The following is a 69,421-nucleotide window of genomic DNA, read 5'->3' as shown; positions in this document are numbered from 1 at the left end:
CAGGGTTTGCTATCGTGAGAATCAAACGGCAGGCTGAGACTGCTCCTTGGTACTCATCTCCAACAGACTGCTGAGTGTATGTTAAACCTGTGTTAAACTGCTCAGCAGTTGGTTGAACTGAGTACCAAACCAAAGTATCTTGTGCCTGCACAGCAATTAGCCAAAATGAAGTTCCAGAAGAAGCCAAGTGAAAAACAGGCTGGGTCCTTGGCCCTTCTGTCTCTCCCTGGGCCGTTTGCTCCCCTGCTCCCCTCTCACCCTCCCGTGGATCAGTTGCTCCCCACCACCCCCAGCTTTCCCTTGAGCCGTCCGCCCCTCCTCTGCCCTCCTTCGAGTCCTCTGCCTCCACTCCAGCCCCAGCTGAGCCATCTGGCCTGCCCCTCCCTCCTGAACTGGTTGAACAAAAGCAATTTTTAACATTGCGTCCTTCTTTCTCTAGTGATAGCTCTGACAATGAACTGCCGGTTATAAGTACACCCAAAAAGACGCAGGAATCTGTTTCTGTTAGCCCTCGGAGCAGATCCAGGCCTGCTGTTTCTTGGACTCTGCCTCCCTGCCAGGTGGCTGTGACTCCTTGACACCCTTTGCAATTCTGGGATCATGTGAGAATGAAAGCAGCTGAAGTGGGAGATTGGAATTTGTTAGAGAAAATAGGTGCACCTAAAAGGATGGAGATGGCTTCTGCTGCTTCTGGTGGGCCTGTGGCTTTTCCTGTTTTCAAAGCTGTTCCTAATTCGGGACAAGAAGATAGCCATCAGGTTTTTGCATGGAGGGATCTCCAGTCAAAAGTAGATCAGTATGGTGTTAACTCTTCACAGGTGATGCAAGTGATTCGTGTTCTAAATGCTGATGTACTTGCACCTTATGATATTGTTCACCTTGCTACGATTCTGTTTCAGCCAGTGCAGTATGGTGTGTTTCAAGCTACCTGGGAACAAATGGTTGAAAGAGCAGCATTGGACAATGTGCAGTTACCTCAGCAGGATCCAGGTCACGCTGTGGGAGCTGATGCCTTGCTGGGCAATGGACCATTCTCTAACCCGGATTTGCAGGCAAGATGGGACCCCCTGGTTCTGGCACAGGGCCAGCAGCTGGGTATGAGTGTCACCATGATATTTTATGAAAAATCCTCTTTGCCCAGGATTTTCTCCTGGGAAGCTGAGAAGCCTCAGAGAGGAATGAAAACAATAAGTATCTGATTGATGCTCCTGTGTTTGCTGCTTTGGAATGTGGCTTGAACATTGTTTACCAACAGGCGAATGTTTGATTGGTTCCATGTGAATTGTTTTAATTTAATGACCAATCATGGTCCAGCTGTGTCGAGGCTCTGAGGAGTCATGGGGTTTTATCATCATTCTTTTCCAGCCTTCTGATGTATCCTTTCTCTATAGTTTAGTATCGTTTTAGTATATAATTTCTTTTCATAAAACATAATGTCATAAAATAATAGATCAGCCCTCTGAGAACATGGAGTCAAATTCTCATCTCTCACCTCGTCCTGGGGACCTCACAAACACCACACATGAGTGCTTTACTCAAAACAATGGAAATGGCAGCTCCTAAACCAAGGTTTATTACCATCCAGCAAGGGGTGAAGGAACCTTTTCTGCAGTTTGTGGAGAGGGTTGCTGCAGCCCTTGAGAAGCAAGTAGAAGATGATAAGTTGAGGCAAATGTTATGCAGACATCCTGGGACAACGCAAAAAAAGACTGCAGGTGAATTATTGATTCTTTAGCGGGAGATCCCCCACTGTCTGATCTTGTAGTTGCTTGCTCAAAGGTTGGTTCGGTTGAGCATAAAATGGCTGCTTTGGCTAAAGTCATGAAGTCTTCACCCAGATGTTCTGCTTGTGAAGAATCGGGGCATGTGAAAACACAATGCCCTCCAACTGCTGGACGATGTGTACACTCCAGTTGGTTTGGTTATCGCCCCGGAGAAAGTTCAAAGGCAGATGCCTTGGAAATATTTGGGGTTGATAATCACCAATACACAAATTGTGCCTCAACCTGTAAAATTGGACATTGAAATTAAAATCACTGCTGACATACAGAAATTAGTTGGTGCAATAGGTTGGCTTAGGCCATACTTGGGGATAACCAATCATCAACTGCAACCTTTGTATGACTTACTATCCGGGATAACTTCCTCTACCGATGAGAGACATTTGACTGCTGCAGCAAAAAAAGGCTGTAGAAGTTGTTGAATTGCCCTTGACATCTAAATTTGTTACAAGGATAGAGTTTCTCTTGGTGTGCAATTATTTATTTTGAGAGATGATGAAATACCATGCAGATTGTTGTGTCAATGGAATGATAAATGGGAAGACAAATTGCATATTTTGGAGTGGATATTTCTATCTTTCAGGTCCCGAAAACAGCTCCAGGCCTGTATGAGCTTTTTGCAGACATCATTATCAAAGGTCGCAGACGCTGCCATGAGATCTTAGGCCGTGCTCCTGTAACTATTGTCATACCGGTACAACAATGGTATTTTGAGAGGTGTTTTCAAAACAATCATGAGTTGCAATCTGCATTATCTTCCTTTACAGGTCAAATAGCATATCATTTACCTTCTCATCCTCTTTTGGATTTCACTAAGAAGATTCCCTTTCAGGGGAAACAATTTTGCTCTTCTGTGCCAATGGAAGGTGCCACAGTTTTTACAGATAGATCAGGGAAAACTGGAAAAACTGCTGTAGCCTGGAAGAAGAATGATTGCTGGGAATATGAAGCAATGGTTCAACAAGGGTCTTTTAATTAGTTGAACTTTGTGCCGTACTTTTGGCCTTTACCTTATTTCCTAATTCCATCAATACAGTTGCTGACTCTGTTTATGTTGCTAATTGAGTGAAACAGTTGGATCAAGCTGTGTTGTATAATGTAAAGGAGAAACCATTATTTGTTATGTTGTTAAAATTGTGGATTGTTATTCGTAATCGAAAGCATTCTTATTTTATTATGCATATCCATAGCCATACATTGCTACCTGGATTCTTTGTTGAAGGTAGTGCCTATGTGGATTCCCTTGTGGCTGCCTCAGCAGTAAAAACGGTGCCTAATGTGTTACAGCAAGCTGTTCTATCTCACCAATGTTTTCATCAGGGTGCTCAGGCACTACGGCAGCAATTTAAGTTATCACACAGCGAAGCAAAGTCAATTATTTCTTCTTGCCTTTATTGTCATATGTCTCATGTTTCACAATATTACGGCACTAATCCTAGAGGCTTATTCCCTTTGCAAGAATGGCAAAGAGATGTTACAAAAATGCCTGAATTTGGCAGTCTAAAGTATGTTCATGTTAAAATTGACGCTTTTTCTCATGCCATGGTTGCTTCAGCATTGGCAGGTGAATCAGCTTGGGGTGTTATTCATCATTTTTGCCACGCCTTTTCCATCTTAGGCGTTCCATCACATGTAAAGACAGACAATGGCCCGGCGTGTGTTTCAAAGAAATTGCAAGTGTTTTTTCATGCCTGGGGTGTTGGTCATTCCACTGGTATTCGACAGGCCAAGCAATTATTGAACGTGCTCATGGTGTGTTGAAACAACAGGTACAAAAAAGAAAGGGGGAATGCAGAGGGAGTCACCTCAAGTGAGATTAGATAAAACCATTTATGTCTTAAAACTTCTATGTCCTTTACCTGACTTAGAATTGTCTCCTATATTCTATCATTTTTTTGTCTTTGAATTCAAAACAGCCAAACTTTCAGAAAGGTATTAATGGATGGGTAGAAGATTTAATCACGGGAAAGTGGACTGGCCCAGTGGAATTAGTAACATGGAGAAGAGGATATGCATGTGTTTTAACAGGAAATGGCTCTCGTTGGGTCTCTGCCCGTTGTGTTAAACCTTATTTGGAGCACACAGAAAAGGACAGGATGGGTGGTTCTACAGCGGAAGCAAAATGAGTAGGCAATTGCATTGGTTATTAGGTGCATGGAAGCATGGACCCTCAAGGAATGTGTGGTAAAGATGGTAATTTGAGACAGAGTGAAGGGAGTTATAGGCTTACCCTGAAAATACAAAATTTAAGTTACTGGGTGTTACTTTTGCTTCTTTTCCTTGAATTGTCTTACAGAGAGGTTGGTAGTACTGAGAAATGTGTCTTATACCATTTCCTTTTGCAGGGCACCGACAATGCCAAAAATAGGGGAATTTGATGCACCTAAGGGAGAAGTGTTGCCTTTGCAGAGGGGTTGAATTAGTAGCTGAACTCCAAACTTTGAGCAACTAGGTTGGTTGCCCATTATGACAGCAGCAACCAGTTGTAAAGTTAAGTGTATGCTACTTGGTCCTAAGTGGTGACTAGGCAGATGACTTGGTCTCTGACTCTGTGTGGGTGAAAGTTATTTGACTAGAGGTGAAGGTGTCATTCTGCTACAAATGTGTCATCTGGAAATTGCGAGGTCTGTAATGGTATTTGAAGATCTATTTTTTATGTGCCTTGTTTGTATATGAATGTTAAGATTGTGAGGGTGTGTGTTGTGGACTGGGTAGAAGGTGGTTAGTTGTAAGTGAATGAAGAATGGATCCTCTGTCTGCTTGGATTTTTGCAAGGGCCCTGCAGAAGTCCTTAGCAGTTGTGTTTGTGGGTCAAATACAAAAAGGGGGACTTGTAGGAAAGACATTTTTGTGCTGTTGCTGTAAGCCAGCGAAGGCTTCCTGAAGATAAGGAAAGCCCCACATCTCTCTGGAGGAAGGTACCAAGGCTATCAGCAGGGCAATGTGAAGAAAGAGAGAAAGTTACAAGATATGGACTTTAGCTGGCTCACAAAGTGATGTGGCTCCTTTTCACCTACTGAGAACTTTGTTTCTTTTTCATGACCAATGGGCAGTGTATGTGTTTGTTAAGTAAATATAATACTCTTGTAAAGCTATAAAGGCAACCTGTTGCTTTAATAAATCTCTCTTATACAGCCTTCTGATCTGAGTCCTGGTGCTTGTGCCATGTCGTGCTCTATAGCGACACCTCATCTCCTCTTTAGGGCCTTGATCACAGCAGAGACAGGAGCCTGCATGGGGCCATTGATCACACTCTCACAATTTCTAAGCTTGTTGGTGACAGAGCCCACTGTCTCTCGGTTGTTATCGGCATTAATCATTGCAGTGAAGGTGGTGTATTGAGATGGCCCCAGATTTGCCAGACTCCACAGCATTTGCCCTGTGCACTGACCTTGTCAGGGTCATTATCATGCTGTCCATCCCTCCCAAAGAGTACCTGCAACACTGCCACTTCTCTCAGCTGTTGGATCCCTTCCTTGAGGATCTTCCAGCACATTCTGTGGTGCTGCTCCTGCATTCTCTCCCTGGGGACAAACCTCTCTCTGACACTCAATAAAAGCTGCTCCCAGAGACAAAGGGACCCTAGCTCCCTTACAAAAATCTGATTCACTCCTGAGTCCTGGGTCAAGGGTCCCAAATTCCTTGTCTCACCACCATCCAGTTGCAGGCCTGTACCCATAAGGTCCCAGACCCGGAGTAACCAGGTTGTATAAGCCTCACGTCCCCATCTTACAATGTCTTTGTGCAGATTACAGAGACTTTTGTACATCAGGGACTCAGTGATGATCTCAACCGTTGGCTCCCCTGTGGGTTGTGAGGGCCCTCCATTCTTATCCTTATCTGGGTGCTCTGATTTCATCTTATATCTCCTTGTTTCTACATGGTGGACTGCTCCTTGCTATGACTCCTCTTATGTTAATGTGGACCCTTATTACACTTACGACTGTCATAAAAATACCTTTCCCGGGATTTTTTCGTCTTGCAAGTATGTCAAAGAAAACCGAAAACAATAATTATCTAATTCACTTCTCCTGTGTTTTGCTGCCTTGGAATGTGTTTGGAGATTGTTTATCCAAAAGGTGGTTGTTTGATTGGTTTCATGCGAATTATTTTTACTTAATGACCAATCACCGTCCAGCTGTGTTGAGACTCTAGAAGGAGTCATGAGTTTTTCATAATTACCTTTTAGCCTTCTGTCTGTATCCTTTCTCTATTCTTTAGTATAGTTTTAGTATAGCATTCTTTAATATCATATCATATCATATCATATCATATCATATCATATCATAAAATAATAAATTAGCCTTCTAAGAACATGAAGTCAGATTCATCATTTCCTCCCTTCATTGGGGGACCCCAAAAATACCACAGAACCTGGATGGTTGTAACATCTGTGGGTTCACTGCTGCACCATCAGACTCTCGCTCTTTGAGGCAGGGGGAGGGTTTCTCACCAGCTGGGGAAATGTGCTCCTTCAGCATCTGGCCCATCTCCTTCACCACAGCCCCCACCCAGTCTGGGTGGTTCATTTCTGAGGTGGGCTGTGGGGCAGCGTCAGGCTCTGGGGCAGCAGCATCCCTTGTCTCTGGGGTAGGTGTCAGCATGGTTATCCAGGTGAATCTTCCCTTATCTCTGAATGCTAAATAGAACAGGCCTATCAGCAACACCAACCACTGTATGATATCATTAGCATTTAGAGTGGATCTGAACCCTTTGAAAACTGGTGGGGCAGACCCAAAGAGCTGGGTGAAGGGTTGGGAGAAAATTTCCTCTGGTGTAATCTCCCTACAGTGGGTACCATTATTAAAGTAACCCCAAAACCATACAGTTAGTGTGTGATAGCTCTGAATCCATGTGCCTGCCTTCCAGCGGAAGTTAAAGATCCATGAATTCCTCACCTTATTATGATATATGTTATGGAATAATTCGTGCCTGTGTAAAATATACATGAAATAAGTTGTGCTTGTACAAAAAATTCTTAAAGATTTAAAACCACAAGCCGCAGCCGGGGGTGGGGAGAAAAGATTGCTTCACAAACTGAGAAATCAGAGACAGGCAGTGGAGACAAAAAACTAATTAGCAAACAAAAAGACCTGGCTCTGTGCAGAGATGGGCCCTTTCCCAGGACAGTCCAGAGACACCCAAGTGATGAATACTCAGAAAGTATCTATGATCAAGACAGTCAGAGTCTTCAAGGGTGTGCATCCCAATGCCAGGTTCCCATAACTCGAGGATCAGCATTCATCACTTCCCAGAAACAGTTTTGTCCAGCCCAGCACAGAGAAAAGGAAACTAGGTAAATATGTGAAGCGACAAGAAGAATAGGAGCAACTCTGCCCCAGGTGGAAAAATCTGTATAAAACCAACCCGAAGGAGGCAACATTTGTGAGCAGAGGGGATCCGAAGCGATAGAGTTTAGATCACCCAGTGCCGATCCCAGGCTCGAAGCTGCCCCTTTGATTGTGGCTATCGGAGACCAAATCTTGGTTGCAAAATAAAAAAAACCTTTTTTATTGATTATTGATTGGCTTTATCATTTATTACTTATAATATTATTAAGCCATAAAACAAACTGGATTGCTGGGGAAGATGAAACAGGAAAGCCTTATAAATATGATTGCCTGGCAAAAGATTTTGAGAATATAGAAAGTATAAGTGAGATTGAAATGAAAGCAAGCTTTGAGATACCTCAGTTACTGAACAACTTGAAAACAATGGTATGGCCAGCTGAAGGTAATCCCTTTTTGATCAAACAATTCCCTCTGCTTGCAGACAGCTCCAAGGGTCAGAGCAGACCCCACTAGCTTGGCAGAAGGGGCCCAAAGAGGAGTTTTTAGGGTTTAAAATGTAACACAGTGTGGTAAGGTAATGATTCTTATAGGCTGTATGTAAATGCTATAGGATTTGTATCTTGTACTAGATTGGTTAGTGAGAATTAGCATATTCAGCACAGAAGATGATTTATCGTATTGTAACGAGAACCTCGCCCTCTCATCCTCTCTCTCTCTCTCTCTCTCTCTCTCTCTCTCTCTCTCTCTCTCTCATCTCTTACCACGCTCTTGCCTTCTCTCTCTTTACCACTCTCTTTACTTCTCTTGGGCCTGCTCCAGCTTTGTCTGGCAGCTCCCAGCAGGGCCCTGCACCCAGGCCCTTTGCAATAAACTGCACGTTCCACAGCCTGGCTTCAGAGATCTCTCCAGATCCCTTGGAAGGTGAGAGCACCTGGAGACCAGAGGAGACCAGCTGGAGCTCCAGACACAGCTGATGATTGGCGCAGCCGAGCCTGGGGAAGCTCCCATAGCTCCTGCCTTCTCCCTCCCTGTTGACAGCTCCCTCTCTCCAGCCCTCAGACCCTGCCTGTGGTAGTTGGTGTTTTACAGTTGTTTTAATACAAAAGATAGATTTCCATGTTAGTCAGTTATAATGGTTTCTCCCATGTACCCCATTTTGTTCCCCCTAACGGTTCAGTCCTAAGTTGTTCACCACAAAGTTTTCTGCCACTTGTCTGCCCATCAGTGTGTCAGTCTCCCTGCTCCTCCCCTCATTCCCTTAGAAGCCCTTGTCAATCTCAGTTGTGCTACCCCTTACTCTTGTCAGTCTCTGTAGTCACTCCCCTTGTATTCTCAAATGTTCTGTGTCAGCAATGTCTCGATGGTTGATTGCTTTGTGAGGCTTCTTCCCTCCCCTGAATGATCCTTATTGGAGTTGCTGAGTGATCTGTTCCTCCCCTAAGATCCCCTCATTGGGTGAGAGTTGCATCCACCCCTTGCATGATCCCCTCTTTAAAAATGCTAGTCGGACCCATTTGCTTTGTGACTTGCATCTGACCCCTTTTGGGAATAAACCTTACTTGGAAACTCAGACCAGTGATCCTTCCTTGTTTCCTTTGCCTCAGATTTCTCGTGCCGTGCTCCTGCTGTGTCACCCACGCCGTAGCGATTACCGCCACCCTGGACGGTCTCGGCAGAGATCAGGGGGCGGCCACTCTCGAGTGTGCCCTCGGCCACCAAGGGTGTGCCAGCCAGAGAACCTCCATCCCGTGGCTGCAGAGCCCTTCCACACCTGCCCATCCCCTTTCTTCCCTTCCAGCTCATCCCTGTGCTTCGCCTTCCATTAATAAACAGTTTGGCTTCTTCACTTTACCTGCATCTCTGTGGAGCTGGAGCGATGCAGATCCAGGGCCCTGGGACACTCAGGCCCCTCCTGCCGTTCTCCTCCACGCTGTGTTTTGTGCACAGACACAGAGGAACGAGGGCAGATGAGGCTGGAAAGGTCCCTGTGCTGAAGGTCCAGTTCCACAACACTGTGGAGGTAGAGATGTTGCTGAGCACCCTGGAGCCCGTGGACATTGGAAGAGCCAACCCGAGGATGCTCTGAACCCAGCTGTGAGGGATTCCATGGCAAGCATCCATGGAGGGCAAAGGAGCTTGGAATGCTGGAAGGTTTCAGGAACAGCTTCCTGAAACCACGGCAGTGCTCCATCCCTGCCCCGGATCAGGAAGAGGGCAGAAGCAGAGACCATCTGGGCTTAACAGAGAGCTTTGGGTGTGCCTAAGAGCAAATGAAACAGCAGCACGGTGCCCGAGACTCGGACACGCGACCGCGCCAGTGCCTGGAGCGCTGTCAGGCAGTGCCGGGATCCCGGGTGTGGTTCTGGTCCCCACAACCAAGGAATGGCAGCCCCAGGCTCAGACCCAGTCAGAAAGCCAACCAAGTGAGACCAGAGGGAGGGCACCCTTCCAGTTTCTCTTGGGCATGGCCACAAAACAGCCCCTGCTGCTTCTTCCTCCGCCTGTGTTTGGGGTGTGCTGGTGGCAGAGCCAGCCAGGTTTTGCTCTGCGTTCCAAAGCCTGTTGAGAGCAGGCATGAAAAGCGCTGTGTGCACAGCAGAGAGTCCTGGAAGGTGCTGGCAAGAGCGTCCTGCAGGGACAGGGCTCTGGGCTCTGGCTGGGAACAGCCTGGTTTTGCTGCTGTGAGCGCAGGCAGGAGCTGAGGCAGGTGAAGAGGCAGCGGGCAGCTTGTGTTTGTAGAGGGCCTGGGGCTGCACCTCTGAACCTCCCCCTGGACACACACTTGGGGGAATACAAGCTAGAGCTGGAGTGCCTGTCCTGAAAGGACCTGGAGTCATTCAGCATTGCCAGCTTTTCTTAAGAGAGTGTTGGTGTTCCCCAGGAAAGCTACACATTTGGGGAAATGCCTTTGGAGGAAAGGGGCTTGCTTCTCAAGGAAAGTGCTTCCCTGGGAGCTCCCAGTGAGGTAGGTGCAAGTGTCCCCCTTTGGCTCTCTGTGCTCCTTTCAGTCCTTGAGCCCCCTTGCACTTGGCAGAGGGGCAGGGCAAGGGAGAAGGCTGTGAAGAGCAGGTTTGGCATCTGCCTGGACCTGCAGAGACCAACCCAAGCACCTGCAGCAGGGTGTGTTCCCTCCCTTTGGACAGAGGTGTGAGCAGGAGCATCTCTGTCCAGCCGTGAGCCCCAAAGCTCTCTTTGAGAGCTGTGAATTTAAAGGCCTTTACGCACACACTTTTCACATCTTCCCTGTCTGCTGTGTTTCAACTCTTGGCAATGTGCATTTGCCTCCTGCTTGGTGGAAGCTGCTGTGGCCCAGGGCTGGCACAGAGCTGGGCTGTGTGGGCCAGGCAGCATGGAGAGCCTTGGCTGATCTTGTGTGTCCCTGGCCTCACAAAAGGCTTGGAAGGTTTGCCTCCCAAGGCATCCTGCTCATTGGCTCTCCCTGTGCATCTTGGAGAGAGCAAGGTGGGCATTTCTGGCAGCTGGGCATCAGCAGGCCTCAAAATGGGGGCGTGTTGTGGAGTGAGCCCAGCTGAGATACCTGAGAGGAGCCCAGTGCTCCTTGCTCCCCTCTGCTGACACGTGAGCGTTTGTCTGGATTTGGGATGGCCCTGGCTGTGTCAGGGGTGCTACGTGGACAGGAGACAGCCGGTCCTGTCCTGCTGGGTCCCAGCAGTGCCTCGCAGCAGCCCCGCATCCACGTCAGGATGCTGGCTAAGAGAGGTCCTGGAAGCTGAGGCAGCTGATTTTAAGCTTGTGCAGGTGCCTACAGGTCAAGGCCAAGGGTGTTCCCTCAGGATATAGCAGTCCTGAGGGCTCTTCCTCAATCAAAGAAATCGGCAGACAAATGCATTGTCTGCCAAAAGCCCTTTTATTGACTTGACAGGAGGGCAGGAGTCTGCATCCTACTAAAATGTTTCTCCACCACATATAAATTTCAGTGGGTTGATGTAGGAATTGTATCAAAAATACCATCCATTTTTACACTGCTGAGGTGATTTGATAGGCAGGTGGTTAGAAAGACATTGGGTCAGATTCCTGTACTTGAAGCTGATGTCCAGGCACTGGCCAGGAGCGCTCTTGATGCCCTAAAGCAGCACAAAGTCTTCCTCATGGCTTCCCTGCACCGGGCTGATTCCCCACTTGCCCTTAGTTCTTCTGGCAGACTATGTCTAAAACTTTTGTCAAGTCACTCTCTTGTCAAGTTAGGCCTGCCATGTTTTTCTTATGCTAGCTGGTGCTAAGGACTTATTTCTGTCTGTGCTAAGCACTTGTTTACTAATGTGAATTGCTTGTGCTTACTTATGTCAAACCAAGGTCTTGTTCCATTGCCAAAGGTGCCTGAGGCCCCCTGCTCCTTGTGGCACCAGTTGCTTTGCAGTGGGATGTTCTGCCTCCCCGGAGAGTAAAGAGGGAGCTGGAGAAAGAGCTGGCCAGGCTGCTCTGGGTCCTTTCCCAGCAGCCCTGGCTGAGTGGAGCAGTGCGAGCTGAGCGCAGAGGTGCCCATGGAACAGCCGTGCCCAGGAAGGCTCGGTGGGAAGGGTGATCCAGGAACCACAGGCCTGGCAGCCTGAGCTGCCACCGGGGAAGGCCTTGGAGCAGATCCTCCTGAGTGCCAGCCCACGGCACGTGCAGGGAGCCAGGGCGTCTGCTGGAGGCTGGGAAAGCTCTGCAGAGGGACAGGGACAGCTGGGGGTCCTGGTGGGGTGTTGAGGGCTTCTGTGTGGGAGTTTGGGGGGTTGGTGTTGGTGGGTGTTTGGGAAGGCGTTGTCTGGAAGGTGAGAGGTCTAGGCTGGAATTTGAGTCATTTTGAAGGCAGCATCTGTGCTTTGGCACAGCTTTGGTTACAGAGGGCAGAAAGAATATCTGTGACTTTCACTCTTCATGGTCCTGATTCTCCTGCAGGGAACAAGAGGGGAGAGCTGTACTTTACTGGCCACTTAGATATCTGTACCAGGGGGAGGATTAGCCCTTTTGCCATGTACTCATTTGCTTGGGCTACTTTTGTAACACTGAGTGGACTTGAATTTCTTGAGAGCTTTTATTCCTTAAGAGACTTAGGATATTATCATCCCTTCATAGGAAACTGTTTGCAAACCAAAGAATGGCCTTTTGTTTGCCTCTGTGTAGTGTTATGTTCTGTAAAGTGACTCTCAGTGGATGATGTTAAGGCAAATGAGTTGCTGCTTTGAGAAGGGAAGCAAAATTCCAACTCTTCACCTTCTCAGGCCATCCCAATGAATTTCGGAAGTTTGCAACTTTTTAGAACTACTTGAGTTGGGCAATGGGAAGTAAAGATTTCCTGAACTGAGGATTCTTAAATGCCAGGTTCTTCTGTGCCTTTGTCACTAAGGTGTTTCTGTGCTGAAGGAAATGACTTCAATGAGAAAATAATTTCAGCATGGAGTGAGAGACCAAGTGCTGCCAGCAGCTGCTCCAGGTGCTGCTGCCAACAGTCCCTGCAGGAAGGAGCACAGCCCCCAATGCACGTGGGCTTTGGCTCCCTGTGGCACAGAAGCCTCCCGGGGGCACAGGTCTCTGGGGCAGGAGATGGGCACCAGCACTGCCAGGGCTCGGGGGGTGGCAGCTCTGCTTGGGCAGGGACTCTGCCACAGCTGCTGATGTCAGCGCTGCCCGGGCCCCAGGGCTCAGAGCAGCATTCGTGCCCTGGCCCACACGTTCCTTGTCCATGTCACACCCGTGGGTTTAGGATGGCCACCAGCTGGGACGTGTCCCAAGGAGGCCGTGCCAGCTTCTGTGGAAGGTCCTGTGCCCTTCCCAGCAGGGCTGCATCGGCAGCCCTGGGGCTCCTTCTGCTGCCCTGAGCCTGCAGAGCAGGGCAGTGTTTGCTGACGGTTTGAGCTGTTCCTAAAGACCCTGTTGGGCTGTCTTAGACACTTGGGGTGAGGGATTTCTTCCAACCTGAGCCCCTTTGGCTGGGCTGGGGGCGGCCCCAGGGCAGAAGGCAGTGTGTGCAGGGGTCCTTTGTGACACGGTGCAGCACGGTCACCATGCCATGGAACGGGTGTCCAAGGGCCCTTTGTGACACGTGGGAAAAAGAAGCTTGCCCGGCTGCTGGGAACAGGCAACGGGGCAGAACAGGACAGAGCGGTGCCGTCAGGAGCCCCCGCACAGCGCACTCGTTCCTGTCTGACCCGCAGCCTTTCCCAGGCATTATTCCTGCAGCTGAGCTCAAGGCCAGACCACAGGACTTGGTGACCCAAGCCTTCCCGAGGCTTCTCTTCTGCAGGTGCTCTCGAGGGCAGAGCGTGGCACTTGGTGCCCCAGAGGCATCTCCCATCCCTGCCACCGGTGCCCTCGAGGCCCGACCACAATCCTTGAAAGGAATCTCCTGTCCTTGTGGCAGGAGCCCCGGAGACCAGAGTGCAGGACTTGCTGTCCTGTAGCCTTCCTGAGGCTTCTGTCTTGAAGGTGCCTTCCAGGCACAACTGCAGGACTTGCTGACTCGGAGCTTTTCCCAGGCATCTCTCCTGCAAGTAGCCACAAATCCAGCCACTAACATGGAGCAGAGACCCCTGAGAGCGCCCAAGGTGGCCTGGGGGGAAGAGGAGGAAGAAGGCCCTGCAGCTGCCCCAGCAGGGGAAAGCAAAGAGGTGGTGCCGTTTGAGCTGCCGCAGGAGGGTGAGTGCCACAGGCTTGGTGCCTGCTGCCAGCTTGGCACCTTTGCATCCCATCCCATCCCATCCCATCCCATCCCATCCCATCCCATCCCATCACATGCAATCGCATTGCATCCCAACCCATCCCATCTCCTGGGGATGTTCCCATGGACAGAATGGAATAGGGATGAAGAAGACATGGAGCAGAGAGACCCAAGAGTGCCCAAGCTGCTCAGGGTGGAGGAGGAGGAAGAAGGCCGTGGACCTGCTCCAACACAGGAAACCAAAGAGGAGGTGACACTCGGGCTGCCACAGGAGGGTGAGTGCCAGAGCTGGGCCATAGGGTGGGTGCCTGCAGCCAGCTTGGCACCTTTGCATCCCATCCCATCCCATCCCATCCCATCCCATCCCATCCCATCCCATCCCATCCCCTGGGCCATGCCCATGGACAAGACAGAAAAGGGGCTGGGCAGACACCCCGCAGGGGCCGTGCTCCATCCCCTGGGGCATCCCGGGGCTCTCCCTGCCTGGGGAGCGCAGGGCTGGACCGTGTTCTCCAGCCTCTCACGCAGCCCCTCAGCTCTGGCTGCGCTCACTCTTTGCCAGGTGCAGTCCTGGAGCGCACACAAGAGCAGGAGCCCGCCCGTGGCCTCTTCCGCAGAACAGCGCAGGTACCTGCAGCCATCCTCACCTGGGCTGGGCTTGCTGGCACCGCGCTTGGAGCATTCCCTGTAACATCCCTGGCTTCTTGTCCTTCTCCTACATCTGGTTTGCAAATTCATCAAGAAAATTCGGGCAGAAGAGACCCGCACCATGGGCAGTGGGCTCAGAGCCTATTCGCACATCTTCAAAACTAAGACCAGTGCTGCTCTGCTGGATATGCTGGTAGAGGAGGGCTTTTCCAACCCAAAGCAAGTAAGCAGCCTGTGGCCAGGCTTTGATCCTCCCAGGAATTGCTTGCTCTCCCAAGCCATGCCTGCTGGTCACTGGAACTCTTGGAGGCCATGGCAGCGTGGTGGCAAGGGAAGCACTTGTCTGGAGAGGCTGAGCACATTCCTCCCTCTGGCCGCTTTCCAAGTGTCCCCGTGCCTTCTCCAGATGCCCGCCCTGGTCAGGTACATCCACCAGTGGCTCCTGGCCAATCAGTTTGCTGAGCACAGGCTGAACAGGAGCCTGCTGGATCTGACGTAAGCACAGCCCGCTGACGTAGTCGTGACGCTCCTGCGTGTGGCCCCGTCCTGTGACAGGTATGGGGCCCACCTGCCCAGGGCGCTCAGGGCTCCCCAGCCCATCAGCCTGTACAGCCTGGCCCAGGTGTCCGAGCAACAGAGAGTTCCAGGGCCCTCTGGCTGCTCCCTTTGCAAGCCCTGGCACGTCAGGCCTCGAGCCTGCTGCCATGCTCCCTCGCTGCCCCTCAGGGGCCTGTCCCCACAGGCCTGGGCTGCCTGGGTGCTGCTGGCCAGTGGCAGTGGGCCGAGGCAGAGCTGGCAGCCAGCTCAGGTCCCCACTGCTGCCCCGGCCCGGGTGCTGTGTCTGAGACCCCCCTGAGACAGAGCTCTAACCCCACAGAGCTGCTTTCACCATGTGGAAGAGCATCATGTGCTTGCCCAGGACTGCAGAGACAACGCTGCTGATTCTCCTGCATGTGCTGGGCAGCTGGCCCAAGCACAGCACGTGCACCTCCGACGGGGACAAAACGGGTGTCTTTGTCCTGGCTGTGAGTTTCTCTAAGTGGCCTTTGCTGGCCCCAAGGCCGCCTCTCCAGCAGCTCTCCATCCCCGTTCCCCCACTGCATCTCCCTGCCGCAGGCGCTGGGCTGAAACCTGGCCCAGGGGCAGCTCCAGGCCCAGCAGGCCCCGTGCTCCCCCTGCCAAGGTCTCTCCGGGCCTCTCCCTGCCAAGCTCGGGCCCTGCCACACGGACACCTGGGCACTGAGCGCTGTCTCGGGGCGCTTTGTCCTTTGCAGGCAATCGTGGTGATGTGGAAGATCCTGCAGGTGCCCTGTGTCCCACATATGGTGACGGTCTATTTCCCCCACCTCTTTGTGCATCTGCTCTTCCAAGTGTTCCTCAGCACTCTGGATATGCCAGAGGAGGTCGATGCCTTCTGGAAGGGATGCCAGGAGCAATACGGCCTTGCCACCAGCCCCAACAGGTGCTCCATCCCACTCCTCCTGTCCCTGCCATGTCCCTGGGCAGGAGCCAGTGCTCCCAGCATCACCTGGGCTTTGCTGTGCACGCAGGTTTGCAGTGCGGACCCTGAAGTCCCTGCTCTGCCACATGCAGCACGAGGATGTGGTGGTGGCAATTGAACGCAAACATGCCTGGGACACGCTGTTGTGTGCTGACACCCACCACTATGCCATGGCTCTGCTGGCCAGGTGAGAGCCCCTTCACCCCACAGCCTCTGACATTTGTGCTCCGGGCCCAGGGAGCTCCACACAGTCCCCGAGCCGAGGGCCAGCGGGCCTTGTCACCAAGGGATGGCCAAGCAGACTGGAAAAGGCTGGCAGAGGAGGGTGCCCAGCAGGACCTGCCTCCCAAATAGCCCAGGGCCCCTTGCAGGATGCTGGAGAAAGAGCAGAGCTCTGGGTGTCAGTCCTGGCAGAGCTTTGTCCCCCTGGCCCCCAGGCTTGGCTCCTTTTTCTCCTGCCAGGGAGATGTGCTGTGTCTCCATCCCCTTGTGCTCCCGCATCGCTCGCTACCTGCTGCGGCTGCTCAGCACACAGGAGCCACGCTGGGAGCTGCCCGGCCTGGCCTTCCTTGTGGAGGTGAGCCTGATGGCCAGCGCTGCCTGGCTGAGCTGCCTGCCAGCTCTCTGCCCTCTGGGAGCTGCAGCTGCCTGGGACGGTGCCCGCGCCCTGTGCTGCTGCCCAGGCCCAGGCCTGTGCGGCTCCAGGCTGCTGCCGGCCGGCTCCCCTGTCACTGCCCTGTGCCTTTCAGGTCCTCCAGTTCCTGGACTTGAGTCAACGTGGTGCTAACAGAGTTCTGCCAATCTTGTCAAGGCAGCTGCAGAGCGAGTGCAGAGAGAGGCGTCGCCTGGCGCTCAGGGCCCTTCTCGAGCTCATTGAGGAGCCCTTCATGGTGAGAAAGGGGCAGTGGCTGAGGCTGAGCTGGGGAATGCAGTCGCTTGGGCTTGGCAGGGCTTTGGGCGCTGGGGCAGCTGCTCCCAGCTCTCCTGCCTCCCACTTCAGCTGCCCCAGTGCTTGGGGACAGGCCTTTGGCCTCTGGGCCCTGCGGCAGCAGGATGGCATTTCACAAACTTGTGTTCCGCACAGACCAAAAAAATGTGGAACCTGACTGAAAGTCTTGTGCAGTTCCTGTGGGATGCAGATGGAGAGATAGTTTTCATGACAGTCATGCTACTCAGCTTTATCATCTTGGACAAGGACACGATGATGCCCGGCCCCATCACACTGCTGCTGCTTGAGGCGCTCCTGCCACTCTTTGACCACGTAAGGCTCACTGCCCCCAGCCACGGCCACTGGCTGCTGCCCACACACTGTGTCCTGTGCATTTGCAGGCCTGCGCCAAGCTGAGCCCCGTGCAGCCGCAATGCTGAGGTCTTGTCTTCTTGCTTCCATACAGAACAATAGCCAGGTGCAGCTGCTCTCCATATTGCTCTTCCGAACATTGGTGACTCTTCCAGAAAGGGAAAATGAAAAAAAGGCCCTGAAGACACCCCTGCACCAGAGCCTGCTGCCCCTCTTCTTCCACTGCCATGATGACAATCAGCTTGTGGCACAGGTGAGGACTCGTGGGCTGCTGCTGTCCCCCTGGCAGGGGGCTCGGCTGCCTCCTGGCCTGGTGCCTGCCAGGCTGCAGCCTCCTGCAGGCCTTGGCACAGGGACGCGGGTCCTGCGCCCTGGGCTGTGGGGCCATCTCCGCGTCTCTGCTGCTCTCCAGGCTTCTCAGGAATCGCTGCTTTGTGTGGCCGAGTTCCTGAAGAGGAGGGATCTTGAAAGACTGGTGAAGAACCAGAATCTGTGGAAGTTCAGCGAGTGCCTGGTAAGGAGGGCCTGGAAGCCCCAGCCTCAGCCCAGAGAAGCCCCCTGAGGGAGGTGCTCAGAATGCGGGGCTGGCAGCTGTGCCCCTGCCCGCTGCTGCAGCCAGAGGCCTTGCAGGCTCTTCTCCAGGCTCCCAAGGGCCCGAGCAGGGGGCCGATGGAGCCCCGGCCCGGCGGGGCTGCGGGGCGGGCCGGCACCACGGCTCCCCGGGCAGCAGCCGGCTCCCTCTGCCCCCTCCCCTTGGGAGCCCTTGGCCAGCGGCTGCTGGCCGCGCCTCAGGGCTGTGCGCCCAGGGGAGGCCGGGGCCGGGCGTAGGCAGCGCCCGACCCAGGGGCTGAGCCTGCTCCAAGCCTTCCCTCCTGCCGCTCTCTCCAGCTGGCAGAGGACAGCAGCAGAGCGGCCGAGCACCTGCGCCAAGCACTGCCCTACCTGCAGAGCCCACAGGAGTCCCTGCGAGCAGCAGCCATCAGGTTCACGGGTGAGCCAGGAGCCCGGGCTCCCTCCCAGGCCCGGCCCGCCACAGCTCGGCCCCAGCCCCGCCTACTGCCCCAGCAGCGCCAGCTGGGCCCGGCGCCGTGGAGCCCCGGCTGGCCTGGGCATTGCTGCTGCCGCCCTCTGGCAGCCGTGCCCTGGGGCGGCAGCGTGCGCCAAGGGCCGGGCTGAGCCCTGCCGGGCCAGCAGCCCGTGTGACCACAGCGCCGGCAGCGCCGCTGGCAGGGAGCTGTGCCGCTGGTGCCCTCACAGGCTCTGTGTTCACAGGGATGGCCGCGCGGCACCTGAGGGGGAAGAAGGAAGAGCTCCGGCTCATCTACAACGGTGAGTGAGGCCAGCGGGGGCTGCCGGGGGAGCTGTGCGCACCAGGGCTGGCGTGGGCAGAGCACACACAGATTTCAGGGCCACTCGGGGGATTCGTGGCCAGCAGCTTCGGGCTGGTCCCGTTGGTCCCTGCTCCCTCCTGGCCATGGCTAGAGCCGGCTGCCATGGCCGTGCCAGGGCGCTCTCCTCGGCTCCCCGCAGATGCGGCATCTGACCATGGCTCTGTCCCTCTCTCTTTCAGCCCTTCAACACCTGACAGAGGACACCAGCAGTGCCCTGTCAGACGTGGCACTTGCAACATTGCATGTCCTCCAGGCACTGCAGAGTGAGCCATATTCCGTCTTCCAGAGGCTGCAAGATCAGCTCCGCAGGGCATGGAGGACTCGGCCTGGTCTCTCGGCGCTCGGCTGGCTGCGCTGCTGCAGCTCTGCTGAGAGCTGATGCCAGAGGCTCTGTCTGCTGCGGCCATCTGAGCCAGCGGGAATTTTCCATTTCTTTCAGATTGTTCTTTTCTTCTTTTTGGTTGTTCTTTAGTATATGAATATAGAGTTTGTTATAATACACAGACTCCCAGGAGCTTTCATCTGCTACCCAGGCTCTGCAGGGCTTAGGGGAAAAGGGGGACAAGGGTGCCTGGGCTCGGCCAGCTGCCCAGGCGTGCAGTGTTGCAGGGAAAATGGCCAGAAACCCCTTGGCCTTTGATGGTTCTGTGGAAGCTTTTGTGCTGGTGACAGAGCGGCTGGGCAGGGGCCGGAGCTGCGGGGATCCCTGTGAGAGCGGTGCCTGGAGATGGCCACAAGCCCTGTGCCAGGAAGGAAGCACCCTCTGTGTCCTCCTGCCCGCGTGCTGCTGGCTGGATTGCTGAGGGCTCCCGGGTGCCTCTGGATGGGGCTCCTCTGGAGCTGCTGTGGGGCTGCGGCGCTGCTGCCGGGCAGCTTGGCCGGGCTGGGGCAGCCCCTGAGGGGATGGGGCCATGAAGGGATGAGGGGCTGGGAAGCCCTGACAGGACACGGCAGTGGGAAGGCACAAGGGAGATGTGTGAGGGAGTGGGTGGCTGTAACCTTGGCTGCAGGGGGAGTGGGTTGGAGACAGTGAGAGCACTCACCCCGATGTTCATGTGGCAAACAGAGAGTGTTTATTCTCAAGCCCTTCCTTCTAAAGGGCCTTTGAGAAACCCAGTCTGGATAATTTCATTGCTCTGATCTCTATGCCTTGTCAGATTCTAGCCGGTGAAATGCTGCAGCCCTGGGAGAGATGTGACTGGGCGAGGCCCCTGGCAGTCAAACCAGGGCTGGTACATTCACACAGCACGAGCCAGCCTGCACTGTGACAAACGGCAACAGAGTGCAAGGCACAGCTCCGGGTGCTCCCCAGGAACCTCAGCTCTGGGAGCACTGTCTGCCCCAAGCTCCAGGGGCTGCAGTGGGAGCCCGGCTGGGCTCTGCCCTGGGGCCATCCTGCAGGGACAGCTGGACACAGGGAGCATTCCCTTGCCACAAACAGCCAAGCCAAGGCTGCAGGGCAGCTGCGGCAGCCCGGACTGCACTGTTGTGTGCTGTGCCCTGGGGCTGGGGCTCCCCGCCCAGGGCACTGGGCTGGTGTGCCACAGGAGACAGAGAAGCTTCAGCTTCAGCCTAACTGAGGTGGGTGCATGGGCTGGGAAGAGTGGGGAGGCTCAAGGGGATGCACAGAGCTCATCCTGCTGGAAGGACAAGGAAAAGGGAGAGGGAGCTCAGCAGTGAGGAGAGCTGAGGGCTGGAGAGCAGCTCTGAATGACACTAAAATCCCACTGGACCTCTGAGACATTGCTGCTCCTCAGGCAGTGACAGGATGAGTCCCTAAACCTGGGGCTCTGCCTTCCTCATGGTGAGGGGCACCAAGGAAGGCAACAGTGTGATGGAGACTGCAATGGGCTGAGAACTCACTGGGGGAAAAGAGGGAGCAGTTGGGAAGTAAAAGGCAGGTGGAGGAGAGAACCATTCAGAGAAGGGCTGAGCTACAACTTGAGCAAGCTGTAAAATGTCATTTGGGGTCATCCCAGATTGATTTCATTTCAGAAGTTACTGAACAAGTTTATTTTCTGGGGGGTGTCATGTTTTCCCTTGGAGGTGTACACTCTGCAAACTTGAGCTGTGCTGCCAAAATGCTCAAGCAAGTCTGTGCTGCAGGTCACACCATTTCTTCTTTGGCTGATTCTGGCCCGGTGCTGAGCTCCAGCAGAGCCCTGGCAGAGCCCAGAGCAGCCTCAGCAGCCGCAGAGCCCGGCTGCAAGGAGAGAAAGCAGAAAGCGCCCATCAGCTGAAGGCTCCTGTGCCCTTGTCCCAGCCACCCGCGGTGCCCAGGCCATGCTGGCTGTGCTCAGAGCAGTGCCCAGAGCTGCCCATCCCTGCGGCCTTTGGCACAGAGCAGGAGGGCAGGACATGTGCCCAGCCTGCAGCCAGCCAGGGCACATCCAGCCCTCAGCAGCTGCCCAGAGCAGGATGCTCCTGTGCTCGCTGCCATCTCCCAAAAGCTCTGATCCCACCCTGCCAAGCAGACGGAGACCCACCTCACGCCATCCCCCGCTGGAAGAAAAGCTGGTCCCAAACGATGTCCTCAGCCTTCTCCAAGGGCACGGCCCATCCATGCTGCAGCTGCTCCCAAGCACTTCCCAATCCAGACTGGAGCCCACCTGGAATGCTTCCTCTAGAAAAACAAACAAAAAATTATTGACAATAGATTACAGACAAAAGGGGAAACAAGAAACAAGGTCAAAAATCTTATCTCTGCCAGGGGCTTGAGTAAGGCCCAACCCCTGCATGCCAGGGAAAAACCCACCCACGGGTGAGGGAAGCCCAGGCTTTCTCCCTTCCCCCCTGCACTGCCCCCCACAATAACAGTGACCCCAAAGCAAACAAGGGCAGTGGTGCAGCCCAAGCCCTTCCTTGCCTGCACAGCAAAGCAGCCCCTGCACAGCTTCTGGAGTCCCACCTCTGCTCCCACCATGGGGCTTTGTTTGTGTCGGGCTGGCTGCCCCAGCCCCAGCCCCAGCCCGGGGCACGGTGGCTGCTGGGGGCTGTTGGCAGGGCCAGGAGCCCACTCCCATTTGTACCCACCCCAGCCCATGCCCCAGCCCTGCCAAAAGCAGCTGGGCAGCGGCTGAAGGATCAGCTGCACCCGCCCCAGCAAAGGGGGAACCTTTGGTTTCTGGTTAGGCTGTGCAATGCCCAAATCTGGGAGCATCCCCCTGCGTGTGGACTCATCTGCAAATTCCCTGTGGAGCCTGGCTTTGGAGAAGTTGCCACAATCAAAGTCCAGCATCTTCAGCTGGCCAGTGGCCAGGTCCAGGAAGAGGTTGTCATCCTTGATGTCGTCCTTGCTGTCTCCAGCAGCAGCAGCAGCCCCACCTGGTACAGCTTCTCCAGGGACTCCTTCTCCTTCCCTGGGCTGAGACCAGGCTCTCAGGGTTCTGCCCAGGGCCCCAGCTGTCAGGGAACCAGGACAAGCAAAACCAGCTCAGATGGCAGCCACCAGTGCTGGGCAGAGCAGCTCAGCTCCAGCACAAGGGCTGTGTGTGCCCATCTGATGAGCCCTGGGCAGTGACACGGGCAGCACAAAAAAAGTCTGGGTTCCTTTGCTACTCATTGCCAAGGCATGTGTGGGGCTGTAACTTGCCAGGGCCCTGCATCAAAGTGTGCCTGTGGCTCTCTCCCTTCTTCTAGGGCAGATGAATATTCTGCATCCCAGGATGACAGAACAGCTCTTCCAATGAGGGCCTTTCCAAGTCCAGCATGGATAAACACAAGATCAGATCTTGGCACTCTTGGCACAGAAACCAGAAACCGCCGGGCAGTTGGAGAAGGCTCCTGTTGGCTTTGCCCCACTATTCCCGTGCCCAGCCTTGCTGGATGTGCTCAGAGCTGGGCCTAAACTTTCCCATCAATTCCCTGTTTTGGAGGAGAGCGAGAGAGCAGGACATGTGCCATCTCCTCAGCAGCTGCCAGAGTGGGATGCCCACGAGCCCGCTGCTGTCTCCCAGCACTGGGATTCCCCCCGTGCCCAGAGATGAGGATCCACCTTGAGAGAGCCCTTGTGGCAGCGAGAGCTGATGGTCCCAGCTGATGTTCTGGCCCCTCCTGAAAGGGTGCTCCCCGCAGACCATCTGGTGCAGCAGGATGCCCAGGGACCAGATGGTAGCTGGCTTGCCATAGTACCAGCCAAAGTGGGTCCATTCTGGGGGCTGTATGACCGTGTTCCTATGGAATAGAGATGGAGCTCAGCAGGGGGATGCTGCTGCTCCCAGAGCCTGGCCCCAGGATCCCTGGGCATGTGGGAGATGCCCCAGTGGCACACGGGGTGACCCACTGCCCTCTCGCCAGCACCTGGGACTTGTGTACAGACTTGGGGTTGGGAAAGAAGCCACTGGTGCTGGAAGAGGGCAGTGAAAGCCCTGGCAAGGTCTGACCATAATAAGGAAGAACCCACTCAGTGCTGGGAAAAACCATGCCATCATTATCCCTGCCTTCATTGCCCCAAAAAACATTATGAACCCAAAAGAGACCAGGTGAGTGGAGCAGTCCAAGCCCTTTCTCACCTGCACACCAAACCGGCTGGGGCTCAGGTTCTGCCCCCCCTCTCTGCTACCCCACCCACGGGTGTTTTTGTTGGGCTGGCTGCCCCAGCCCCAGCCCCAGTCCTGGGCAGAGTGGTGGGCAAAAGCTGCCAGCAGGGCTGGAAGCTGGCTCCCCACTCAGCCCTGCTCAAAAGCAACTCAGCTGAAGACTCAGTGCCATGAAGGGCAGCAAAAGAGAGAATCCCTGCTGCCACACCCAGCTTGGGCTGTGAGATGTTGGGCCATGAGATGCCGGGACCAGGAGTACACCCCTGCGTGGGCTCACCTGCAAAGTGAGTGTAGGCTGTGTCTTGCAGGCAGGTGCCACAGCCAAAGTCAATCAATTTGGCCTGCCCGGTGTGCAGGTCAAGCAGGATGTTCTCTGGTTTGATGTCCCTGTGCAGGACCCCACATCTGGTGCAATGCCGCACGGCCTCCAGCACCTGGCGGAACAGCTCCCGCACCGCCTCCTCGGGAAGGAATCCCCGTGCCCCAATGAAATGCTGCAGGTCCTGACACTGCTCCGGGCGCTCCAGCAGCATCAAGATGTCGTTGGGGAGCTCAAGGCAGTCCAGCAGCTGGACCACACCAGGGAAGCCAGTGGACACCTTGGACAGCAGCACGATCTCCAGCGGGGCCCTGCTGCTGTCAGGCTGCGGGAGGAGCACGATGCCCTCAGTGGGGCCGATGCCATGCCAGGGCTCAGGGAGCCCTCAGCCAGCTCGGGATGCTCTGCACCCTGCGCTGGCCCCACGCCCGCTCTCCCTCGGGGCGTCCTGGCGGCTTCCACCCTGACGGGCCTCGGCTCATCCCTGCCCGGCAGCCCTGGCTGCTGCCGCTGGCTCTGCTCACTTACCAGCTCGCTCCAGTGCCGGACGCGGTTCCGTGGCACCCTTTTGATGGCCACCTGCAAGCCAAGGGCAGCAGCGGGCTCAGCTCACCTCCCACCCTGCCCAGCCCCATCCTCCGCCCTCCTCCTCGTCCGTCCCCTCCTCCTGCGCCCGCCACCGGCCCTGCCGCTCACCGGGGAGCAGTCCGAGAGCCGCGTGGCCGCGAAGACACTGCCGAAGCCGCCGCGCCCCAGCAGCGAGCCCAGCCTGTCCTGCTCCTTCAGGCCCTGCTGTGCCTTCCCTGCGGGCACGACACAGCTGTCAGCGCTCGGCCCGGGGCCAGCAAGGGCCCCTGAGCGCCCCTCAAGTGCCCCGGGCCGGCCATGCCCAGGCGTTCACTCACAGGAACGGGACAGCGGCGGCTCGGGGCTGGCGGCCGCGCTGCCGAGCGGCAGAGCTCGGGCCGGGCAAGCCGCAGCGGAGGCGGCGGGAGCAGCTGCACCACCTGTGTCCGCTGCGGGCACCGGGAGGAGCTGGGGCCGGGGCCGGGGCCGGGGCTGGGGCCAGGCTGGGGCCAGGCGGAGCCAAAGGGAGGCGATGCCGCCCCAGCCCCAGGCACTGATGCCCCCCCGGCAGTGCCACCGCCAGCACGGCCAGAGCCGGCCGGAGGCGAGGGCGCGGCGGGACGGCCAGGGCCAGGCATGGGGAGAGAGATTGGGAGTGGAGGGACACCGGGAAAGGGAGAGTGGGAGAGAGTGCAGGACTGCAGGAGAGGGAGAGGAGAAGCAAGAGGGAGTCGACAAAGTCGCTTCTTTTGCTGCTTTCACTGCCGCTGCTGCTGCTGCAACTGAAGCTCTGGGGCCGTTTGTCCCCATGTCCGTTTGTCCGCTGCCTGCTCACCCCCGCGCCGAGCCCCGCGCTCCCCTGGGGCAGCCCCTGAGCCTGTCCAAACATGGGAACTTTGCCGTGTTCAGCCAAGACCCAGAGTCTGGACTCCTACTCAGTGGCACAGGAATCCCCTCGGTCACTGCTGTGCATTGTCCCTGCTGAGGGTCAAACACTATTAGAGCACATTCCCTGAATGCAGAATTTGTACCTGACCCAAGCACTGCACTTACCTCTCCAGCATTGCTTTCCAACAAAAAAAAAAAAAGCACGGGAAGGCAAACTGTGTATAGCTCATGGGATTTTAAATTGTCTAAAAATGCCAAGTCATGGATCGTAGAGGTGAGATCCATTTGGGATTAATGAGATGGAGAAGCAGTGCAAAGGGGAGCATAAAAATAAATAGAGTAAAACATCTTGGTTTGTTTCTTTCTGTTTTCATTTCATTTCTTAAAAGCTCTTTTAGTTCTTCCAGAATCTTGTCCACAGTCCTGTTTGCTCTTTCTAAGAACCTTTCCTGGAGAACCAGGTGCAGCTTCTGTCACACGATGTGCCAGCAACTGCAGCTTCTCTTGGCTTTCCACAATGTGTGTTCAGCAGCACTCTTGCAGCAAAGCAGGACAAATGTATAAGAACTTTACAGCTTGTTCTTTCTTTTCCATGCTGGCTGGGAAGTTGTGCCTTTGGTGAGGTTTTCATTGTTACTGTTCTACCCTAAGAAAACATGATGGGCTCCCAGGAATTGTTAGGGAATGCAAGCCTGACTGAATGCAGAGAAAGAATCTCCAGAGCCTGCAGCCAGAAAGGGAGAGCTGTGTGATAATCATTCCAACATCCCCTGGGACATCTTGAAAGTGATGTAGAAGATGAAAATGGGCTGACAGAGGGAGTTTGTTTCAGTGTTCAGTTCAGATGCTTCTACATCTCCTGCATTGATATAAATCAAGAGTACAATCAGTTCATGAAAGGCACCAGAACAAGCTGGACCTCTCAGGAGATGACTGAAAGAATGTGAAAAGGAGAAATGCAGGGAATGACTTAGTGAGCTTTGGCTGTACAAAGGATCATTTTTCCTAATAATTTCCAATCCATTCCTTCTGCTTTTGTCCTTCCTAACAAGGCCATTTTCATCCCAGATTCCCCATGATATGGGAACCCTGAGCTTGTGGAAGTGTCTGAAAGATGCCCTGTTCCTCTGCAGGGACACTGAGGCTGAAGCAGGAGCCTGAGCCCTCTCTGGGGCAGCCTCCTCCGAGCTGGAATTTGTGCCATGCTGGGAGAGGAGGAGGAGGGGGAGAGCGCTGGCGCTGTGTGGCAGGAGCAGGAGGTTTGGGCCGCAGGACATTCCGTCTGCGCCGCTGCCCCGCAATGGGCGGCCGTGCCCGGGGCTCTGGGCCTGGCCCTGCGTGCACTGAGCTCCCGACACTGCGGGAGCTCCCCGGGCTGGGCTCAGCTTCCCGCTGGGCCTGGGCAGCAGGCTGGGCTCCAGCTGGGACCAGCAGCAGCTGGAAATACCTCTGGGCATCTCCATTTGCTGCTGCTGCTCAGACGAAACAGTGGAGGGAGTCAAGAAGTTCTGGTTTCTCTTTCTCCTGGTGGATTTTTTCATTTGATTTGACATTCCTGAGGCAATTTCTGTGATGGCCTCTCTCATTGATTCTATTGCAGCAGCAGCAGCAACAGGGCTGTGTTTGAGCACTGCAAATGTGGCCTGTGTGGCTGCTTTAATTCTCCTTGACTTTGTGCTCAGGGACTTGAGAGCATTTCAAGATCTGCTAATCATGATGCCTGTGACCAAAAGCCTGAGTTCACCTATTGCCAGCCGGGGGCCATGTACAAATCACCAACAGGATGGGACTTCTGAGGAACGTGTCTCGAGCTGTTTATTTTCCAGCATCAGTCCCATTACATGGTTATGACAATGGGATGATGCCAGCAGCTCGTGTCCTCAGCATCAGACAAAGAACTCAATGTTACAACTTACTTTAAATTTTTTTTTACCAATCCCACAAAGCAAAAGCATATTGACGGTAGTTCTATCCAACCACGATAAGCACAGGTACCTTTGGTTAAAACAATGCTTGCTTATTTTGAATGCAATACCTGCTTGTAAGCCTTAAAACAATGCACAGAGCTCAAGCTTGGAACTTCCTAATATCTCACTAGATATACTTTTGTGTAGCTTAGGAAGTTATTCTACCAAGCGTTAATACAAAAAACATTTTTCTATTTGTCCTTACTTTCTATTTCTAATATAACTTTTCTGCTGACAAATCTTATGGCTACCACTTACCTCTAATCACAGTTCTGCTGTCTCTGAGGCCTGCCTTTTGCAGCTTTCCCAAAAACCCCTGATTTTAAGGATTCCTAAATTCACTGTCATGTAAGTTCTCTGATCAAAAAAGGCAATTGCAGTTTTACAGATCAATTTCAAGTGGCAAGAAGAAGAGTGGCAAGAGCAGTCATTATCTCCAATTCCCAAGGCAAAGGCAGCAGCAGCCTCCTGCTGTCAGCTCAGGGTGAGTAAAACAGTGCTGAAAACAGTGCTGGAACCCGATCCTTTCTTCCTCTGAGGGCTGGCTCAGGGCAGCACAGGCAGGCCCTGAGGAGTCAGGGCAGTGTGTGGGTGATTGCTGCTCTAGTCCAGAATTGAGCTGGAAAAAGCCCTTGGGAGCCGAGGCAGGAGCAGGCGGGAAGGGGCCGGCGCTGCTGCTGCTCCTGGCCGGGAGCCCCGGCTGGGCTGGGCCGGCGCCCCCTGCGCTGCAGCTGCTGCTGCTGCCAGAGCCGGGCGGGACTCGAGGACAGGGAACGGACACGGGGGGACAGCAAAGGCCTGGCGGCTGCAGGGATGGTGGCACTCGGGCCAGCGCCAGCACAGAGCTTCAGCCCGCAGGTAACCCCGAGGGAAACGCTGGGGAAAGGCTCCATTTCAGCCTTTCTGCACTCGTGGCTGTGAAGGGACCGAAATAAAAGGAGAACAAGCAGGGCCTGACCCCTTCTCCTTTGGGAGGAGCCGCAGGCCTGGGGCTGTGAGGGGACATGAGGGTTATAGTTTGTGGTGAGGAGCCAATCACCGACAAGTGAGTCCAAATGAAATGTAATTTATTAATTGACAGAGCAAACAATAATAGGCAAATTACAGGGCTGGCTCCAGCTGGGGAGTCTCTGCTCCACCAACGGCTCACACTCACCCAGCTGTTCAGGCCTCTCTTTTATCTATCGTGGTTGTGTATTTTCTGGTGTTTTCTGCGTCTGCGCCGATAGTTGCTAGGGGGTTTTTTCTGCCTTTTGGTGGTCGTTTGGAGGAAGGCTCCCATCCTGTCTCTCAGAGTTTTGATGACCCTGCAATAGCCTTTACCATATATAGGCGCGTGGCTGCATATAGTTACATATTGCATATTCAACTTTTCAACATATTAGCTTGTGACAGACATATTGTGGTTTAAGCCTTATGACATATTGCAACATATTAACCCGTTATATTTATGTTGTGGCTTTTCATCGGCTTCTCCTTTTGATGAACAAACTTGAGAAATTAACCTATTACAGGGAGGAGCCCCGGGCCTGGGGCTGTCAGGGGCTGTGAGGGGCCATGGGGGGCTGTGAGGGGCTGAGAGAGGCTGTGAGGGGCCATGGGGGGCTCTGAGAGGCCATGAAGGGCCGTTGGGGACCTTGAGGTAGAGAAGGGTCTCTGAGAGGCTGTGGGAGGCCAGGCAACTCATGGAACCAAGGGTCACTTATGACACTGTGGAACCAAGGAGACTTGTTTGCAGTATGGAAACTTACGGAGTCAAAAGTCCATAATGACATTCTGGGGCCTCATGGAACCATGGAGACCATTATGACACCTCAGGACCCACTGGAACCAAGGGGCCATTGTGACACTGCAGGGCCTCGTTTAACCAAGGGCTCATTGCAGCACAGCAGGGCCTCATGGAATCAAGGGGATCATAGTGGGGCTCCATGAGATCACGGGGACATTCTGACTCTGTGGAACCAAGGAGACCATTGTGACACTACAGGGCTGCATGGAACTGTGAACTGATGTGACAGTGAGGGGCCCAATGGAATCATGAGGCCATTCTATACTTCAGGGCTTCATGGAGCCCAGGTGCCATTGTGGCACTGCAGGGCCTCATGGAATCCTGGAGACCATTATGGCACTTAGAGGCCTTGTTGAGTCAAGGGGCTCTGCAGGGCCTTGTGGAACCAAGGAGCTCTTTGTGACACTGCAGGGCCTCATGGAAGCAAGGGGCCAGTGTGATACAGCCAAGCCTTTAGGAACCAAGTGTCCATTGTGATCCTGGTGAGCCCAATAGGACAAAAAGGCCATTGTCAGACACTGCAAGGCCTCATGGAAGCAAGGGGCCATTGTGCCACTGCAGAGCCAAGGAGACCATTGTGGTATTGCTGGGCCTTGTGGAAACAAAGATCTGTTGTGATACTACAGGGCCTCATGGAACCAAGGGGCAATTGTGATGCTGCAGGGCCCCAGGGATCCAAGAACATGGAAAAATTCTGGTTGGCTTGGCTTCACTGTTCCAGCTGACCTTGGCATGTTGAGGGTTGCTTCTTTGCTGCCCCTTAAGCCCTGGAGTTCTGTACTTTCCTTTCTCTGGGAAAAAACTCTCCTCCTCTGTTGTGGTGTGTTTTATGTTTGTTCAGTTTTCCCCCCATTGTTCTCTCAGAAGGTCCTGCCCTGTTACCAGTTTGTGTCAATCCCCAAACCCCTCCCCAGTTGTCTTGGTTGCTAAATGTATCTTTCTTGTTCCCCACCCCTGGCTGCCTGCCTCTTACTCGACACCCCTGCCTCTTTTTCTAGAAAGTTCGGGCCAAGGTGTTGGGTGATTGGGTTAGGGGCCAGGGTCCCTCCCATAACTGTGTTTGATTGGTTCTCCGATTGTGCCAATCCTTAATGTATCCTTCTCTGATTTGCCATCTTTCACCCCCCCCCACCCTCTTTAAAACCTGGGGTTTTCTTGCCTCGGGGCTCTCAGCTTCTTCTCCAAAACCCTCCACGTTTCCCTACCAATAAACCCACCCTCCCTGAAGAAACTGAGAGTCGCCTCTTCATTTCATCCTGCGACTTCGGAGCTCTCTACTGCGGCCACTCGTCCGTAAGCCTGTCATCGCTGGGCACCGGGCTCTGACTTCGTGTTGGGGAAGTGCCTTACTGGCTGGAGGTTGGCTGGACTCTCATCTAGCCTGGGCGTTTTACTTTCCACCGGCCACCGCTCCAGTTCTGGCGCCCACGTGGGGCCCCCCCCTTTTCGGATTTGCTCCTGACTGGACAACGTCAGTAGAGCCTGGACTCGTGGACCCCACGGACGGGATTTCGAGAATCCCAGCGGTCGCGGAACTACCCCGAGGTAGAGCAGACCTCACTCTAGAGGTAGCTCTCCCCGGGGACCTCGGATGGCAGCTCCTTGCACCCTGGAGTCGTCCTGTGGCAGGAAACTCCTTGTTCCAGCTTTTCGTTTGTCGCCTCCGGAATTTGTGAGTATTCTGCTACTCTCCCTGCCGCCTTCCCCCCTATTGGTGTTTCGTCACCACTCTTCTTTTTCTCTAGACAGGGGCCGGGGGTGGGCACCCTTATTTCTTTCTTTCTTTCGAGTTTACTGGAACGGGGGGGCTTTACCGCGGCTGCCACCTAACATCGAGCGATGGGTGCGAAGCTTTCGCTTTCGGCAGCTCAGAAGGGGCTGTTGTACCAAGTTGTGGGTATCCTAGTTGGGGGGGGTTGTTCCGTTGATAAAAAGGAAGTTAAAAAATTAATCCGATGGCTTTTTTCTGAGTTTCCCAAAGTCTCCCCCGATCTAATCAAGGATCCTGCCTTTTGGCAGAGGGCAAATGCCAAGTTATCAAACTTGATTAGATCAGGGGACACCTCGCTTTCTCTGTTAGCTTTTTGGATTTCACAAATTCCATCTATCTTGAAAGCAGGAGGAAACTCAGAAAAACCTTCGGTCAGTTTTAGTTCGTGCCCCAGTTCTTCTGCCTCTCCCTCTACCCCTAACCCTCCTCCCCGTCCCCACAAACGTAAAACCGGGATTCTGAAGGGTGCAGCTCGCTCCAGCCCCGAGCAGGGTGACCATTTGTCCCCTGGCCCCCTTCAGAATACTCGGCCCCCCCGCCCTAAAAGTCCTGGCCAGACTCTTAGGGGCTCCTCGTCTTGCCCTACCTCCCCTGTTCCCGTCCCCAGGTCCTCAGTTTCTAAAACCCCAAGATTCAAAACCCTAATTTCTAAGTCCCCAGTTTGCTCCCAGTCGCCTCCAATTCCCCAAAATGGCTCCTATGGAGCCCAAGATGGAGGCGACCACATGGCCGAAATGGTGGGAAAGCCCTCTTCTTCTCCCCAGAATCCCTTTTTCCCAAGCTCCAACCCCTTCCTGCCATTCGGCCACTCCCAATGTTCTACCCCCTCGTCCTTGCCCCCTCCTGGTCCCTCCTCCTTTCCCGAAACCTCCCCTTCAGTAGTCCCTCCCCTTTCTCCTCCCACGTCCCCGCCCATGGCTCCTCCCTCGGTCCCTCCCATACCACCTCCCATCTCTCCACCCCCTGCCAGTCAAAAAGTTCCACCCCTTGTCTCCGCCTCCTGGGAGGGTCCCTCGATATCGGACCGCCCTGCCCCAGTTCCCAGCCACGCCCCTACCTCCTCCTCTCCCGGTTCCCACGCTCTCCCTGCCGGCTCCCGCGCTTTGAGTTCCGGGTGGGGGGGGGGGGGGGGGGGAGTTGGGAACCGGGAACCGGGGTCTGCTGCGATACCATCTGCAGCCCCAGTTGTTTACCATCCAGAGGGAGATGGTGGGGTGCGTCGCCAATGGGTCCCGCTGCACCATTCGCAGATCAAGGAGCTGTACAAGGCACAGAAGGATTACGGCCGGGACAGCAAGTACTTTCGGGGAGTGTTGCAGGCAACACTTCCCAAAGCCGATGTCACCTCCCATGACATCCGGCGCCTCTTCACGTGCCTGCTCAATCCCACCGAGCGAGCTATGTGGGAGGCGGCCTGGAAGAGGGGAGTGACGGAGGCCCTCCCGAGCCTGTGGGAACAGCCCCACACGGGGCTAGACCTAACGGGCAATGTCCTGGCCGTCGATCAACTCCTTGGGACCGGGAACTGGGCAGATGGGCAATCGCAGGCGAGTGCCATCCCCCAGGAAGCGCTCCGGGAGTCAGCGCGGGCGGCCGAGAAGGCGTTCCTGGCACTGCCGGGGGCGGCTCCTCTCCTTTCTTTTTCCAGGATCTTTCAGGGCGCCGAGGAATCTTTCCTCAATTTTGTCGAGCGTCTTCGAAAAGCTGTCGAGCAGCAAGTGGCGGACGAGATTGCCCGGGAACTATCCTGAAGGAAGTGGCGTCCACGAATGCAAACTCTGCGTGTAGGGACGCCATCCTCAGCCTCCCGGTGCACCCGCCCCCCTCGCTGCACGATATGCTCGAGGTCTGCAGCCGGAAGGTCCTGATCATGCCATCTAGGGAAGGAGAGAAGAAAAAACAGCTGCCGCCCCGAGTCAGCGCCGCAGAAGAAGCACCTGAAGACACCTTCTCTGAAGCCACCTGCTGCTCGCCTGCTCCCGGTCCTTCCGCCGCCAAATCACCCTGCCATCTGTGCAGAAAGCTCGGGCATTGGATGCCCGACTGCCCGCTGCGGCGGGAATTTTATGAATTCAAAAAGGGGCAGGGACTCCTGGGGAAGGCCCAGACAAAAAACTAACATCTGAGCGCAGTTCCCCCCTGCGCCATGATAAAAATAAGGCGGGACAACCAACACCACGCAGGGAGGGGAGATCTCGGGGACCGCCGCCTGCCAAACAAGACATATTCTCACTGGACTTGTCATATATTGCATGTCTCCAACCTAGACCCGTGCTAACTACCTTTTCTGCTTTCAGACCCTTCCGTCTGCAGCTGACAGAGCCGCTACATCTTAAGAACTCCGATTTTCAACTCGTGTCAGTCAGCCCGGAATGCCCAGGAAACTGGGGGCGGATAAGGTGTAAGTACATCGTTGTCGGAGACACTAAGCACACACCTTTAGAGGTGAACATAATCCCGGGTCTTCTGCCATCTGACCCGGGACTGTTTGCCGTGGGGCTGCACTGTGTCCAACCCCCCACTTTCCTGCCCAAGGGACAGGTGATTGCACAAGCGATCCCTGTTCCCGAAATGACTTGGGCCCTGGGGTTTCCTCCGGCTGAACTCCAAAATCCAACAGTAGCTTGGGCCCAAGTCCTGGGGCGGGAAAGGCCTCATATCACCTGTCATATCTCGAAAGGGGGAGAGGGCAAGCCTCTTAAAGGCTTGTTGGACACAGGGGCAGATGTAACGATCATTCCTTCCCGGGAATGGCCGTCACATTGGGAATTGCAAAACGCGCCTGGCCACGTCCGAGGTGTCGGGGGTTTACAATTGGCACGCCAATCTAAGAGCGTCGTACAAATTACGGGGCCGGATGGGCAATTGGCTTCAGTGCGCCCATTCGTATTAGATTACACGGAACCCCTGTGGGGGAGAGACCTCTTGGCCCAGTGGGGAGCCCAAATTGACCTCCCAGCGGCTCCCCAGGTTTTTCGGGCAGCGGTCACTGATGAGCGCCCTACCTGGAAACTGAATGGGAAATCAGACAAACCAGTGCAGGTAGTGCAGTGGCCGCTCAACAAGCAAAAATTAGCGGCGCTCAACGAGCTCGTTAAGGAACAGCTACTTAAAGGCAACCTGGTGGAGACCATGTCCGAATGGAACTCCCCAGTGTTCGTTATCAAAAAGCCCAACAAAGATAAGTGGCGGTGTGACTGTGGTCACAAGGGTTTTCAGGATGAAGAAGAGACGAGAATGTTGACTCCATGATCAGAAGGCTTGATTTATTATTTTATGATATATGTTACATTAAGACTATACTAAAAAGCAATAGAAAGGAAAAGTTTCTTCAGATGCTAGCTAAGCTAAGAATAGAAAAGAATGAATAACAAAGATCTGTGTCTCAGACAGAGCAAGAGCCAGCTCTGCCATGAGTGGTCAAGAAATCCAAACACCCACAGGAGACCAATCACCTGTTGCATTCCACAGCAGCAGATAACCATTGTTTACTTTGGTTGCTGAACTGCAGCTTGTCACAAGGAAAAATCCTAAGAAAGGATTTTTCATGAAAGATGTCTGCGACATGTCACCTTTTTTTATTTAGTTAAATTAAAAGGAAAAAGTGTTTGTAATTTTCTCTGCTGTACTCATGCCGAAGAAAAAGACAAACACTTGACAGGTTATCTGTTGCCAATCAAACTCCACTCAAGTGCTCCTGTGGAATGCACTGGGAATTTCTTCACCTGTAGAACATAAAATTCTATCATATTACTAAAACAATTCTATAATATAAGAAAATGCAAAAACAATGCAAAGAAAATTCAAGTCCAAGCAGCTGAGTTTCAGGAAAAGTCCATGGCTTGAAGATGTTCCTCTTTGCCATATCTGAAAGTTTCTTTTGGTCCTGAAACAGGCTTGCTACAGAAAGGTCCATCAATATTTATCAAAAGTCCATTGACAGTCTTCAAAGAATTTTGAGAAAATTAGAAAATTTCTGAAATGTCTTGCCACAGCCCTTCATTGAACAACTTGGGCTGAAGCCAATCCCTGGCTCCTCAATGCCTCTGAGCTGCTGCCAGCTCTTTCACCCTTTTTTATTCAATTAAAATTTTTTTTTTTTTTTTTTTTTTTTTTTTGTCTTGTCGGAAAGAGCAGCAGAGCAGCAGCAGAGGAGCCAGAGAAAGGCCCTTGGGGGCCCTGGCCCATGTGGAAGGATCAGGAACCCCAGACCTGGCCCACTGAAAGGTGGCCCAGGACCAGAAGGGGGAAGCAAAGCCCCCAAACCCAACAGGAGGCTGGGAGGTGGCCCTGGCCCAAGCAACCAAGCCAGACAGCCCAGGCCCAGCCCCCGAGGCAGGCTCTGCATTGGCACAGACCCGCACCCTTTTGCCAGTACAATGGCAGAAGGGGTGACCAAACGCTTCCTTTCCCCAAAATCACCGAGGCATGCCGGCAATGGGAAGACAGAAGCTGTCCCGAGAAACTTCGTCTCGGGTCTGGGGATGTCCTTTCCCCACAGCAGACAAGCGATGCTCGCTTCCTGCTGTGCCCTCTGCCTCTGCAATGCAAATGCAACAGGTGTTCCTCCCATCTGCCTCACAGCACCACCGCCACCCGCTCTGGGCTGGGGACCAGGGGCAGAACTTTCGGGACCCACCTTCCCCTCGCCGCTGGGGCGCGCGAGGGGCGGCAGAGAGATTCGCATCCCCCAGGGGGAAACCCCGGACCAAACACCCCCCAACCCGCCAAGTATGCTGATCTTGAAAACAGGCAGTCGCGCTGCGCCCACAGCCAGCTGTCGGGCCATGCCTCCTCCACGGAAGGACAGGCTGACGCCCTCTTCCCCTGTCCCAGCTCCCCCCGTAGGGGCAGCCCCGGGACAACCCGAAAAACTCGGGGAGGAAGTCACGCTGGATGCAGGAGGCGCCTCTGCTGCTGCCGCCGGCTCCAAGGCAGCCTCTGACGCGGACATGGAGAACGGAGTCCCCGCAGGGGCGGGCAGCGGGGCCGCCTGGGGAGGCGGCGGGGGCGGCGGGGGCGGCACGGGGTCGGCAGCTTCTTCTGCGCCGGACTCTGACATCGGCCGCGGAACCGCAGTCGCAGAAGGCGGCGGGACGGCCGGGGGGAGCGGTGGATCGCTGTTGCCCAGCAACATCGGCGCAGCCGCGGGAAGCGGTGTCTCTGAGATAGATGCAGGCAGGGAAGCCGGCGGAACCGCGGCCGGAGCGCCCACAGGCTCCCCCGGAGGGGCGGCCGCGGGACGGGCCGCGCGGGGAACCGCCCGCACCCGCGGGGCGGGTTGGGGCGGTGCCCGTGGCGCTGGCCGGGGTGGTGCTCGCGGCGCTGGCCGGGGCGGCGCTCGCGGCGCTGGCCGGGGCGGCGCCGCCCACTCCCATCCCCCCTGAGAGCAACTGGAGGGGGGAACAAACGGCTCCGTCTGAGCATGCTCCGAAGACGCAGTAAAAAAAACTTCGGCTGCGGGCGAAACTTCGCCCCCCCACTGTGGTTCAGGGGGGCTGGAAAGCAGCAGAGCGTCCCCCTCCAAAGGGTCTTCCCCCAGAATTGGGGGGAACGGGGCTTTGCCCTTGCAGTTAGCAATCCAGGGAAAAACAGCTGCTCTCCGTTTCAAGACTAGAAAGAGCTTCAAAAAGGTTGGATAAATCGAGGGGCATCCGAACCCCCGGTATAAAAAGAATTGGAAAATGGAGCCCATACACTCCCAGACAAACACATCGAGGGCATATAGCACATTCGTAAAAAACCCAAAGAGCTTCGCCCATCGAAAAAACTCATAGAGATCTGTCTCCAACAGGAGAATTCTGTCCTCTTCACCCCATTTTTGCCAGAGGGCAATAAGTTTCTCCTCTGAAGGGGAGAATGGAACCTCATCCTCTAGGGGAGGAGTCCTCCAGATGAGCAGCCACAAACTGCGAATGACCTCATCTTTAGGAGGGGAAAAACCAACAGTACCTTGTGACAGTGTCCAGGACTCTCTGGCTATCTGCATGGTTCTGCTGAGCTTTCCGAACATCTTCCTGGAGGCTTTTCAGAAGGTTCTCTTTGTGGTCAGCCTTGCTGTGAACTCTGTCCAAATTCGGATCTTCAGTTCTTCAGCTCCTGGCTAGAATCCACTTCTGTGGTCACTTGTGAAGCAACCATCAATGCCACACATTCAGGGTTTACCCAGTGCAGCAATGCTCCTCTGGTGGTCTCACCAAGTGATGATTGTCCTCCTCAGTCGGGTGTCACCAATTGTGACTGCGGTCACAAGGGTTTTCAGGATGAAGAAGAGACGAGAATGTTGACTCCATGATCAGAAGGCTTGATTTATTATTTTATGATATATGTTACATTAAGACTATACTAAAAAGCAATAGAAAGGAAAAGTTTCTTCAGATGCTAGCTAAGCTAAGAATAGAAAAGAATGAATAACAAAGATCTGTGTCTCAGACAGAGCAAGAGCCAGCTCTGCCATGAGTGGTCAAGAAATCCAAACACCCACAGGAGACCAATCACCTGTTGCATTCCACAGCAGCAGATAACCATTGTTTACTTTGGTTGCTGAACTGCAGCTTGTCACAAGGAAAAATCCTAAGAAAGGATTTTTCATGAAAGATGTCTGCGACATGGCGGCTCCTTCACGACCTCCGCCAAATTAACAACATCATTGAAGATATGGGGCCTCTCCAACCAGGGATGCCGTCCCCAACGATGCTCCCCCAAAATTGGAATTTGGCCGTAATTGACATAAAAGATTGCTTTTTCCAAATTCCCTTACACCCGGACGATGCTCCACGTTTCGCCTTCACGGTTCCTGCCATCAACCGTGAAGCCCCAAGCAAGCGCTATCATTGGCGGGTTCTTCTACAAGGCCTTAAGAACAGCCCAGTGATCTGCCAATGGTACGTCGCTTCCTTGCTGTCCCCAGTACATGCAGTCACCAAAGACACCATTTATTTACCACTATATGGATGACATCCTAGTGTGCGCTCCAACCAACGACCTACTTACCCACGCGCTTGACCTGACAATCGATGCATTGGTTGTTGCAGGGTTCGAGCTCCAGCAAGATAAGATTCAACGGATGCCACCCTGGAAGTACCTGGGCCTGGAAATAACGAAGCGGACCATTGTTCCGCAAAAATTGGCTATTAAAACTAACATCAAAAACCTGGCGGATGTCCACCAGCTGTGTGGGTCCTTGAATTGGGTAAGGCCTTGGCTAGGCATTCCAACAGAAGACCTAGCCCCCCTTTTCAATTTATTGAAAGGGGGAGAAGAGCTTAGTTCTCCAAGGTCCCTTACCCCAGAGGCCCAGACAGTGCTGGAGAAGATCCAAAACTCCATCTCGGCCAGGCAGGCCCACAGATATCACCCGGGCCTGCCATTTAAATTCATTGTTCTAGGTAAGCTGCCACACCTCCATGGGGTGATTTTCCAGTGGGACGATTCCATCAAGGGCAAGGACCGGGGCTCGGGGGATCCCCTCTTAATCATAGAGTGGGTGTTCCTCAGCCATCACAGGTCCAAAAGGATGACGCAGCCAGCCGAGCTGGTGGCAGAATTGATCAGAAAGGCTAGATCACGGATCAGAGAGTTGGCAGGTTGTGACTTTGACTGCATCCACATTCCTTTAAAATTCAATTCGGGCCATCTAAAAAGAAAAATGCTTGATCACCTCCTTGAAACAAATGAAATGCTTCAGTTTGCTCTGGACAGCTACACCGGTCAAATTGCAGTAGATCGGCCGGCCCACAAATTATTCAATCAGGAATTCACATTGTCTATAAAATCAGTTCAGAGTAGAACCCCTCTGAAGGCTTTGACAGTCTTTACAGACGCGTCTGGAGCATCCCATAAGTCAGTGATGACTTGGAAGGATCCTCAGACTCAGCGGTGGGAGGCAGATGTCACCGAGGTGGAGGGCTCGCCTCAAGTTGCTGAGTTGGACGCAGTCGTCAGAGCCTTTGAGAGGTTCTCTGAACCATTCAATCTTGTTACCGATTCAGCTTACGTAGCAGGTGTAGTGTCCAGAGCCGAAAATGCAATTTTACAGGAGGTATCAAACATCCCTTTGTTTAACTTGCTCTCTAAGCTTGTGAACTTAGTCTCCCACCGAGAGCAACCCTTTTATGTGATGCATGTCAGGTCACATACCGATTTGCCTGGGTTTATTGCGGAAGGCAACAGGCGTGCTGACGCCCTTGCCGCTCCTGTTCAAGCTGCCCCACTCCCTGATCTGTTCAGTCAGGCCAAGATCAGCCACCAGCAATTCCATCAGAACGCCCCTGGCCTTGTTCGACAATTCCATCTTACACGCGAACAGGCCAAGGCGATCGTGGCTACATGTCCTCAATGCCAGTCCCACCAGCTCCCAACAATACCCTTGGGAGCTAACCCCAGAGGTCTATCTAGTTGCAAGGTGTGGCAGATGGATGTTACCCACATTCCTTCCTTTGGCCGTCTGCAATTTGTACATGTCTCAGCGGATACCTTCTCCGGCGCAGTCTATGCCTCTGCCCACACAGGGGAAAAGGCAGCAGATTGTGAAAAACATCTAGTTCAAGCGTTCGCTGTCCTGGGCATCCCCAAGGTCCTGAAAACAGACAATGGCCCGGCGTATAAATCCAGGGAGCTGCGAAGCTTCCTGCAACAATGGGGAATAGAGCATAAGACCGGCATCCGCTATTCCCCGACAGGCCAAGCCGTGGTAGAAAGGACCCACCAGAGCCTAAAAAGAGTTCTGGAACAACAAGAAGTGGCCGTGAAGGTGGAGTCCCCCCATATCCATCTCGCGAAGGCGCTTTTTACCATTAATTTCTTAAACTGCTCGTTCGAAAATCTCAATCCGCCTATTGTGCGACATTTCGGGAGACATGAGCAGCTACAGGCCAGGGCCAGGCCTCCTGTCCTGATTAAGGATCCGGAGACCTGGAAAACGGAAGGGCCTTTCGATCTCGTGACCTGGGGAAGGGGATACGCTTGCGTGTCCACCCCCTCAGGTCCGAGATGGATCCCCGCTAAGTGGGTCAAGCCCTTCCGCCCTGGGAAGACTCTGAGAGCAGAAAACGTAGAACAGGTCACGGAAGCATGTTGGCGGCGGTGGCGGAAGCTCCCAGGGATGAAGACACTCCTAGTTTAACCCTCTCCCTGCCCCGGGCAGGACCTGATTCAGAGTCATTCCTTATGTCTGTCTCTTGTTTGTTTTTAGTTTTCCCCCGATGGACCGTGTCTACATCTTAGCTCGCTTGACAGCAGTCCTCATCTGGACCCTGATGCCATCAGTGGGCCCATGGATCGTCCCGCAGCCCAAGGCCAACGTTTGGCGCACCCTCGCGAGCGCCCTCGGCCAAGAACACATATGTTTAGATATGGGCTCAGCAGAGGACCCGATGTCGTCATGCCTTGTGGGGATCCCTCTTTCCCTTAATGAATTTCCCTCCCCTTTCAATACTTCCCTTACCTCCCTCTTATCCAAGACCCCTCCTCTAAAAATCAATGCACAAAATGCCTGGGGAGAGGGAGTCAAGGGGCTGGCCCCTTTGAACTCTGAACCTCCAGAGCTTAATTTGCTCGGCTCCGCCAATGCTTCCCTCTGTATTTGGTTTCAGTTCGCCCCTAACCCTTGGGACAGCAGGTACTCGTGGATCAAACCATCAAGGCCCGAGTACAAAGCTGCCCAGTGGTGTCGAATGACCATCGAGATGCCACTTGCTTCCACCCTGGCTAGCCAACCGCTGTCCCTGCCCCGAGGTATCTTTTTCATTTGCGGAGACCAAGCTTGGGCTGGCATCCCCGCTCGTCTAGCCGGAGGTATCTGCACTTTTGGGCAGCTGTTGCTGCTTACACCCAACATTACCCAAATTCGCGATTGGAAAATGAAAAGAGCACAACCGAATTCGGCCCGCTCCAAAAGAGATCTCAAAGATCTCGACCCAGATTGTGACTCCCAAATTGAACATTGGTCGAAACCAAAAGCTGTAGCCCTCACCCTGTTTTTGCCCTGGGTGTCTGTGGCCAAGTCTCTGGCCCACCTGGAGTGTTGGGTAGCTAAGCAAGCCAATTTAACATCAGCGATGCTATCAGACCTCCTCACAGACGAGGAAATAACAAGGAAGGCGACCCTCCAAAATCGCGTGGCAATTGACTTCTTGCTTTTACTGCATCACCACCGCTGAGAGGAGTTTGAGGGCCTCTGCTGCCTTAATTTGTCATCTCAGGCCGAGGACACGAGGGTGGCCATAGATAAAATGCAAGGCCTTGTCCACCAAATAAAACAACAGACATCAGACTGGCTGGGGGACCTCTTTCAAGGATGGGGCCTGTCAAGCTGGGCTGAGTCCATCCTAAAGACTATACTTTCCACCCTTTTAGTTTTACTTATTGTTTTGATCGCCTGCTCCGTAGTCTGGGGACTTGTAAAGAGACTTATATCCAGGACCATCAATGTCCCAGACGTCAGCCGAGCAGAAGTCTCAGAAGAAGAAGGAGAAAAAGTTGACACCGCTTCGTCGGAGAACTCCGATCCTGACGACTCCAGCTCGGTTTCTAGTGACGCGGAGCAGGCTGAAACTTCATTTTGAACAGTGTTTGCCCTTACCGTTCTTTTGTTTTAAACGAAAAAGGGGGAGATGTTGTGGTGTGTTTTATGTTTGTTCAGTTTTCCCCCCATTGTTCTCTCAGAAGGTCCTGCCCTGTTACCAGTTTGTGTCAATCCCCAAACCCCTCCCCAGTTGTCTTGGTTACTAAATGTATCTTTCTTGTTCCCCACCCCTGGCTGCCTGCCTCTTACTCGACACCCCTGCCTCTTTTTCTAGAAAGTTCGGGCCAAGGTGTCGGGTGATTGGGTTAGGGGCCAGGGTCCCTCCCATAACTGTGTTTGATTGGTTCTCCGATTGTGCCAATCCTTAATGTATCCTTCTCTGATTTGCCATCTTTCACCCCCCCCCCCCCCCACCCTCTTTAAAACCTGGGGTTTTCTTGCCTCGGGGCTCTCAGCTTCTTCTCCAAAACCCTCCACGTTTCCCTACCAATAAACCCACCCTCCCTGAAGAAACTGAGAGTCGCCTCTTCATTTCATCCTGCGACTTCGGAGCTCTCTACTGCGGCCACTCGTCCGTAAGCCTGTCATCGCTGGGCACCGGGCCCTGACTTCGTGTTGGGGAAGTGCCTTACTGGCTGGAGGTTGGCTGGACTCTCATCTAGCCTGGGCGTTTTACTTTCCACCGGTCACCGCTCCTCTCCTCCAGGGGTTCATGGCTGAAATTGGGATTCTACATCCAAATTCAATTATATTGAAGGATGATTCCTGTATGAAACCTGCCAGAACATACAGCTCTGGGTGGTCTTGCCATCCTGGGGGTCACCTGTCATCTGCCTTCAAAACACTGGGGGGGTCTGCTTTTCTTTCCATGGAAAAATCATCTTTCAAATGCAGGTGTCCATAGCCAAAATTGGGAATCTGCCTCCAAAATTCCTTATATCCAAGGACAGCTCCCAGACAAAAGCTGCCAGGACTGTCTAGGTGCCCTTGGCTTCCTGAGGGCCAGCTCTCATCTGCCTGTGAAACACTGGGGCTCTGTACTTTCCTTCCTATGGAAAAGAACTGTCCTTCTGGTCCAGGTATCCATGGACAAAACTGGGATTTGGCCTCCCAAACTCCTTCTATCCAAGGATTGCTCCCAGACAAAAGCTGCCATACAAACAGGTCTGGCTGGCCTTGGCCTCCTTGGGGCTGCCTCTAATCAGCCTTTGAAACAGTGGGGCTCTGCCCTTTCCTTCCTGTGGAGAAGAACTGTCATTCTGGTCTAGGCACTCATGGCTGAAATGGAATTCCACCTGCAAAATTCTGCAAATATCCAAGGGTTGCTTTCAGACAAAAGCTGCAAGGACAGACAGGTCTGGCTTGCCTTGGCCTCTGGTGACTGCCTCTGATCTGCCTTCAAAACCCTGGGGCTCTGTGGTTTCCTTCCTGTAGAAAAGAACCGTCCTTCTTGTCCAGGCACCCATGGCCTCAAGCACGTGAGCAGTGTACAGGGACAGAGGAGCTCTGTGCTCAGTGGGGTGGAGACTGAGGACAGCAGAGGAGAGCCCTGGGAGGGACTGAAGGGTGGATCATTTTAACATGGAAGAGAACAGCCAAAGAAAGAAAAAAATCAAAGCTAAGGGAACCTGGGGAAGACCAGAGTAGGAAAAAACCGAAAGGGATTTCCCTCACAGGGAAGGGCTGTGGTGCAACACATCCCCCAGAAGGAGTCTGGGTATCAGCCCCAGGTTTGTGTGGGCAGGCAGAGGCAGGCAGGAGGCAGAGCTGCCAGCAAAGGAAGGGCCCAGCCAGGTGGGGCAGCCGGGGGATGCCAACAGCCTGCAGGGACAGAGGCGCAGGGCAGGGACACCGTAGGACAGCCTGGGCTGCACAGGGCACAGGCATGTGCAGCAGCTGCAAGACAGCCCTGCCAGAGCCAACTTGGGCAGCACTTTGGCCATGGCTGCTGGGCCTGGGCCTGAGGCAGGAGCAGGAGACAAGTGACCCTTGCAGGCCTGGGGCCTCATGGCCTCCTTTTCCCTGCTATCCCGCATACTGCCCAGCATCGCAATAAACATAGACTTTCTAACTTTAAACTGTTAGAGAGTCTTTGTCTGTCACAGTTGGATATCAGTAGTAGATCAATATCCACATATTTTTGTTAAATCACATCACTGCCTCCAGTGTTCTGCTCTAACTGGAACCTGGGGACACTTTCTCAGTCATGTCCCTCAGTGGGACCCATTAAACTTCCTAAACTTTGGAGTCTAAATTTAACTTTGAGTTCTTGAGAAGTTTTTGAAGATACTCTCAGGGACTGAGTCTGATGTAAACAACACCAAATCCCTGAGAGGCTCATTAAAGTCCTTGTGCTGTGTCTGTGCTGCTGAGCTTTAAAGGAACAGCTCTTCCCAGGGCCAGCTCCTCTCCCAGCCCAGCAGGGCTGAGGGCTCTGCCTGCAGGCACTGAGGGGACAGGAGCCAGGCAGAGACAGGCTGAAGGCAATCAGGACTGGGAAGACATTGAGCTGAGACTTCACCTGGGGAAAGATCTTCACAGCCCTGTGCATGGTGAGTGTGTGGGTGCAGGGCAATGTCCCCTGTGCTCCTGGAGGGATCTCCTGAAGCCAGCAGACCCCACAGCCTGGGGGATGTGTCAGGAGGACTCTCCCAGTTTCTCTGTGGCACAGGAGGAGCAGGAGCAGGAGGAGGAGGATGTGCTGCAGAGCGGGGCTGCCCTGGGCACCGTCAGAGGGACAGGGCAGGACGGCTCCTGCTGCCAGGGACGGCTGCAGGGGCTGAAGCTGGGGCTGCAGCCAGGGCTGCCCAGGGCTGTCCTGCAGAGCAGCTCCTGCAGCCCTCAGGGCTCTTGGCCAGCCCAGGGCATGTGCCACCTGCCAGGGGCAGCTCTCAGCCTGCCTGGCAGCTCCCCATGGACGCTGCAGGGGAGAAGTTCCAGGTGCAAGGAGCCACCCCCATCAGGGCAGATTCCTCCTGCTCTGGAGATGGTGCTGCATGGCCAGGGCTGCTCTCAGCTTTCTCTTAAAGGGAAGGGAAAGGGGCTGTCAGCTTTGGCTGTGTCACTGAGCCTCCTGCACTGTCAGCCTGGGCATCAGCAGATGGGCCTCAGATCTCCCTCAGAAAGTGCCTCCTCAGCCTCCTCTCCCTACACACAGCAGCAGCAGCACCTTGGCTTGCAGTATCTCTGTTTGTCTGGCCTGCCCTTAAGGCCCTGCTGCCAGGGAGATGCCCCTGGGCAGTGCCCTGTGCTGGGAGGCGTCTGCAGGGCAGAGCTGAGCCCCCAGGGCTGGGCTGGGCTCTGGCAGCACTGGCAGGGACAAGGCTTGGATAGAGAGAAACAGCTCCCAGCAGGCACAACTCCAGGCAGCAGAGAGCCAGACCAACCCTTTCCATCCCTCCATGTCCAGCTGCACAGGGAGAGAGCAAAGAGTTTCGAGAAAATAAGTTTTAAAACAGGAGCATTTCAAAAGTCCACTTTGTTTTCAAGCACATTTAGGTGTGATCACCCTAACTAGAGGGAGGTGAAATGATCAAAGGGCACATTTGTTGGGACCAGCAGGTCCGACTGCACTGGGGCTCAGGGAGCCCTGTTTTCCCTCTGGGCTCCCCAGTGTTCAGCCTCAGAGCAATGCTGAAGATGAATCAGTAAGTCAGCAGCAAAAACACCCAATCAAAAAATTCTAGCAAAGTCCCCCCTCCAGGAAGAGAATTAATTTTGAGTGGATTCCATGCAAAATCCATAGGACTGACTCAGAAAGTTGGACCCAACTTGTCAACGTCTTCTTTCAATAGTCCACCATGCCCAGAGTGAAGGAATGTCCAACAGCAGCTCCATCAGCCACTTCCTCCTGCTGGCATTGGCAGACACGCGGCAGCTGCAGCTCCTGCACTTCTGCCTCTTGCTGGGCATCTCCCTGGCTGCCCTCCTGGGCAACGGCCTCATCATCAGCGCCGTAGCCTGCGGCCACCACCTGCACACGCCCATGTTCTTCTTCCTGCTCAACCTGGCCCTCAGCGACCTGGGCTCCATCTGCACCACTGTCCCCAAAGCCATGCACAATTCCCTCTGGGACTCCAGCACCATCTCCTACTCAGGATGTGCTGCTCAGGTATTTTTCTTTATGTTCTTCATCTCAGCAGAGGTTTCCCTCCTGACCATCATGTGCTACGACCGCTACGTGTCCATCTGCAAACCCCTGCACTACGGGACCCTCCTGGGCAGCAGAGCTTGTGCCCACATGGCAGCAGCTGCCTGGGCCAGTGCCTTTCTCAATGCTCTGCTGCACACAGCCAATGCATTTTCCCTGCCCCTGTGCCATGGCAATGCCCTGGGCCAGTTCTTCTGTGAAATCCCACACATCCTTAAGCTCTCCTGCTCCAAATCCTACCTCAGGAAACTTGGGGTCATTGTGGTTGGTGCCTCCTTAGCTTTTGGCTGTTTTGTGTTCATGGTTTTCTCCTATGTGCAGATCTTCAGGGCTGTGCTGAGGATCCCCTCTGAGCAGGGACGGCACAAAGCCTTTTCCACCTGCCTCCCTCACCTGGCCGTGGTCTCCCTGTTTGTCAGCACCTCATTTTTTGAGTACCTGAAGCCCCCCTCCATCTCCTCCCCATCCCTGGATCTGGCCCTTTCAGTTCTGTACTCGGTGGTGCCTCCAGCCCTGAACCCCCTTATCTACAGCCTGAGGAACCAGGAACTCAAGGTTGCAGTGTGGAGACTGATCACTGGATGGTTTCAGGAACAATAAAGTGCTGGGCAATTTATGCAAGTCATTTGTAAAAAAAAAAAAAATACTTGATAGTACTTGTTCGTTTTATTTTGGAGCTTCTTTTTTATCGTTTTCGTTTTTAATATTGTCCACAAAGCAAGGTATTTTTTTCTGCCATTTCTCATTTTGTCTCTCTCCACATTTACTGTGACCCACTGACTGTGTGAATGAGGAGTTTTGCTCTCAGTGGCTTTAAATGAACTAAAGGATCTCCCAGCAGAGTTTTCACCAGAGATGCCCTTTTGTTGCCTTCTCTGGAGCTGCAGCAGCAATGTCTGTGTGCAGAGCTGGGGCAGATCAGTGCTGGCCCAGCAGCTGTGCCCAGCAGCAGCAGCAGCACTTGGTGTTGCCAGTGCTGCTGCCGTGGCCCTGCCCCGCTGCCCTGGTGGCCCTGGTGTTGCTGCAGGGCCTGAGTGCTCTCGGGGCCGGGCACAGCCCTGGGGGTGGCAGTGCCGGGGCTGCAGCAGGGACAGGCCATGGGCACTGCTGGGGCAGCGCTGACACCTCAGGCCAGGCCCTGGGGGCTCCAGGCTCCTTGCCCAGGCTCTCTCAAGAACACGGCCAGGCCAATGCTCAGCACAGAAAAGCCCCGTGAGCAGCCCCAGGCTGGCCGTGGGCAGGCTGGGGGCAAACAGCATGGCTGGGGCTCTGCAAGGGCCCTGGGGCAGACGGGAAGGAGCAGCAGAGCAGGGGCTGATCCATCCCCAGTGCGCTGCACAGCCCAGGGCAGCGTCCCAGAGCGTCCTCATGCAGCTGCCAACAACATCCCCCCTCTGCAGCCCTGGCCTCTCCCCCAGCTCACACAGGTGCCCCATCCTTGCAGGCACAGACACGGCAGCACTGGCTCAGCAGCCCCTGTTTGCATTGCAAACAGCAGGGGGAGCACCCCCATGCTGTTGCTGTGGGGACATGAACCTGAGGGAGCACAAATGCCATCAGCCCCTGGGGCCAGCAAGGGCTGGGGGACGCCAGGGAAACCACTCAGGTTTATTGTGACAAACCTTTGAGTTCACCAATTCTAACCTTCACCCTAACACCACCTTATCTGCCCTGAGCCTCCAGATTATACAACCGCAGCTCCTTCATGTCCTTTCAACCAGATTTCTGTTCCAGACCCCTCACCAGCCTCCTTGCCCTTCTCCAGACATGCTCCAGCCCCTCCATGGCCTTCCTAAATTGGGGGCCCAGAACTGGACACAGCACTCGAGGCGTGGCCTCACCAGTACTGAATGCAGGGGAAGAATCCCTGCCCTGCTCCTGCTAGCCACACCATTCCTGATCCAGGCCAGGAGCCATTGGCCTTCTTGCCCACCTGGGCACACTGCTGCCTCACGTCCAGCCTGCTGTCCATCAGTGCCCCCAGGTCCCTTTCTGCCTGGCCGCTCTCCAGCCACTCTGTCCCCAGCCTGTAGCACTGCAGGGGTTGTTGTGGCCAAAGTGCAGGAGCCAGCACTTGGTCTTGTTCAACCTCACCTTGTTGGATTTGGGCCCTGGATCCAGCCTGCCCAGGTCCCTCTGCAGAGCCCTCCTACCCTCCAGCAGATCCACACTCACACCCAGCTTGGTGTCATCTGCAGATTTGCTGATGCTGGACTCAGTCCCCTCATGCAGATCATCAGTGCAGACATTGAAATCCATCCCTGGGCCATCCTGTGGGTGCCCTGTGATGGCACTCAAGGTGATCTGTTCCATAACCTTGCCGGGCACCCAGGTCAGGCTGACAGGCCTGCAGTTCCCCAGCTCCTCCTTCCAGCCCTTCTTGGGGATGGGCTCACATTGGCACCTCCAGTGCTCTGGGACCTCCCTGCTGAGCCAGCACTGATGGTAAATGATGGAGAGCAGCTTGGGGAGCTCATCCACAGCTCCCCCATCCCCCTGGGATGGATCCCATCTGCTCCCAGAGACACCTGTGAGCATCTGAGTGGCTCAGCAGGTCCCCAGCTGCTTCCTCCTGGATTACAGGGGGGCTGTTCTGCTCCCTGTGCCCATCTACAGCTCAGGAGAACACTTGTCCTGAGGACAAGCTGTCTTATTGTTGAAAATTGAGATACACAAGGTGTTAAGCAGCTCAGCCTTTTCCTTATCTTTAGTTACTCTGTTCCCCACTGCATCCACTATCTAGTAGAGGTTCTCCTTATTCCTCCTTTTGCTATTAGTTTATTTGTAAAAACTTTTCTTTATTACTTTTTGCAGAAGTGGCCAGGTGAAGCTCTAATTCAGCTTTCATCTCTCTACTTTTCTTTCTGCATGACCCAACAACATCCTTAAACACTTCCTGAGCTGCCTGACCTATTTTTTCTGAGTTCCCACAAAAAGCTCATGCCCAGCCAGGACAGTCATTTTCCTCTCTGGTTCAACTTTGGCACAGAGGCACAGGCTGCTCCTTCCCCTTTAAGATTCCTTTCTTGAGGTGTGTTCATCCTTCTTGGACACCTTTTTTTTAAAGGCTGTTTCCCTTTAAAAAACCAGTACCTGATTCAGTACTCTCCAAATCTGCATCCTGAATAGGCCAAGGTCTGCCCTTTCTGATTCCAGGGTAGACGTTTTGTTGCTGCCCTTCCTTCATTCACAGGATATTGAAAACTCGATTATTTCATGGTGGCTGTGCCCCAGGCAGCCTCCAACCACCACATCTCCCACCAGCCCTTCTCTGTTTGTGAACAGCAGCAGACAGAGCTTTCCTTGGGAGTGGGATTGTTACCAAAAATTCAGTAAAAAAAACTCCTTAGCACCAATATAGCATTAAGAAGCAGCATTCTTTATTTGGCCAGATGCACAGGGGGATAGCCCCTCCCAAAGCTGTGCATGCTGAGTACAGGAAAGTTTCTGTTTACATTCTGTGTTTTGCACACATATTCATTGATTGTCCCAGACTAAACATACATATGTGTGGAGTTGGCCCAGCTGTGACTCAGACACAACTGGATTTTACCCCAAAAGCACTGAGCGTGAGTCTCAAGCCCTGAGAATCATTCGTTTAACTTGGGGTGAGCTTGAGTGTTCCCCCAGAAGCCTTTGGTGTTATTATGCTAAGTTGTCCCAGTTCTGCTCCCCTATTGGTAACCTGTTTGCCCTAGATGGTTGTTGTTCTAGAGTGTTCCACCCCCAAGTGTATATATTATTGTTTCCCCTTTGCCTCAGGTCTTTGGATCCTGTCCCTACTACTGTGGTCATCTTCTCCACATTTGTTGTTTTTCACCCTGTTATTAAAGTTCTTTTTGGACAACTCCATCGAATCCGCTCCTTTTCATTTTCGCCATCCTTGCCCTGAAGTCAGGGAACCAGAGAGGTTTGTCGCAGCAACACTCACTGTGATGCATATGATAAAAATTTCCCTGAAATCATTAACACATTTCCCCTTCCTTTATCCATGCGTTCTTCTGTCCTGGGGGTCTCTGGTGGTCCCTGGTGCTCGTGGACCTCAATGTTCCAGTGGGCCTGGCTGAGCTGGCAGGACACTGAGGCTGGTGAATTTCAGTTCCCCTTCTCACACAATGGGCATTGTGTGGTTTCCATAGGCCTGGGGTTTTGGAGAAAAAGCTTCAGGTGTGAGCTCACCTGGTGTAGACAATTTATCATCTGGTAACATGAGGTCATAGAGTGGGCTATGACATCACAGAGCAGGCTGTGACATCACAGGGGGAGGGGTGGCTGTGTGACATCACAGGAGGGCTGTGTGACTTCACAGAGTGGGTTGTGGCATCAAAGACCAGCATAGCGATATCAGAGAATAAGCTATGACATCATAGAGCAGGCTGTGACATCACAGGAGGGCTGTGTGAGGTCACTGGGTTGGTCAGTCTGCCCCTGACCCCCCTCACAGTTTCCCCTGAGAAGTCCAAAGCTGTTCATGCCCAGCAGGGTCCCTGTCCCCTGGTATCCCCCTGGTCCACCTGGAGCTGCAGCCTCCCCCAAGGATGTTCCACAGGATCCACCCCAAAACCTGACTCAGGGACAAGGGGCTGGGCTGTGTGACCAGGACATCAAGGACGGGGATTATCCAGGTCACTGTGGCCTGGGTTGGGTTCCCCAGGGCAGGAAAGATGTCTGGCAGCTGGAGCAGGGTCTGGGAAGGGCCTCCAAGGTGGGGCTGGAGCCCTTGGGCTGTGAGCAGAGGCTGAGGGAGCTGGGCTTGTCCAGCCCAGAGCAGGGAAGGCTGAGGGGCTCCTCATCCCAGCCTGGCAGTGCCAGTGAGGAGAAGATGGAGAACTCAGAGCCAGGCTCTTCACTGGGGGGCCTGGGGGGAGACAAAAGCCAATGGGTGGAAAGGGAAAAAGAGGGGAGATCAGCCAGGACAGGAGGAGATGAAATGAGTCAGGCTGGTTTCAGCATTTCCCCAACACCAAAAGCAGCCTGACCCCATTCTCCATCCACCACTGACAGCTTTGCAAATCAGAAATTGTTCAGACTGTAATGCCTCCATTCCCAGATGGGCATCCTGATAGAAGAAGTTAAGTGTGTTTATATCTATCACAGAAACATATTTTTCTAAAATTAATTTTAGGATGGAAATCACTTGTGGATGGTGGAATCATCAGACACTGCAGGGACACTGGACATAGCTCAGGGAAGAGTGAGATTGTCATGAAATTGTATCGTGTTCAACCATGGTCTGTTGGCCATGAAGAGAAACTTCCTGTGCCTCTGAGTCCCACCAGTTCCTGACCCCCAAAGGACACAAACCTGGTGAGTTCTGGTTCCCACTCCAGCAGTGGCCCCTGCACCTCCCTCCATCCCCAGAGCAGAGCTGCCTTGTCCCAGAAAGTCCCTGGCAATGCAGGGATGAAGGAAACAGGGCAGGCTGTGGGGATCAGGGGCAGGGCTCAGCCAGGGATTTGGGGTGGTTGTGAGCCCAGGGCAGGACATGGCCCCTGGCCTTGGTGAACCTCATCCCATTGTCCTGGGCCCTTGGCTCCAGCCTGGCCAGATCCCTCTGCAGAGCTTCCTGCCCTCCAGCACAGCCACACTCCCACCCAGCTTGGCTCACCTGGGAACTGACTGAGGGTGCCCTCCATGGCCTTGTCCAGATCAGCAATAAAGAGATTTCACTGACCTGGCCCCAATCCTGAGCCCTGGGGACACCTCGGGATGTGACTCCATTCCTCAGCTGCTCTGAGTGCCAGGGGTTGGATGGAGGAAATGGTGGGGAGTGGGTAGGGACAAAGTCTGATTGATTGTCAGCCATGAAGAGTCTTGATTTTCATACCTGTTCAACCTGAATTAGGAGGTGCTGGGGATCAATATCAACTGAGGATTGCTGATATCAATCTATAAACAGGGAAAGAAAACTAAACAGGACAGAACAATTGTCTCTTCATTCTTTTCAATTTAGTAGATTCTTTTTGAATGCACTTCTAAAATATCTGTAATTAACCACAGAAGAATTGAAGACTTGAATTATTCCCATGGGCTTGTCTTGTTTGGGTGTTCTGAACAAATGTTTATGAGCTTTTCTCACTGAATTCCTGAACTGAAGAGCTTAAAAAAGAAGAGGCCTCTACAAAAGTAAACTTCATCAGCAATCTATAAGGTGCTGAGGATCCATTCTGATCAAAGCAGGAATGAGCAGAAATGGGCACAGCTTTGTGGCTGCCCCAGCTCTGGGAGGGAGCTGGCCCTGGGGCAGGTTTCAGCCCAGCGCCTGCGGCAGGGAGATGCAGTGGGGGAAGGGGGATGGAGAGCTGCTGGAGAGGTGGCCTTGGGGCCAGCAAAGGCCAGTTAGAGAAACTCACAGCCAGGACAAAGACACCCGTTTTGTCCCCGTCGGAGATGCACGTGCTGTGCTTGGGCCAGCTGCCCAGCACATGCAGGAGGATCAGCAGCGCCGGCTCTGCAGTCCTGGGCGAGCACATGATGCTCTTCCACATGGTGAAAGCAGCTCTGTGGGGTTAGAGCTCTGTCTCAGGGGGGTCTCAGACACAGCACGGGGGCCTGGGCAGCAGTGGGGACCTGAGCTGGCTGCCAGCTCTGCCTCTGCCCACTGCCACTGGCCAGCAGCACCCAGGCAGCCCAGGCCTGTGGGGACAGGCCCCTGAGGGGCAGCGAGGGAGCATGGCAGCAGGCTCGAGGCCTGACGTGCCAGGGCTGGCAAAGGGAGCAGCCAGAGGGCCCTGGAACTCTCTGTTGCTCGGACACCTGGGCCAGGCTGTACAGGCTGATGGGCTGGGGAGCCCTGAGCCCTCTGGGCAGGTGGGCCCCATACCTGTCACAGGATGGGGCCTCACGCAGGAGCATCACGACTACGTCAGCGGGCTGTGCTTCCGTCAGATCCAGCAGGCTCCTGTTCAGCCTGTGCTCAGCAAACTGATTGGCCAGGAGCCCCTGGTGGATGTACCTGACCAGGGCGGGCACCTGGAGAAGGCATGGGGACACTTGGAAAGCGGCCAGAGGGAGGAATGTGCCCAGCTTCTCCAGACAAGTGCTTCCCTTGCCACCACGCTGCCATGGCCTCCAAGAGTTCCAGTGACCAGCAGGCATGGCTTGGGAGAGCAAGCAATTCCTGGGAGGATCAAAGCCTGGCCACAGGCTGCTTACTTGCTTTGGGTTGGAAAAGCCCTCCTCTACCAGCATATCCAGCAGAGCAGCACTGGTCTTGGTTTTGAAGATTTGCGAATAGGCTCTGAGCCCAGTGCCCATGGTGCTGGTCTCTTCTGCCTAAATTTTCTTGATGAATTTGCAAACCAGCTGTAGGAGAAGGGCAAGAAGCCAGGGATGTTGCAGGGAATGCTGCAAGCGCGGTGCCAGCAGGCCCAGCCCAGGTGGGGATGGCTGCAGGTATCTGCGCTGTTCTGCGGAAGAGGCCACGGGCGGGCTCCTGCTCTTGTGTGCGCTCCAGGGCTGCACCTGGCAAAGAGGGAGCGCAGCCAGAGCTGAGGGGCTGCGGGAGAGGCCGGAGAACACGGCCCAGCCCTGCGCTCCCCAGGCAAGGAGAGCCCCGGGATGCCCCAGGGGATGGAGCACGGCCCTTGCGGGGTGTCTGCCCGGCCCCTTTTCTGTCCTGTCCATGGGCATGGCCCAGGGGATGGGATGGGATGGGATGGGATGGGATGGGATGGGATGGGATGGGATGGGATGGGATGGGATGGGATGGGATGCAAAGGTGCCAAGCTGGCTGCAGGCACCAAGCCTGTGGCCCAGCTCTGGCACTCACCCTCCTGCAGCAGCTCAAACGGCACCACCTCTTTGGTTTCTCATGCTGGGGCAGCTGCAGGGCCTTCTTCCTCCTGTTCCCCCCAGGCCACCTTGGGCTCACTCAGGGCTCTCTGCTCCATGTTAGTGGCTGGATTTGTGGCTACTTGCACGAGAGATGCCTGGGAAAAGCTCCGAGTCAGCAAGTCCTGCAGTTGTGCCTGGAAGGCACCTTCAAGACAGAAGCCTGGGGAAGGCTACAGGACAGCAAGTCCTGCACTCTGGTCTCCAGGGTTCCTGCCACAAGGACAGGAGATTCCTGTCCAGGATTGTGGTCGGGCCTCGAGGGCACTGGTGGCAGGGATGGGAGATGCCTCTGGGGCACCAAGTGCCACGCTCTGCCCTCGAGAGCAGCTGCAGAAAAGAAGCCTTGGCAAGGCCACAGGTGACCAAGTCCTGTGGTCTGGCCTCGAGCTCAGCTGCAGGAATAACGCCTGGGAAAGGCTGCGGGTCAGACAGGAACGAGTGCGCTGTGCGGGGGCTCCTCACGGCACCGCTCTGTCCCGTTGTGCCCCGTGGCCTGTTCCCAGCAGCCGGGCAAGCTTCTATTTCCCACGTGTCACAAAGGGCCCTTGGTCACCGGGTTCCGTTCCATGGCACGGTGACTGTGCTGCAGCGTGCCAGCCAGGGCCCTTGCACACACTGCCTTCTGCCCTGGGGCCGCCCCCAGCCCAGCCCAAGTGGCCCAGCTTGGAAGGAATCCCTGGCCCCAGGTGTCTAAGACAGCCCGCACAGGATCTTTAGCAAGGGCTCAGAGCATCAGCAAACGCTGCCCGGCTCTGCGGGCTCACTCCTATCCCCATATCTTTGCCTGAGAGCATTTGAATTTCTAAATTAGAATCATTTGAAGGGAGGGCATGTTCATTTTCCATTTCAGAGAAGCCTTCTGCCTTCATTAGCAGAAGCCTCTCTCTTCAAAGCAAGGCAATTGTTTATCATCTTGCAGATCCGCAGTTGCTGGGGAGCCCCGTTTTACACCAGGGACCTGGAGAACCATTGCCAGCAATTGGGAAAATCCTAGCTGCTCCATCCAGCCATAGATGAGCTCTCCAAATTTGCCCCAAAATTGGGTCCAGCTCTTAGAGGCCACAAAGAGCAAGTCCAAGTGACTTGATGATATTTTTAGCCCAGAAAGCCCTGCAGCTGATGGCACACTTGACAATCAGCAGGGGACACAGCTAGGCCAAAGGCCAGAGCTCTGCTGGGAGCCTTTCTCCTCAAACACCCTTCAAACAAACCTCCATGCAAGTCACTTGGGAAAGTTTCTTCAAATGATCCATTGCTGGCACACAACTACACAGCCTTATGGGAAAAATCCTAAAGCAGCTGCTCTGGAGTCCAAGAGCCAGCACTAAGAGTCCTTGTCATCTATTTGGAGCTAAATGCCACTTTGGGGGATTTGAAGGAGTTTGGAAGGAGCTAGAGAGTGGACCTCTGAGTTTTTTAGAGGATGCCATTGCTTTTTCTTCTCTTCTACATAGCCAGGAAGGGTGACTTTGGCTCACATCTGCACTGCATGACTCACAAGGCCGCAAGACTTGTAGTTCCAAGAGCCTTGAAGGATTTCTTGGCCAAGAAGACACTGCCAACCAGGATATTGATGTTTTGGAGCCAATGCTTCAATATTTCCTCTTCTGGACTCAGGCTACAGTGGAAGCTTCCTTAGCCAATCATGTTAGGACACACAAACCTACAGCACTGCATCCTAAGCTTCTTGTTTACCATTGGAACTACTTGGATTTTTTCAGCCCTAAAACTCTCAACTTTCCTCCACTTCAACTTTCCTCCCCGTGTCTCTGCTCTAATCAACTAGAAATCCGCATGCTGGCTTCTAGCACCTAAGTTTGGAAGCCCTTTGCAAGGTCTCCGATCAAATGCTGTGTTGAATTCTAAGCTTTGCTGACAAGACCAAAGGTCTGAGATTTCCCTGCATTTGGCTTTCCAACAGCACTGCTGCTGTTAGTTGCACAGTGCCCAGGATCCCTCTTGCAAGTCAACTCTGGCAGGAAGAAGGCGGCTGCCAGGGGGCTGCTTGTGGCCTCTGACAGCCCCATTGCTCAGGGCTTGCCAGCGCCCCAGCCCCTCAGGGGCTGCCCCAGCCCGGCCAAGCTGCCCGGCAGCAGCGCCGCAGCCCCACAGCAGCTCCAGAGGAGCCCCATCCAGAGGCAGCCGGGAGCCCTCAGCAATGCAGCCAGCAGCACACGGGCAGGAGGACCCAGAGGGCGCTTCCTGCCTGGCACAGGGTTTGTGGCCATCTCCAGGCACCGCTCTCACAGGGATCCCTGCAGCTCCGGGCCCTGCCCAGCCGCTCTGTCACCAGCACAAAAGCTTCCACAGAACCATCAAAGGCCAAGGGGCTTCTGGCCATTTTCCCTGCAACACTGCACGCCTGGGCAGCTGGCCGAGCCCAGGCACCCTTGTCCCCCTCTTCCCCTAAGCCCTGCAGAGCCTGTGTTGGATCGGCGGAAGAAATGCATCTCACAATATGCGTGATCAGCAAGTCTCCAAGTTTATTGATAGTTCACACATATCTATGTTGATGTTAATGAAGCTTATACATATTGCAGGTCTGAGCTCATTATTGGTTAATCACTTATCGGTCTACCATGCCTACTTCTATACTCTTATGCTTCTTTTGTTTCTACTTTTACCCGATTCTACCTGTAGGTTCCCAGTTAACCTCCGCAACTCAGAGAGTTGGGAGTGAATGGACTGTGCATGATCAGAAAGATTCATGCAACACATGCCCTCAAATTCTTTACAACCATGGCCTTGCGTAAGTAAAAGAAAATAGATTGCAGCTCTATTTTGAAGTGTCGCATGGCAAATAGAATCAACATCAAGCAAAAGGCTTGAAAGTGCTAAAGAGGTGGCATTGGTTTGCTTAGCAAGCCAACATCCCAACTTGTTTAAAATAGCATGAGCACGTGCTGCTGATACGCCTGGAGTCAAGAAAGATGCTGCAACTATGGCCTCTGGGGACCCGAATTTTACATCATCCCTGCAGTCTGCAGCAAATGCATGAGCCATTCGTTTATTGCGACGATGGTGGCGGCTCATGTTCAGTATCATGGACATGTTGGGTGTGAGTAGAGACAGCCGTCCAATTGTACATGGGCCCCTGTGCAGCATTGATGGGACACCGGCCCAAGCATGGTCCCCACATATCAGGAAGTATCCTGCTGGCAATTGAATAGGCTCATTTGATGAGATTGACACTTTCTTTGTGGTATAATTGCACCAGGCTGTTGCATTACGGTAGATAGCCATGCTGGAAGTTACAATATTGGAATGGTTCTTGGCTGGCAGCTGGCTTCTATGGTTGAAATTAAGACATGCATCTGCCATCACTGAACCTAACAGCTCCAATTCTTGGGGTTCCTGCGGTGCTATGGGAAAAAAGGAAACCCATTGGTCCCAATTATCTACACTTGCCCTAGCATTGTTAACTCTACAGGTGGGTACATGTGAGGGGCATGGCCAGGGATCTGCTGGTAACCCAACCAAACAGGTTGTAAATGGATTGCCAGGAGAAGATAATGACAGGCAAATAGCCTCCTGGTTAGTTAAGTTTGCCAGGGTGACCCAGATGTTAGTCTTGGGCTGAAGTGGGGCCCATGCCTGATGGTCTACACTGTCCACAAAAAGAGCAGAAATTAATAAAGTAATAGCATAAAGTCTCCACATCACCCCGATCTTTCCAGGCACTACTTGGAACCACCCAGACATTTTGGAAACAAGCATGTCTGTCACAAACCGTTAAGAATATCTCTTTTTTCCTCTTCTCTCCTTTCCCTTTGACCTGCCCAGATTTAACCCTTTTAGGTCTTTGAAACAATCATCCCACACTTGGTTGGGATCCTGACCTCCTGAAATCGGACCTATTACACTTGACTGTGACAGGGGAATACCCTGACCACACTTAGACTGTAAAATACACGACTGAGATTGCCCTAAAGCACGTTTGACTAAGAGCTGGGTTTCCCACCTAAACCATGCAAGGATTTTCTGCTCTGGGGATTCATACAACTGTAACCCTTGGCGGCCAGGTAGCCCTGTAAATGCTTCAAGTTCTCTCTGCCAGGAGTTTGACTGCCAATAGAAACCACAGCTCCTACACCACAACTCAGGTAATTGGGATTGATGCACCCACTTAGTTTCCTGACAACGCCCACAAAAAAGCAGTATCCATGCAGCACAATGTCTATTTTGACACTTAATACAAGCTAAAATCCTAGGTCCTCTAGATTCAAATGTAGAAAGCACCGAAAGCAAGCTTAATATATTATCAACAGATTTGCACCAATCAACCACTTGGTCGATGGCAAAATCACACTGTCCTTTCAGTTTAAGAAGTATTGGTTGAAGGATGATCAACAGCCTCGTCTCCACTCGCTGACGATCCTCTTCGCTCAGTTGATTGAGGTCTTCCATCAAACACAGCTGCTCGGGTCCATTTAGTACCCACAAAGATCCTGTAGGGGTAGAAACACAAAGATATCTGCGGCCCCAATATAACACCTTAGCAGGACCTTGCCATTGTCCTGTTTTAGGATCCCTGTATCTTACCCATACATCTTGTTTCACATCATCTTTTTCCTGTACATAGTGATGAATTACAGCAGGAACTTTACTTTCCCCAAAAACACACAAGTGATTCAAAACAAATAAACACTTTAACAATCTTTCTTGTGGCTCTCTGATATCTGTGTATTTACTCAGATATCTTTTCAAGGTACCATTTGCTCTCTCTACGATTGCTTGCCCTGTTGGAGAATTAGGGATGCCTGTCACGTGTTCTATCCCCTACATTTGCATGAATTGCTTTATTCTTTTGCTACAGTAAGCAGGCCCATTATCTGTCTTGATGCGCTCTGGCACTCCCATTACTGCAAAACAACTGCTGAGATGTCTCTCTACCTGCCCTGCTTTCTCACCAGTCTGTGCTGTGGCCCATATAAAATGACTATAAGTATCTAAGGTAACATGCACGTACTTCATCCTTCCAAACTCAGCAACATGTGTGACATCCATTTGCCAGGTCTCATTTGTGCTCAGCCCTCTTGGGTTAACTCCCAGAACCTAACCTGCAGCCCCCATTATGATGACAACATATAGGACAGGCTTTGACTATTGCCCGTGCCTCCTCCATAGATATCTGAAATTCTCTACGGAGGCCTTTTGCATTTTGGTGGAACATGGAGTGTGCCTCTCTGGCTATATCTGCCTGGGAATTGGAGTTGCTTGTGTGATTGAGACTAACTTATCTGCTCGCACGTTACCCTCTCCCAGACCAATCTCTCACTTGTGACTTCTGATATGGATAACAGAGAAAGAATGTTTCCTCAGCTTAATTGCCCTCTGCAACTGTATAAACAGCTCATGCAACCTCCTGTTTTGAACCTCTTTTATAGAGGCATCTTCTATTCGCTCACACACTCCTGCAACATACAAAGAATCTGTCACTATGTTGAGAGGCCCAGAGAAATGCATCATGGCCCATACAACAGCCAATAGCTCCATCGTTTGTAAAATATCCAACTCGGTAGCCTGGAGTATTTGATGATGCCATTGTCCCTCTTCCTGCCAGGTCACTGCAGCAGTTTTGGATTTTCTTCCTGCATCCGTATAAACTGTTATAGCATCCAATAAGGGCTTTTGTGATCTTTTTGGCCATTGAATCCAACCCCACTGTCCTATCCAATTCAACGGTATATTGGGAATATCATCAGTGGCAATCACACTACCAGCTCCCAACAGAGCCTCTTGTAATTCCGTACTGTTTGTCAGGTACCAGGTCAATGTATCCTTCTTCATTGGTATCTGTATCTGATCAGGTTCCTTTCCCGTAATCTGTAACGCCCGTTCACGATCCTTTTTGAGCAAATCAGCCAAAATTTCAATATTTTGAAGAAGGGTTTTATGTTGTTGAAGTGGAGGAGATATCCATTCCAAGGCCCACACCTCCCCCGTTTTTCTGACTTGCTGAGTAAGTGCACCCAGTAAAAATTTAGTTCCACACCAAACTGTCAGCTGTATGGGGAGGTTAAGATTGCGTCTCCAAACACTGCCTTGTGTCACACAGTCCAGTATCTGTTGCAGTGTCTTAACCTGCTCAGAGGTTACATGAACAGGCTGTGCTGGATCAGTTCCTTTCAGCAAAGGTCGAAGTTCATCTAACAGTTCATTAGGGATACCAACAATGGGGCACAGCCATTGCAGATCACCAGGTAACTTTTGAGCATCATGCAATGTATGTATTTTAACATTTAATTGCAATTTCTGGGGGGTAACAATTTGATCAGTAAGTATCCATCCTAAATATTTCCAAGGCGCAGATAATTGAATTTTTTCAGGTCAACTGTATGTTGACACAAGGTGGCGCTGTTGCGCCTGCCCTGGGGAAGAGAAACCCATTCAAATCTCTTGTCCGGCTCTTCCCTGTTTAAAGCTGGTGAGCTAAAGGCAAACCTCCGAGTGTCTCAAGGATGAAGAGCAATAGTAAAAAAGCAGTCCTTCAGATCAATAATCAAAAGTGGCCAGTCCCTTGGCAACATAGCCGGGTTAGGTAATTCTGGTTGTAAGGCTCCCATAGGCTCCATTTGTTCATTTACAGCCCACAAATCATGTATTAAGCGATACTTCCCCGAATTCTTTTTAATAACAAAGATAGGGGCATTCCATGGACTTGTTGACAACTGTAAATGACCTTGTGTATATTGTTCATGTACTAGTATATGAACTTGTTCCAGACTTTCCCTTTTTAACAGCCGTTGCTTAACCCACACTGGAACGTCCGTGATCCAGGTTAATGGGATTGGGAAAGTCCACGCAATGGCCATTAGCCTAAATGGTGCTCATTTGTCAGTACTACTCCCATTTGAGCCAAAATGTCCCAACCAATAAGGCATTGTACAGTAGGGGGCAAAGGTACAATTGATAAAACACTCTGCAAAGTTTTTCCATCAATAGTTACAGATAACATGGGTGATTTTCTTGCAAGTGTTAGGCCTCCAACCCTGGTAACTGTCACTGTGGTTGGCTGTAATGGGCAGTTGTGGGGCCAAAAATCCGGACTCACAATGCTGGAGTCTGCTCCAGTATCCAATAATCCTTCCAAGGTTTGCCTTTCACCCCGATAATCCAGTATTACAGTGCGCTTTGGTCGATCATTCAGGTTCATTGTTAATAAAGTGAGTCCTCCAGTGGAACCAAATCCTCGCTCCCCTCTCAACCATGATTGACGAGGGGGTAAAGTTTTAGCCATTTGTTCCAAAGGAACCAATTGAGCTATCCTTTGTCCTTTCTCGATTTGTATAGGTGGAAAAAGAGTATGCACCATAACACAAATTTCCCCCGTATAATCAGCGTCTATTACCCCAGGTAAAACAAATAATCCCATTATGGTGGCCGATGATCATCCCAGAAGCAAAGCTCCCATAGGTAATCTATCAATAATGATTGGCCCCTTTATTCCAGTTGGAACCTTTTCTGGTTGGGTGGTCATCAAGGTTACTGCTGCTGCGGCTGCCACGTCCAGCCCGAGGCTCCCGGTGGTGGCTGGTTGAAGGGAAGCTGGGCTGAGGTGTTGACAGCAGCTACTTGTGTCTGGGCGCGGCGGCTGGTGGACGCGCTGGCTTTCCCGTTTCCCGAGCGGCGTCGGCAGGCTCCAGTGTTGTGGGTATCCAAGCGACAATTTTGGCACCAGACGCTGGCTGCTTGACAGGCCCGTCGCGTGTGTCCTGTGCCTCCACACCGGTAACATTTGAATCGGCCAGTAGATGGAGCCTGTGGAGTATTTGTTGCCGCTGCTTGTAGGGGGGTAAGAGCAGCTAACACCTGACTCTGTGAGGCTTCTGCCTGTTTTTGTAATCCTGCCCCTAACTCCTTAATAGCATCTACTAACATCGCTTGATTCCCTACGGGCACATTCACCAATTGTTCTAAAGCTTCTTCTATAGACCAATTAGCTCCTAGGGTATTTAATACGTTCTTTGTAGCCTGATTACTGTTCTGGAGTGCACATTGTTTTAACAAAGTACCCTTCATGAAATCAGGGACTCCTGCCCGCTCAATAGCATTGGCTACCTTATCTATAAAAGATCCAAATGACTCATCTCTTCTTTGCTTTATTCCCATATAAGAAGGAATCCCCCCTGGCTCTTTTATCCTATCTATAGCCAACCGCACCAGACGCATTGCCTCCTGACACTTATCAGGACCCAGTAACGCTTGTGCTTCTGTCCGAAGAAAAGGCCCGAGACCCATTAACTCCTCTAGGGTTATCCCGTGTAACGGGTCGCCTGGCTGCCGTATTACTGCTACACATTCCTGACAGAGTGACTGCCAGTGTGCATTAAACAAGAGCTGCTGATGCTGAGTGAAGATAAGCTTTGCTATTCCTCTGCAATCAGCCGGCAGCAAAACCTGAGTCCCACAGATATAATCCAGCATTTGTTTTGTGGGCTCACTGGTTACCCCAAATTGACTAACTGTGGACTGTAATTGCGACAACAACTCCCAGTCTAGAGCAGTTATTGTTGCTTGAAACCCGCCCCCTGCCATGGGTGAATATATCACCGGACAAGCAACATCCATAGCTGCTTTTATAGCCTCCTCATCCCCTGTATCCATGATATCTTTTGCTACCGCTGCCCATGCCTCCCTTCACCCCTGTGCAATGGCCCCTGCTAGGTCACTCTCTGACCCAGGGATCGGCTCATTACTAGGAGGAGGAGATGGAGGGTTTGGCACAGGCGGTGCGGATGGTGCTGTTGTAGCACACGCAGGGGGTGAGCTGCTGCTTTAGGCAGGAGCTGATGTTGGTGGCAAAATGACTGTGGATGTGGCAGGGGGTAACGGACAATTAAACCAGTCCCTTATTCTTTTCATGTGCCACGCTAGCTTGCTGAGCAGCCTTTTCTTCTGCCTGATATTGTAATAACTCATCATGCACAACTCGCCACAGCTTTCCCAACTTTTTTGCAGTTTTATCATCTATGATTGCCTCCCACAGCTTATCCCCAAATTTGCACCACTCTGTTAACTCATGAACTGTATGAGGATTTTGAAAAACTCCCTGTTCATACCCATAAGCTAACAACCCAGGAAGCTCTTTCTGCAAATCTATGCCCTTAACCTGACGCTTTTGTAAAAAGCTAGTAAATAAATCATATGCTGCTTGCATTTCTCTATCCATTTTAAGAAGGTCAGCGCTGTTGCAGCCCTACAAGGTCTCGGCAGCACGTATCGGCCGGGCTCTCTGTTGAGGTCACCCAGGGCACGGCACCTTCCCTTTTTCAGCCGTGCTTGTTCGCCGTCATTGCTGCGACAGGACCCGAACTCCTACACCGATCCACCGTGGTTGACGTTGCCGGTATCACGTTGCGGGGTCACCAATTGTCGGATCGGCGGAAGAAATGCGGCACACAATATGAGTGATCAGCAAGTCTCCAACTTTATTGATAGTTCACACATATTTATATTGGTGTTAATGAAGCTTATACAAATTGCAAAGCTGAGCTCATTATTGGTTAATTACTTATCGGTCAACCACGCCTACTTCTATATTCTTATGATTATTTTGTTACTACTTCTACATTCTTGTGGTTATTCTGATGAAACTATCATATTTTTGGCAAAAGATCCTCTCCTCTATCCAGTTGTTGCACCAAGGGCACAATGTCCTTGTCAGTGGTTGGACACTGACTGCTGAATCCTAGACTTGCCTCCTTCTAACTTAACCAATGGTATTATGTCAACGTGACCTTTCTCAGCTAGCCAACTCTCCACAAAGCTCTCCACACTTCAGGACCCACTGGAACCAAGGGGCCATTGAGACACTGCAGGGCCTCATGGAATCAAGGGGATCGTAGTGGGGCTCTCATACTGTAGGGGCCTCAAGGATCCAAGAACATGGAAAAGTTCTGGTTGGCTTGGCTCAACTGGTCCAGCTGACCTTGGCATGTTGAGGGTTGCTTCTCATCTGCCCCTGAAGCCCTGGAGTTCTGTGCTTTCCTTCCCGTGGGAAAGAACTCTCCTTTTCCTCCAGGGGTTCATGGCTGAAATTGGGATTCTACCTCCATATTTGATTATATCCAAAGATTATCCCATATGAAACCTGCAAGAACAGACAGCTCTGGATGGCCTTGGCATCCTGGGGGCCATCTCCCATCTGGCTTCAAAACACAGGGGGGCCAAGCTTTTCTTTCGATGGAAAAAACATGTTCCATATGCAGGTGTCCATAGCCAAAATTGAGAATCTGCCTCCAAAATTCCCTATATCCAAGGATAGCTCCCAGACAGAAGCTGCCAGGACTGTCTAGGTGCCCTTGGCTTCCTGAGGGCCAGCTCTCATCTGCCTGTGAAACTGGGGCTCTGTACTTCCCTTCCTATGGAAAAGAACTGTCCTTCTTATCCAGACGCCCATGGACAAAACTGGGATTTGGCCTCCCAAAGTTCATCTACCCAAGGACTGCTCCCAGACAAAAGCTGCCAAGACAAACAGGTCTGGCTGGCCTTGGCCTCCTTGGGGCTGCCTCTAATCAGTCTTTGAAACAGTGGGGCTCTGCCCTTTCCTTCCTGTGGAGAAGAACTGTCATTCTGGTCCAGGCACTCATGGCTGAAATGGAATTCCACCTCCAAAACTTCCCAAATATCCAAGGGTTGCTTTCAGACAAAAGCTGCAAGGACAGACAGGTCTGGCTGGCCTTGGCCTCTGGTGACTGCCTCTGATTTGCCTTCAAAACCCTGGGGCTCTGTGGTTTCCTTCCTGTAGAAAAGAACCGTCCTCCTTGTCCAGGCAGCCATGGCCTCAAGCACATGAGCAGTGTACAGGGACAGAGGAGCTCTGTGCTCAGTGGGGTGGAGACTGAGGACAGCAGAGGAGAGCCCTGGGAGGGACTGAAGGGTGCTTTCAGAGATGGTGGATCCTTTTGACATAATAGAAAAAAGACAGAAAAAGAAAGAATTAATAAAAATAGCAGCTGGGGAGGTCCAGACTGGACATAAGGAGACTGGAATTTCCCTCCCAGGGCAGGGCTGTGGTGCAACACATCCCTCAGAAGGAGTCTGGGACAGTCCAAGGCTTTGTGTGGGCAGGCAGAGGCAGGCAGGAGGCAGAGCTGTCAGCAAAGGAAGGGCTCTGCTAGGTGGGGCAGCTGGGGGATGAGTTTTACAACATGAATTATGTGGTCCAAGACCTGTTCCACATTGTCAAAAGATGGCTGTAGCCTTGGGAGATATTTTTTGGCCAACACCCCTGTCAATCACTGTAACATAAGGTGACCAGGAGATATTCACATTAGACCTCTGTCAGTAGTTTGGTTCCACTGAAGGACAGAAGTTTATTCTGTATTATCTCCATTTTGAAAGTAAGAGCAGTGATACTGGAGTCTTCTGTAGCAGGGGACATGGTATACCATATGGAACATGTGGACCACGGTAAAAGATGCTAAATAAATAAATAAAATACATTAAATTTAAAAATAAATTTCTTAATAAATAAATAAAAACATTCCCAGATGTTCCAGGAGCACCTCAGCCTCATGGTCTGGGAAGAAAACTTATCACCATGAGTCAGCAGATTGGCTCTCCAGATGGCTTTGCAGAATGGCTGGTATCAGTGCCTAGTGTTACAGGGTTAATATTGGGGTGCAAGGAAGCAGCATTTTTGAATTTCACTAGACTTAATATGGAATCTTAGGGGAAGAACCAGAGAAGGAAAAGGGAGGGATCAAGGTGGTTTGGAGAGAAATAGACATAGGAAAATAGAGGAAGAATACAATAAGTGGGGTCAGTCATGCTGACAGATGCTGACAAATGCTGATGAGTGTGCTTGTAAGGCCAAGCGTGCACTGTTCCATAGTGCCCTGTTTCCTCATTAGACTCAATGTGTATTTTCTGACTGCTCTGCAGAGCCAGTGGGATCTGGTGGAGTCAGATGAGAAACCTTTTTGCACTCTTGTCTGTGTGTATGAACATGTCTGTATGAGGCAGCTGAAAAGTTGAGTGTCCAAAGGCCAGCTGTGGGGTGGTCCATATGGTGTTGATAAAGGGACCCTTTATCAAGGTATACCATGATAACTTATCCTTTGGGGCTCAGTAATCTAAAGATTTATAGAATGTCTGATGGATAGGCCTTAGTTACCATTAATCACCCCTTTTTTCCTCTAAAAATACAAGTGACATCAGATTAGTTATAATTTTACACACAAATTTGTTAAAAAAGAAGCAACATAAGGCTGCAGGACAAAGTCACTTCCCAGTTGTCCTCTTCAGTTATGTTTCAAGCTTCCAGAACAATAGTTGTATTGCAAAACTCATGGATTCTAACTTGGCCCCTTCCTGGAGTGCTATGGTCATGAATTCCAATGCCTAAAATGATTCCTAATAATTTTTACCTTTGTATTAGATATTACACACAAAGAAGGACACCCTTCTATTCAGAAAGGTCAGTTTCATTATAATGAAAACCACCAAAGGATAGTATAGGGACTTATGATCCTATATTTTCAGAAAAAAGGGATGAGAATGTATGTTTTGGTGTTCTGTAGCCATCCATGTGGACAACATTCCAATCTGCCAAGGTGTGTGTCCAAAAAAATACAGGGGGAACAGTTCCCAGAGCCTGCAGGGACAGAGGCGCAGGGCAGGGACACCGTAGGACAGCCTGGGCTGCACAGGGCACAGGCATGGGCAGCAGCTGCAAGACAGCCCTGCCAGAGCCAACTTGGGCAACACTTTGGCCATGGCTGCTGGGCCTGGGCCTGAGGCAGGAGCAGGAGACAAGTGACCCTTGCAGGCCTGGGGCCTCATGGCCTCCTTGTCCCTGCTCAGCAGCCGGGCAGGGGCCGCCCCATGCTCCTGCCCTTGGCATTGCACATCCCCACATGCCAGTGCCCATCCCGGCAAGAGCCCTGAGCAAGGAGGGAGGGACAGGATCTGCCTGGCCAGGCCCTGGGGCTCAGGCCTTGGCCCTTGGCATTCCTCAAACACATCCAGCTCTGCTCAGCACCAGAGACACCTTGGCCTTCTTTGTCCACATCTGTCATCACTGCCTCCAGTGTTCTGCTCTAACTGGAACCTGGGGACACTTGCTCAGTTGTGTCTCTCAAGTGGGACCCATTAAAACTTCAGAAACTTTGGAGTCTAAATTTTACTTTGAGTTCTTGAGAAGTTTTTTGAACACTCTCTCAGGGACTGAGTCTGATGTAAACAACCCCAAATCCCTGAGAGGCTCATTAAAGTCCTTGTGCTGTGTCTGTGCTGCTGAGCTTTAAAGGGACAGCTCTTCCAGGGCCAGCTCCTCTCCCAGCCCAGCAGGGCTGAGGGCTCTGCCTGCGGGCACTGAGGGGACAGGAGCCAGGCAGAGACAGACTGAAGGCAATCAGGATTGGGAAGACATTGAGCTGAGACTTCACCTGGGGAAAGATCTTCACAGCCCTGTGCATGGTGAGTGTGTGGGTGCAGGGCAATGTCCCCTGTGCTCCTGGAGGGATCTCCTGAAGCCAGCACACCCCAGAGCATGGGGGATGCGTCAGGAGGACTCTCCCAGTTTCTCTGTGGCACAGGAGGAGCAGGAGCAGGAGGAGGAGGAGGAGGAGGATGTGCTGCAGAGCAGGGCTGCCCTGGGCACCGTCAGAGGGACAGGGCAGGACGGCTCCTGCTGCCAGGGACGGCTGCAGGGGCTGAAGCTGGGGCTGCAGCCAGGGCTGCCCAGGGCTGTCCTGCACAGCAGCTCCTGCAGCCCTCAGGGCTCTTGGCCAGCCCAGGGCATGTGCCACCTGCCAGGGGCAGCTCTCAGCCTGCCTGGCAGCTCCCCATGGACGCTGCAGGGGAGAAGTTCCAGGTGCAAGGAGCCACCCCCATCAGGGCAGATTCCTCCTGCTCTGGAGATGGTGCTGCATGGCCAGGGCTGCTCTCAGCTTTCTCCCAAAAGGAAGGGAAAGGAGCTGCCAGCTTTGGCTGTGTCCCTGAGCCTCCTGCACTGTCAGCCTGGGCATCAGCAGATGGGCCTGAGATCTCCCTCAGAAAGTGCCTCCTCAGCCTCCTCTCCCTACAGACAGCAGCAGCAGCACCTTGGCTTGCAGCATCTCTGTTTGTCTGGCCTGCCCTTAAGGCCCTGCTGCCAGGGAGATGCCCCTGGGCAGTGCCCTGTGCTGGGAGGGGTCTGCAGGGCAGAGCTGAGCCCCCAGGGCTGGGCTGGGCTCTGGCAGCACTGGCAGGGACAGGGCTTGGATAGAGAGAAACAGCTCCCAGCAGGCACAACTCCAGGCAGCAGAGAGCCAGACCAACCCTTGGTATCCGTTCATGTTCAGCTGCACAGGGAAAGAGAGAAGGGCTTAGAGAAATCGACTTTAAAGCTGGAGTCTTTAAAAACTCCACTTTATTTTTCAAGCTCGTTTTATGTTCGATCACCCTGAATTAGAGGGAGGTGAAATATGCAAAGGGCACCTGTGTGGGGACCAGCAGGTCTGACTGCACTGGGACACAGGCAGCCCTGTTTTCCCTCTGGTCTTCCCCAGGTTTCAGCCTGAGAGCAATGCTGAAGACGAATCAGTAACTCAGGAGCAGAAACCCACGCTCAAGAATAAAAATGTTGAGTGAGTTTCCCCACAGGTAGAGAGTAGTTTTAAGAGAATTCCTAAAATAACCCCATAGGATTGACTCAAAGAGCTTGTCAATGTCTTGTTTCAACAGTCCATCATGCCTAGAGTGAAGGAATGTCCAACAGCAGCTCCATCAGGCACTTCCGCCTGCTGGCATTGGCAGACACGCGGCAGCTGCAGCTCCTGCACTTCTGCCTCTTGCTGGGCATCTCCCTGGCTGCCCTCCTGGGCAACGGCCTCATCATCAGCGCCGTAGCCTGCGGCCACCACCTGCACACGCCCATGTTCTTCTTCCTGCTCAACCTGGCCCTCAGCGACCTGGGCTCCATCTGCACCACTGTCCCCAAAGCCATGCACAATTCCCTCTGGGGCATGAGGAACATCTCCTACTCAGGATGCGCGGCACAGCTCTTTTTCATAATCTTCTTCATCTCAGCAGAGGTTTCCCTCCTGACCGTCATGTGCTACGACCGCTACGTGTCCATCTGCAAACCCCTGCACTATGGGACCCTCCTGGGCAGCAGAGCTTGTGCCCACATGGCAGCAGCTGCCTGGGCCAGTGCCTTTCTCCATGCTCTGCTGCACACAGCCAATACATTTTTCCTGCCCCTGTGCCATGGCAATGCCCTGGGCCAGTTCTTCTGTGAGGTGCCCCAGATCCTCAAGCTCTCCTGCTCACAATCCTACCTCAGGGAACTTGGGCTTCTTGCTGGTATTGTTGGTTTAGCTTTTGCTTGTTTTGTGTTCATTGTTTCCTCCTATGTGCAGATCTTCAGGGCTGTGCTGAGGATCCCCTCTGAGCAGGGACGGCACAAAGCCTTTTCCACCTGCCTCCCTCACCTGGCTGTGGTCTCCCTGTTTGTCAGCGCTGGCTTTTTTGCCTACCTGAAGCCCCCCTCCATCTCCTCCCCATCCCTGGATCTGGCAGTGTCAGTTCTGTACTCGGTGGTGCCTCCAGCCCTGAACCCCCTCATCTACAGCCTGAGAAACCAGGAGCTCAAGGCTGCAGTGTGGAGACTGATGAGTGGACCATTTAGGAAACATTAAACTGGTCGCCAATTTCTACATATCTCTTGAAATAAAAGTAATCTTTGATTCTTCTTGTTGGACTGGTTATTTTATTTTATTCTGTTTTCATTTTTTAATATTATCCCTTAACCAAGGCCATTGTTTCTGCCATTTCTTATTTTGTTTCTCCCAGCTTCACTGTGGCCCCAGACGGTGTCAAGGAGCTGCACTCTCGGTGGCTTTAAAAGAAACAAAGGATCTCCCAGCAGAGTTTTCACCAGAGACGCCCTTTTTTCCCCTTGTCTTTAGCTGCAGCAGCAATGTCTGTGTGCAGAGCTGGGGCAGATCAGGGCTGGCCCAGCAGCTGTGCCCAGCAGCAGCAGCAGCACTTGGTGTTGCCAGTGCTGCTGCCGTGGCCCTGCCCCGCTGCCCTGGTGGCCCTGGTGTTGCTGCAGGGCCTGAGTGCTCTCGGGGCCGGGCACAGCCCTGGGGGTGGCAGTGCCGGGGCTGCAGCAGGGACAGGCCATGGGCACTGCTGGGGCAGCGCTGACGCCTCAGCACAGGGCCTGGGGGCTCCAGGCTCCTTGCCCAGGCTCTCTCAAGAACACGGCCAGGCCAATGCTCAGCACAGAAAAGCCCCGTGAGCAGCCCCAGGCTGGCAGTGGGCAGGCTGGGGGCAAACAGCATGGCTGGGGCTCTGCAAGGGCCCTGGGGCAGACGGGAAGGAGCAGCAGAGCAGGGGCTGATCCATCCCCAGTGCGCTGCACAGCCCAGTGCAGCGTCCCAGAGCCTCCTCATGCAGCTGCCAACAACATCCCCACTCTGCCGCCCTGGCCTCTCCCCCAGCTCACACAGGTGCCCCATCCTTGCAGGCACAGACACGGCAGCACTGGCTCAGCAGCCCCTGT

The 69,421-nt window shown here is 53.2% G+C and overlaps 4 protein-coding genes across 4 annotated transcripts; 3 read left to right on the top strand and 1 right to left on the bottom strand.

Moving 5' to 3' along the window:
* Window positions 1-13,887: 13,887 nt before the first annotated feature.
* LOC136570468 (maestro heat-like repeat-containing protein family member 7) lies at window positions 13,888-18,952 on the top strand. The gene is made up of 14 exons (XM_066570936.1): window positions 13,888-14,008; window positions 14,296-14,360; window positions 14,788-14,876; window positions 14,937-15,063; window positions 15,656-15,843; window positions 15,932-16,069; window positions 16,345-16,459; window positions 16,632-16,772; window positions 16,967-17,143; window positions 17,277-17,435; window positions 17,595-17,696; window positions 18,071-18,173; window positions 18,455-18,511; window positions 18,753-18,952. The coding sequence occupies exons 1-14, from the start codon at window positions 13,888-13,890 to the stop codon at window positions 18,950-18,952; spliced, it is 1,782 nt and encodes a 593-aa protein (XP_066427033.1).
* Window positions 18,953-22,208: 3,256 nt separating this feature from the next.
* LOC136570467 (serine/threonine-protein kinase pim-1-like) lies at window positions 22,209-24,807 on the bottom strand. The gene is given in 5 exon segments (XM_066570934.1): window positions 22,209-22,312; window positions 22,568-22,746; window positions 23,373-23,755; window positions 23,959-24,009; window positions 24,127-24,807. Coding segments are annotated over 5 exon segments (1,398 nt in total).
* A 19,947-nt stretch (window positions 24,808-44,754) lies between these two features.
* On the top strand, window positions 44,755-45,687 carry LOC136570492 (olfactory receptor 14J1-like). Its single transcript, XM_066570956.1, has one exon. The coding sequence runs from the start codon at window positions 44,755-44,757 to the stop codon at window positions 45,685-45,687; it is 933 nt and encodes a 310-aa protein (XP_066427053.1).
* A 21,932-nt stretch (window positions 45,688-67,619) lies between these two features.
* Window positions 67,620-68,552, top strand: LOC136570466 (olfactory receptor 14J1-like). The gene has a single exon (XM_066570933.1). The coding sequence runs from the start codon at window positions 67,620-67,622 to the stop codon at window positions 68,550-68,552; it is 933 nt and encodes a 310-aa protein (XP_066427030.1).
* Window positions 68,553-69,421: the final 869 nt, after the last annotated feature.

Source organism: Molothrus aeneus, unplaced genomic scaffold (assembly GCF_037042795.1).
Source record: "Molothrus aeneus isolate 106 unplaced genomic scaffold, BPBGC_Maene_1.0 scaffold_34, whole genome shotgun sequence".
NCBI lineage: Eukaryota > Metazoa > Chordata > Aves > Passeriformes > Icteridae > Molothrus > Molothrus aeneus.
This window is presented reverse-complemented; position numbering and strand designations above follow the sequence as displayed.

What these genes read in the sequence shown, in the direction of transcription:
- LOC136570468 (XM_066570936.1), top strand. Translation starts at nt 13,888, where the DNA reads ATGGAGCAGAGAGACCCAAGAGTGCCCAAGCTGCTCAGGGTGGAGGAG. An exon ending in AGGAGCCTGCTGGATCTGAC is followed by an intron (nt 14,877 to 14,936) that starts GTAAGCACAGCC and finishes GTCCTGTGACAG; the next exon opens with GTATGGGGCCCACCTGCCCA. An exon ending in GGAAGTTCAGCGAGTGCCTG is followed by an intron (nt 17,697 to 18,070) that starts GTAAGGAGGGCC and finishes CGCTCTCTCCAG; the next exon opens with CTGGCAGAGGACAGCAGCAG.
- LOC136570492 (XM_066570956.1), top strand. Translation starts at nt 44,755, where the DNA reads ATGTCCAACAGCAGCTCCATCAGCCACTTCCTCCTGCTGGCATTGGCA.
- LOC136570466 (XM_066570933.1), top strand. Translation starts at nt 67,620, where the DNA reads ATGTCCAACAGCAGCTCCATCAGGCACTTCCGCCTGCTGGCATTGGCA.